At 35.9% G+C, this 72,089-nt stretch overlaps 1 protein-coding gene and 1 non-coding gene across 2 annotated transcripts; both read left to right on the top strand.

The window, feature by feature from the left end:
• Window positions 1–21,589: 21,589 nt before the first annotated feature.
• On the top strand, window positions 21,590–21,662 carry Trnaa-ugc (transfer RNA alanine (anticodon UGC)). Its single transcript has one exon. It is a non-coding gene; the product is annotated as a tRNA-Ala (tRNA).
• Window positions 21,663–26,306: 4,644 nt separating this feature from the next.
• On the top strand, window positions 26,307–49,967 carry Myct1 (MYC target 1). Its single transcript, XM_076859471.2, has 2 exons — window positions 26,307–26,467; window positions 47,560–49,967. The coding sequence occupies exons 1-2, from the start codon at window positions 26,419–26,421 to the stop codon at window positions 48,069–48,071; spliced, it is 561 nt and encodes a 186-aa protein (XP_076715586.1). The 5' UTR covers window positions 26,307–26,418; the 3' UTR covers window positions 48,072–49,967.
• The last annotated feature ends 22,122 nt before the right edge of the window (window positions 49,968–72,089 follow it).

Raw genomic sequence — 72,089 nt, 5'->3', positions numbered from 1 at the left:
ATCTGACACAGTCTAGGTCTGTGTAAATGCACTCTGTCCACCACACAGGACAAAACTCACCACTGATCCTTTTCATAGAATCTATCTCCGCACTAAGAGCAGTGCACCTGGATTTTAGTGTCAAGATTGGAAAAACAGCAACAGATGGTGCTTGGTCATTCTCTGGTTCCTGAACTTGAACTCTAGTGCATTTATTTTTGACTGGTTGTCTGTTCGGTCTATAGCTGTGAGGAGTGCTAATGCATTTTTCATTTCCACAAAGAGCAAGACTTTACAGTTTTTATTGATGGGTTTCCTTGTTCAGAAGTTTAATTCTGAAACAATCCAGCATCAATTGGAATTAAACACAAATTATTATTTAGATAATAATTTAATAATTTAATTAGGGCAGTAAGTAGTACGTTCTGTACATTTTCATTATCCACCCTTCTGTTGAAGGGCACCTAGGTCGGTTCCATACCTTGGCTATTGTGAATTGAGCTGCTATAAACATTGATGTGGCACATCACTATAGTTTGCTGACTTTAAGTCCTTTAGGTATGTGCTGAGGAATGGGACACCTTTAGATGTCTAGGGCAGTAAGTAGTACTTTCTGTCTTTGATCAGATCCGAGTTTCTCTCGCATTTTTATAAACATGACTGACTAATAATTTGGCATTATTTTTGCTATTTTAAGGACAACTCAATTGATTGAAAGTGAAAAAATGAACGTTTAGCTAACTCCATTAAAAATAAAGCAAACAAATATTTTTATCTGGAGTTTAAATTGGGAACAAAAACAACTTTGTAAAATCAATAAAAACTAAAAATTTGAATTTCCTTTTAAAAATTTAAATACACTTGAAACATAGTATAACAAATACATTAATGCATTTAATTTTTAATATTTTAAAAGTTTGTTCTTTTTAGATATACATGATAGTAGAGTGTATTTTGACATATTATACATACACGGAGTATAACTTCCCATTCCTATGGTTTTACATGATGTAGAGTTTCACTGGTTGTGTATTCATATATGAATGCAGGAAGTAGGAAAGTTATGTCTAATTCATTCTACTGTCTTTTCTATTCCCAACTCCCCTCCCTTCCCTTTATTCCTCTTTGTGTAATCCAATGAACTTCTATTCTTTCCCACCCAGCAATTAGTGTTAGCATCCATATATCAGAGAGAACATTTGGCCTTTGGTTTGGGGGGGATTGATTTATTTCACTTAGAATGATAGCTTCCAGTTCTATTTATTTATTGGCAAATGCCATAATTTCATTTTTCTTTATGGTGGAGTAATATTTCATTGTGTATATACATCACATTTTCTTTATCCACTCATCTGTTGAAGGGGGTACCTAGGCTGGTTACATACCTTAGCTGTTGTGAATTGAGCTGCTATAAACATTGATGTGGCACATCAATGTAATTTCAAGTCCTTTGGGTGTATTCTGAGGAGTGGGATAACTCGGTCAAACAGTGGTTCTATTCCAAGTTTTCTAAGGAATCTCCATACTGCTTTCCATAGTGGTCATACCAATTTTCAGCCCCACAAGCAGTGTATGAGTGTACCTTTTTCCCCACATCCTTGCCAACATGTATTGTTACTTGTATTCTTGATAATTGCCATTCTGACTGGAGTGAGATGACACCTCAGTGTAGTTTTAATTTACATTTCTCTAATTGCTAGGGATATTGAACATTTTCTCATATATTTGTTGACCATTTATATTTCTTCTGTGAATTGTCTCTTCAGTTCCTTAGCCCATTTATTGACTGGGTTATTTGTGTTTTTTTGGTGTTAAGTTCTTTGAGTTCTTTATATACCCTGGAGAGATTAATGCTCTATCTGAGGTGCAGGTGGTAAAGATTTTCCTCCCATTTTGTAGGCTTTCTCTTCATGTTCCTGATATATATATTTACACACACACACACACACACACACACACACACACACATATATATATATATATATATATATATATATATATATATATATATATATATAAAGTTGTAGATGGACACACTACCTTTATTTTATTTATTTATCTTATGTGGTGCTGAGGATTGAACCCAGGGCCTCACGCATGCTAGACAAGCACTCTACTTCTGAGAGACAACCCCAGCCCTGAAGAATCTTTTTAGTTTGATACCATCCCATTTATTGATTCTTGATTTTACTTCTTATACTTTAAGAGACTTGTTAGGAATTTGGTTCCTAAGCCAACATGATGGAGAGTTGGACCTACTTTTTCTTCTATTAGGCTCAGGGTCTCTGGTCTAATGCCTAGATCCTTGATCTACTTTCAGTTAAGTTGCTGTAGGGTGAAAGATGGGGGTTTAATTCCATTTTGCTACATATAAATTTCCAATTTTCCCAGCACCATTTGTTGAAGAGGCTATCTTTCCCCCAATGTTTATGATGCCTACATAAATACATTTTAACACTAAAGTTTCAAAATTGAAAAAGAAAAAACAGCTTTTGATGGGATTATTTCACTTTATGTTTATAACTCTTGCTATTGTTTAATCTTGAATGTTGTTGAAGACAGGAAAAGGATGAAGAACTGAAAAGATAAAGGGATATCAGATTTAAGATCTTTTATCTCAAACTTAACACTTTTTCTTTCTTATTCATCAATAAAAATGCTATAAATCTGGCACTCTCTCTACTGTCTGGTGATCAAAATATGCATAGTATACACCTGAAGCAAACCACTAAATTGGAAAGGGGCCGTTTGTGATTGTGGTGTTATAGGCTAAACACCAGTTTTTAATTTTCAATTTAGTCATAGTAACAGTGGAGAGATCTGGAGTGTGCAGCGCCACCTTCTGGTGAGCTGCATTAGTCCATCCCTGCAGCTCTGAGAGCTGAAAGATGAGACTTCACAATAGAATCTTGGGAGGCTAGCTGTACTGTCCTAAGGTCCTTATCAATACAAATGTATATGTCCATTGAATGAACAACGTAGATAGTGACCAAAATAAAAGTACCTATTTTTAGACACAGTTTAAGTTTCAAAAGGCTGGGATAACAAGTATTTTTCTCCTCGTTGCATCCTCAGTAGCTAACACTGTAGAACAACATGGGGATTCAATGTACATATATTGAATAATAATAGTAGGTTTGATTACTGTCTTTATTAAGTCTTAATTCCTTCTCAGGATCAAATGGAAATTGATTCCTGATCTTAGGCCTTAGGGTTTCTCAAACTTTTTGCCTAAATTTGTCTCCCTGCTTCTTATTTCAACCAACTTAATCCTACTGCTTCTATATATCAAAAATCCCCAATCTTTTATGAAAGGGGTAATATGCTTTCTTTTCCAAAAATCTCATCTTTTCAAGTGTCCAGATTGATTTCAACTGACCAATGTTTTCACATGGGATATGCAGGCAGTGCCTGAGACCCCGTCCAGCTGACCTCACATTGAATCCCTAATTCTCCTCCAAGACAGGTTTGGCCATAGCAACACAGGCCACTTCTCTTCACTACTATGCCCTTGTAAGTTGGGCTAGTTGTCAACTGGCCTGCTTTTTTGTGGAGGCTCTTTAAGTGGGCACGTATTGGTGGCCAGAACCAAACTACTTACCATAAACGGTGCCTACTAAATCTGGGGGAACTGAACACCGTGCTGTCCATCCCACTCACTTAGATTCTCATGAAACAGCATCGCATCAATTTTGAATGACTTGCTTAAGGCTATAAAGTAATCAGGAATCCATGCAATTCTTCAATATTGCCCTCTTTTTTTCCCCTTGAAGCTTTAAGTTTATTTGCCTTTCTAGCACAGGAAAAATAGTTTCTGGAAAAGCTGCATCCTCGTAGTTTGTAGTGAGAACTCATTTTTCCTTCCCTGTTTGATTATGCCATTGTGTTTTCATGCGTCTTTTTGGCATGTTTCCTGGAGACGCTTTGTTTGAGATCAGTTTTTCCTCTTCTACTCTTGTAAGCTTGGGACTCTTTTTATCATCTCTGTCTCTCCTGCTTCATAGCATGTTAAATTATCTTTATTCTCTTCCTGACACACTGATTCCTTTGTGGTCACATTTTCCCTTCCTAGTTTGGTATTTCCTCACTATTCTGTGTTCATATTTTTTTTGTTGTGTGATACTTTTAAAATGCACTGAAGCCTTAGAAAATACTTTTTCTCACAAATAAAGATTCCTATTTCATTCAAAAGTATGATCTTTTGTGTGTGACCTTTAACAACTTCTTTATCTTTCTGTTTGGGAATAAAAACAACTACTCCACTGAATGCCTTCTCTGTGTCAGGCACTGTAGGAAACACGTTGCATACATTATTTTTAATATTTATAAATTCTTGTAAACATTATGTTTCCTCATATGCAAGTAAAGGAACAGAGGCCAGAAATGTGTCCCAGGATACCCTGTAGAATTAAGATCGGAATCCAGAATGATCTGAGTCCAAATGTTATCTTCTTCTCTTGATATCTTATAGCCCCTTAATGCTGTGGAAGCCTATTTTACTATGTCATTCCTACTTTATAAAATTTGAATAATCTCAAGTGTTGATGTGTAATTTTTTGGATGCTATTTCAAAAATATAGCAATTATCAAATACCACAGTACAATAAAACTTTCACTAAGAATGGGAATCTATGCCTGTGTCAATTTCTAGTGAACTGTGACTGTTGAACACTGGAAACATGGCTGACAGAACTGAAAAACTGAGAATTTTATTGAATTTATTTCTAGTAATATCTTAAGTGTACATAACCAAACATGGCTTCCACATTGCATAGTGTGATCTCAGATAGCACAAATCTCCTGATGCCATTCTTCTGAGGCCAGTATCCCAGCATTCCAGCATCACTTGCCTATTTAGGGGTCTTCTGTTCAATTTAGCCACTTTGAAATCACTGCAAGAAGGACAAAAGAAATAATTTGAGTCTGTGATTGCAGCCACAGTAGAAAGTGCTACCTGCAGTCACTTTACAGCTCTGTGTCTAAGAACAATAATATGACATCACAATGCACCTTTGCTCTTGCTTAGCTTCATCTCACTTAATGTTAACAACTTGACACTTTTGTCTTTAATTGGGTCTTCATTAGCTTCAGTGTGTAATGTAAAGGCTTTCCTCTCACACCAAGTCACGGCTTACTTTCTTTGCTACATAGCACAATTTCTTGCTTTGTATGCTTTGTATTCATGCACTTAGTATTTAAGGTGCAAAAAGGCTGAGGTTATAGTTTCTGTACTTTGGAATATTTTCTGTATGTCAAAAATCACTTTTTCATGTAATTTATGAACCAAAGCATTTAAGGGGAGGGGGAGTAGATAGATGACAGGAGGAAGGAAGCATCTCCAAATGGACTAGGGGTTAACTATTGTTCATAAATTTTAAAAAATTTTCTTCATGAACTATATTTAGCAAACTAAAACAACATAAAATCTGTTTGAAATAAATAAAAAGAAAGTTCTATAAAGCTATATTATGGATCCACAACACACTCTTTATTATTTTAAAGTATCATTTATTGTTTTATCATTTATTGTGATGAAAAAACATCGCTCCCAGTGGAATACAATCCCACTGATTACACTCAGGGCTTCAAGGACATTTCTCTGTTGAGCAGCCCCTAGAATTCTTCTTTTAGGGTGTGATCCAAGTGAGAGGAAATGAGTCTTTAATATGAGTTCCAAACAACTACTCCAGAGCTAGTTCCATTTCTGCTTTCAAATTTTTATCAACCTTTAAGAAGAAAAAGAGAGGAAAAGAGACTGGGTGGAAGAAAAGGGGAACAATTATTTAGAGTATCATATTTCTCTACTATAATAACTCCCTTTTAAGCTCAGAAAGTATTTCCACTTATAACAAGAAAGTACATTTGGTAGTAAACACTATTGAAAGTAGTTTGTATCTGGACAATTTACTTGAACCTGTCAGTAATAAATTTCTATGTGTCATGATTTCTCTTGGGACAAGTTGGTATAATAAAGATATTTTTCTCATCTCTAGAAAAAATACAAACTACTAGTATTTTTCTCCATTTTTTGTTTAAGTACATTTCTATAAAGTACCATTTATTTTAAATTACTTAGCAGTATAAAATCATACCATGATTCCAATGTAAAACACAAGAATAATTTATGTTCAAAATTTAATATTCTCCAAAAATTACTTTCTGACATGGTTTTATGGTTATCCTTTTCTCTGTTTCTACCATTCATTTAATTTTCTCATTGTTTTACATTAATTCCTACAAACAATTGATGCAGACATTTAAAAGACTGTTGCCTGTTGAAGTCCACAATCATCATTTCATTTTAAATCACTATCTTCTCATATTAATAGCATGACATTCTTTATAAAAACTCCTTATAATTAGAAAATAATCACCATAAAAATTAGATTGAAATATTGGCTAGAGTAGTTCTTTGAGATTGTTTAACCCAAGTTGTTTTCTATGACATTAATAATAAGGCTTCCTATCTGTCAGGCACTAATTATAGCTGCTGTGTATTAACCTTTGACCTAAAGGCTTTGCATGGATACTTCATTAAATTGCTTTTCAGTTCTGTGGGGTAAGTGTGACTGCCACCCCAATTAACACATGAAGAAATTGATATTCAGAGAGGGAAAGAACAGAAGGAACGAGAGAAAGAAATCAACAAGCAAACAAGGAGGTTTTTGTCCATAGCACACAAGCCTTAAGACCAACACTAGTCCTAATCCAGTAGATAAATGAGGAGAGAGTATAAAGAGAGCCATTTTTAAAAGTAGTAAGTTACTGGAAAACACATTAATGAAACAATATGTTTTTTTCCTTTTTTTTTTTTTTTTTTGGTACCAGGGAATGAACCCAGGGACTCTTAGCCACTGATCAACATCTCAAGTTCTTTTTATTTATTTATTTATTTTAATTTTAAGTCAGGGACTCACTAGGTTGCTTAGGCCCTCACTAAGTTGCTGAGGTTGGCTTTGAACTTGGGGTCCTCCTGCCTTAGCACCGCCCCCAGCTGCTGGTATTACAGGCAGGCACCAGGATGCTCAGCAAGAATACATATTTTAGCTAAAACAAAAATGGTAAATTAAGAATAAACACAACTCCTATTCTTATCAAATTAGAAATGATTTGAAAGAGGGCTAGGGTTGTGGCTCAGCGGTAGAGCGCTTGCCTAGCACATGCGAGGCCTTGGGTTCAATTGTCAGCACCACATAAAAATAAATAAATAAAGTAAAGATATTGGGCACAACTACAACAAAAAATAAATATTTAAAAAATTATTTGAAAGATAAAAATGAATCTCATAAGTTATGATAGGACCATTGTTTTGTACAATGTTTAAACATGGGAATATTAATTTATACATAAAATAAGCTATTAGGCAAACAGAATTTAGGTAACCCACTGGCTTTAGGTTAAATTGTTGGAGGCCATTTAACAGGCTAGGATAAAGATCTATTGGCATTAAATGACTGGGCCAAGGTCACAAACAATGACTCCTTTAGTGTCTGAATGTTGTTGAGAAAGTCCAGACCATGGTCTGAAGTCCAGGAGGTAGAGATTATGAAAGGGAAGACAAGGCTATCTCCCTCACTCTGTATAGTCACTTGTAACATCAATTACAACCAGGTAATTCTCAGCTTAGTGATGGGGATATGTTCCAAAAAATGTCTCATTAGGTGATTTTGCCAATATGGAGCACCATAGTGTGTATTTACTCAAACCTATATGGTTCAGATCAATCAGTGGTTCTAGGTGGCCTCTTGATGTCATCCAGAGACATGGCAACATGAGATGGATGAGGATTCTGTCCTCTAATGCAGGACACAGTTTTATGAAAAGTAGGAGAATTACATGCTAAAATAATAACAGTGCAGTGTAGCAAATAAAAAAGCTGGAAACACTCTTTTGTTATCATCATCAGGTCTGATGTTCAGTTTGTAATTGCATATGGTCTCTGTTATCAGACTGGTAGGGCAGTAGGTTTGTTTACCCTGCAGCATCTCAGACATGTGAGCCACCCCTTGCTCGGTCAAGTTGTGATCACTGTGTCAGCAATATGGCCACAAGAAGTTTTAAGCTTTGGAATGCTATTGACCAAATTACATGGTGTGCATATACAAATATTTAATGAGTCCCACCATTGTGTGTAACTATAATGCACTAATAAAAACGGGAAAAAGAATTTTTCAGCTTCATTGTAATCTTACAGGATCATCACCACGTATGCCATCTGAAGCATCATTCTGCCCCACACGACTGTTTGAAAGCAGGAAAGAGTTCCTCATTCTATCTCTAACAACTGCCTTGATGCCATGGGAAGACAGGAACAGAAAGCATTCAGGCAGGCATGCTGACAGGGAGTCCCTGTGGAGAGCAAGATTTTGGGGTGCTCTGTGGCCAGGGAAAAGTCTGAACGAGGGCAGAGCATGAGGTGCTGCACTGTGAAGCAAGTTTTGGTGCAGAATTGCCATGGGTACAGCCCCTCAGCCCCTCCTGTACCCACTCCCACCCACGCTCTTCAGCCCTTGGCTCATTTTTGCTCTTTCCTCATTAGAGTCAACATTATTATTATTATTATAGTATTGTTATTAACTGAAGCTTGCAAAGCCAATTACGTATTGCAAAGTTAAGTTCATGCCCGTTCCCTTATTTCTTATTACAACCATACATGTTGGCTATTCAAAGAATCCCCATTTTGCAGAGAAGATCTTAGGGGAGACGGCTGCTGCTCTCGAAATCTTGGGGTTCATGGGCTTTCCTCTGTGGCATAGGCTCCCAGGTGAAGCATCCTACTTTTCCTCAGGATGTTCTCAGATCCCCTTTGGGCATATTTGTGTGCTTTGGTTCCAAGTCTATTGGGTTCCATTCCTCTCTGTGTCTGTTGCTCACCAATCCCACCCTGTCATGATGCCTGTAGGTGTGCAGTAAACCTTCGTAGAGAGGAGAGTGATGCTCCCCACTTTCTTTTTCTTTTTCAAGATTGATTTGCCTGCATCCTTCCTCACAAATTTTAGAGTAAAATTTCTCGTGTTTAATAAAAACCTGGAATTTTGACAGGTATTTTATTAAATTAATAGATTAATTTGGGGGGAAATTGGCATCCTTGTTAAATTGCACTTCTTTTCCTTTTATATTTTATTTATTTATTTTGGTACTGGGGAGTGAATCCAGGAGTACTTAACCACTGAACCACTATTTTTTTATTTAGAAACAGGGTCTCACTGAGTTACTTAGGTTCTTGCTAAGTTTCTGAGACTGGCTTTTAACTCCCGATCTTCCTGCTTCAGCTTCTCAAGCTGCTGGGTTTACAAGTGTGTACCACTGTGCCCACATCCCTTAATTTTTAAAACAAATTCACCCTTCTGGATTTTTCTCTTTTGCCAATGATTGTACCCTACCTATCAGACTCATCTTCCCGGATGTTAAACACCATTGTTTCTTAAAGTTCAATCCTGGGATTCCTCACTCCTCTACCTACCCCTACCCTGTGTTCTCAAAGAGTGAGCTTATCAACACCCATCTCTAGAATGCCCAACAACTCAGAAATAATCATTAACTCAGTTAAGTTCATGATACAACCTGCTTCACTTCAGATCACCAGCCATGGTATTCAGCCTCATTGAAATCTCTGAGTATCTCAAGGACACCCCAAGTTCAGCTTTCCCCAAACTAACCATTGACTTTCCCAACCATTTTCCCTCACAGATTTCTCTAACCATCATTTATATATGTAGCAATCCTATTCTTTCAATCCTATCTAAACTCAGCAATGTCTGCCGATTTTTACCTCCTAAATATCCCTTGAATCTGAGAGTCTTCTGTAGCTGAACTGTCACATTTTTATTACAAATTGTCTTAATACTTTTCCTGGATCACTGCAATAGTCTCTTAACTAATTCCCCCAGCTTTCCTCCTCCTTCACCTATTTTCCATTCTGCAGACTGTAATGAACTTGTGTCATCTCTGCTCACACACACTCTTGTCACTGCCTTCTCCCCCTAAATCAATGAACATTTCTCTTAGGATAAAAACAAAATCAGTACTTTAAATGAATTTCTGAGCTCTCTGGAAAGTAAGAGACATGTCCAAAGGCAAAAACAAAAACAAGTAACAACAAATGCAATGAACCACAAGGAATTGAGCCTGGAGAAGGAAACAAACTCCGAGGTTCAGCTGTTTAGGAGCAAAGGCTAAAAGTAGGAATTCATAGTTCAAGGGCTTAGGGTTGAATAGGAGAAAAAAAAAAGCAGGCCTTGGGTCCACCTAGCACCAGGGAGTAAGCCCAACATCCGTGCACAAAAACACTATTCTGAAAAGGATCACATGTTAGTTAGCAAAAGGAGGCAGTGAAGAAAAATCTGCTGGGAGGCAAGGAAGAGGTAAGGAGGAAGATGGCAGCCTGCCATAGCTCCAAGGCTTCCAGACAGATGTTTTGCCTGAGAATTAGTAACTATTGATTGCTCCTCATGTAAGCATGGGATTGAGATTTTGGCATCTGTGGAGAAACTCCACACAATAATTGAATGTTGGAAGCTCACGACTGCATAGTAAAAAGCAGCCTCTCAAAATTCCCACAGATTGTCTTAAGCAATGTGTGTGTGTGTGTGTGTGTGTGTGTGTGTGTGTATACATGTATACATAGATATGCATATTTACAAGAAAAACATCCTGAGCAAATACATGAGCAAATAACTAAACACAAGTGAAATTCAATGGAAAAGCCAACAAAAACACATTAAGATCCTAAGAATTTAGATCAATCAAATTTAGAGTATTAATTAATTATGTGAAGTGTTTAAAGAAGCAAACAAAATAAAAATTGAGCACGGAACAAATGGCTGTAAACATGACCTCCTCTGTACTTATAAGAGAACACGATCCTCATGAAACAGTAAAAAGTGAAGTAGAATTCTATAATGCATAAGGTGCTATACAGCACAAAATATTGACCCAGGAAGATACAACTGAAAACTGTGCTGTGTGAACAGAAGTTAAAAGATAGAAGGAAGCACAGAGCAGTGCTTCTGGTTAACAGTTGTACACTCAAACAGCAAGTTTTCCTAAGGATTTATCCAAACAACTGATGGGTGGGTTACACATTAGAAGGGTGGCTATTGGAGGGAGGGAAATGTAAATGGTGGATGAGGATGAAAGGAGTAAATAAACACAATAATAAATGACAGGTGAAAGCAGAGACAGAAGTATGTTAGAAAGTGTGAATTGAAGACACGTATTGCAAAAGGACATGGGTGGTTCTCTGCACCTGCTGGGAGCCACAGCCAATTAATATGATGCATGGCATTTTTGATTGAAAGGTGATGCCAGCTAGCCATTGAGATGATACGATTATGTTAAAAAGTACATTCATATGGATACCGGACTCCTGCTGCGGGACTCCTGGAGAGTTCCCATTGGTTGGGAAAGTGCAGTAGGAGGGAATTCCGGGGAGGCGCTTGCGCTAGAGTTCCGGGAAGGAACCAGCAGAACGCCGCGTGGGTGGATCGGGAAGCTTCCCGGGCGGACGTGTTATTGGCGGTTCTTTCAAATAAAGTTTGTTCCTGTTTGAGTGGCTCGTGATTTTGTGCCCAGCCAGACAGCGGCAACTGGTGGCCCTGTACGGGGAGCGCCTGAAGCTTGGAGGTGAGTAAAATTGCTCGCCCCTGAGGGAAGGCGACAGAATGGGTGACCATTTCAAAAAACAATGTGTTCTTCTTTTGATTTATTTTGTTTTTGTTTCAAGCTGCCTATCCCTAGAATTTTCTCAGGCAAACTGGGAAAAATGGTTGGCTCAAGGCTTGAAGTTGTTTGGCCCGGAGAAAGAGAAAATTGATACAACTATTCTTTGCTCCGTTTTTGTTTCATTCTGTTTCGGCTTTGTTTTATGCTACCTTACTGGGTTGCGTTACCTTTATAGTAGATTAGAAACTAGTAAAAAACAAACCGAAAAACTGTTAAGTAAATTGTTAGAGGTCCAAACTGTGGTAGAAAACATGTCAGGTCAAGCAAAAGAGAAGGTCTCTCCAGCTAGTCAGACAGAGGAAAATTTGAAGAAAGAAAGCTTAGAGGAAAAACGACCATCAGTTGGGGAGTTACAACAGGAGGCTGCTACTAACTCCGTTCTATCACCAGAGGGCGTAAGAGCTGAGCGGCCCTCAATTCCTGTAGTTAATGCACAAAATCCTAAGGCAAGATCCCAAAGACTAGCATGCCCTGTACTTGAGCAGGCAGGAGGGCAACGAATTCATCGCGCTCTAGATTTCAAAACAGTAAAGCAATTAAAAGAGGCTGTAACAACCTATGGCCCGCAAGCACCCTTCACCATAAGCATGGTTGAATCTATTACCAACTTAGACATGACACCAGCAGATTGGGCTAACATGTGTCGATCTGTGCTAAATGGAGGACAATATTTGTTATGGAAGGTTGCCAATGAGGAATTCTGCATGGAGACAGCTAGGCGAAATACAGCAGCCGGTTACCCTCAAAGAAATCTGGAGATGTTGTTAGGAAAGGGACCTTATGAGGGTCAACGGCAACAAATTGAATATGATCCTGGTGTATACGCACAAATTGCTGCAGATGCAGTTAGGGCATGGAAAACTTTACAGGGGCATGGAGATTTACAAGGACAGTTATCTAAGGTAATACAAGGAACTAACGAACCTTACGCTGAATTTGTAGATAGGCTTATTCAGACAGCTTCTAGGATATTTGGAGATGTAGAACAAGCAATGCCATTTATAAAACAACTGGCTTATGACCAAGCAAATCGTTGCTGCAGAGAGGTCATTAGACCATGGAAACATGAAGATTTAAACACATATATTAAATTATGTAGAGACATTAATGAACAAGGACAAGTCTTAGCAGCAGTACAACAGGCTTTAGATGCCAGGCCAAAAACATGCTACAATTGTGATCAGACAGGACATTTTAAAAGGAATTGCCCCATAGGAGGAGGGTTTAACAAAGCTAGGTATCAAAGGAATAGAATACCAGGTATTTGCCCACGATGCCGTAGAGGGAGACATTGGGCTAATGAATGCCGTTCTCAAACCACCATAGAGGGCACTCCGTTATCAAAAAACGGACAAGGATCAAGTGTTTACCCACGATATCGTGGAGAAAGGCATCAGGCTCCATTGCCAAAAAACGGACTGGAGGGCCCAATGCTCCGGGGCCCAAAACCACAAATATACGGGGCAATGGAGGAACCCAGCAGCACCATCAAGGTAGTGCCCAGGACACATTATCCATTAAATCCCTCATCAGACAAACTAGAGGGAGCGCAGGGCTGGACATCTGCGCCTCCGCAAGAGCAGTACTAACTCCAGAGATGGGAATTCAAATTATTCCCACAGGAGTAAAAGGACCTCTTCCCCAAGGAACGGTAGGCTTATTATTGGGACGCAGTTCTTCCACACTAAAAGGACTTATGATAAGTCCCGGGGTAATTGATCCCGATTATGAAGGTGAAATAAAAATTATAGCTAGTTCTCCAAGAGGCATATCAGTTATCTCACCAGGGGATAGAATAGCACAGTTACTAATAATACCCAGCCTACATGATAAATTTTCTAGTCGTACTGTAGAAAGAGGTACCAGGGGATTGGGCTCCACAGGTGTAGATTGGGCTATGCTGTCTTTAAATTTAGATTCTCGCCCCATGCTAAAACTAAATATTCAAGGATACGACTTTAATGGGCTACTGGACACAGGTGCAGACCTTAGCATCATATCTAGTCAGGAATGGCCAAAACATTGGCCATTATAACAAGCCACTCAAACGCTTCGAGGCCTAGGAGTGGCTACTAATCCCCATAGAAGTGCAATGGTATTAGATTGGAAGGATCCTGAAGGATGTGAGGGAACTATACAGCCATATGTATTGGATCATCTTCCTATAAATTTATGGGGACGAGATGTCCTAGATCAATTAGGTTTAACGTTAACAAATAACATCAATCCTAATGCGCCCACTACTAGGGCTAAACAAGGTTTTAAAAAAGAAAAAAGATTAGGAAAACAAGGACAAAATATAGCAGCACCAATTCAAATAGATCAAGGAACAGACAGACATGGGTTGGATTTTCAGAAAGGGCCACTGAGACAATAAAAATTACTTGGAAATCAGAAAGACCAGTGTGGGTTCCTCAGTGGCCCCTGACTAAAGAAAAGATACAAGTAGCCCATGATCTGGTTAAACAACAATTAGCGAAAGGACATATACAACCTTCCATATCTCCCCATAATACTCCCATTTTTGTTATTAAAAAGAAATCTGGTAAATGGAGATTATTACAAGATTTAAGAGCCATTAATAATGAGATGGTTATTATGGGACCTGCTCAATCAGGGATTCCCCAATTGTCTGCTTTACCAAAAACCTGGTATATTTTAGCTATAGATATTAAAGATTGTTTTTTTTCAATTCCTATTCATCCTGAGGATAGTCCACATTTTGCATTTACTATCCCTGCACTAAATCATGAAGGTCCTGATCAGAGATATGAATGGAAAGTACTCCCTCAGGGGATGGCTAATAGTCCAACTATGTGTCAAATTTATGTTAACAAAGCAATCCAACCACTTAGAAATCAAAATCCTGAACTACAAATATTTCACTATATGGATGATGTATTATTGGCACATAAAGATAAAAACATATTGCTGGAATGTTATGCCACACTTACAAACTTATTAAAAAATTATAATCTAGAGATAGCAATAGATAAAGTACAATTAAATCTTCCAATTAATTATCTAGGAGTCCTGTTATCCTCAACCATGGTCCGTCCACCAAAAATTCAAATACGAGTAGATCAACTCAAATCACTTAATGACTTTCAAAAGTTATTGGGAGACATAAATTGGATAAGGCCTTATCTAGGCATACCAACAGGAGAGCTAGGACCTTTATTTGATATCCTAAAAGGTCCATCAGATCCAAATTCACCCCGCATGCTAACGCCTGAAGCAAGAAAGGCATTAAAAATCATTGAAACATATATGGAAAATATGCACTTGGATAGAATTGATATAAGTTTGCCTTTATTATTTATTGTACTACCAACAAAAAATATTCCTACAGGAGTATTTTGGCAAAAAGGTCCATTATTGTGGATACATTTATCTTATTCTCCTAATACTATTCTTACTAGATATCCTGAGGCTGTAGGACAATTAATACTCAAAGGAATAAAAGCAGCAAAGGGAGTGTTTGGGATTTCTCCCAATAAAATTATTACTCCATATACTATGGATCAAATTGATGAGTTAGCCAATGAGTTAAATACTTGGGCAATAATCATGTGTAAATCTAATGTTTCATTTGATAATCACTTGCCATCTAATCCTTTGTTGTCTTTTTGGTCTAAGCATCCTGTAGTTTTTCCAAAAATGACAAGAAAGACCCCTATCATGAATGCTCCAAATATATTCACTGATGGGTCAAATAATGGTACAGCAGCAGTAGTTACCCCTGATCAAACTTTTACATTTTTAGTACCCAAACAATCAGCTCAAAAGGTAGAGCTTAATGCAGTATTACAAGCTTTTATGATGTTTAAAGATTCCGTATTTAATTTATTTTCTGATAGTCAATATGTAGTTAATGCTATAGTATCCCTTGAAGATACAGGTAGGATTTCCCCTTCTTCTACTGTTTTCTCTTTGTTTTCCACTATACAAAGTCTAATCTGGGACAGAAAAGATCCATTCTTTATAGGACATATCAGGGCACATACAGGATTGCCTGGAGCCCTTAGTTTGGGCAATGAATTAGCAGATAAATCTACACATGACATACATATTTTCTCCACAATAGAAGAAGCTATAAATTTTCATAAAAGGTTTCATGTCAATGCTAATACTTTACAAAAACGTTTTAAAATAACTAAAGAACAAGCCAGACATATAATAAAACAATGTCAAAATTGTGTGACATTTTTACCACAAGTTAATCTTGGAGTCAATCCTAGAGGACTGATACCTAACCATATTTGGCAAATGGACGTCACACACTTGCCAGAATTTGGAAAATTAAAATATTTGCATGTTACAGTTGATACTTCTTCTGGATTTTTGATGGGCTCCCTTCATGCCGGAGAAAAAACTAAAGATGTTATAGCTCATTGCTTACAAAATTTTGCCACTGTGGGCGTTCCAAAACAGTTAAAAACAGATAACGGTCCCGGTTATGCTTCTACCTCTTTTAAACAATTCTGCTCATCATTTGGCATTACTCACATAACAGGAATTCCATACAATCCACAGGGACAAGGCATAGTTGAAAGAGCTCATCAAACTATTAAAATGTACTTATTAAAACAAAAGGAGGGAATTGGAAAGGGGTATATATCCCCCAAAGATAAACTTAAAATAACCCTCTTTACTCTAAACTTTTTAAATTTGGATTCATCAGGACTTAGTGCTGCGGAAAGGCATATGTATCCAAAAAATGTGCATAAGCCTAAAGTTCTTTGGAAAGATATTCTAACAGGACAATGGAAAGGTCCTGACCCAGTAATTGTCTGGAGTCGGGGCTCTGTTTGCGTGTTTCCACAGGGAGAACAGCAGCCGATTTGGATTCCAGAAAGACTAACTAAAACGATTTCTACAGATCAAAAAGAAGATAATTTGACTCAAATCCATAACAGCTGATATCCAGAACTCCAGCTTGGCCATTCTTACATCTGCGACTGATTAACCAGGATGCTTTTTTCAATATCTATTTTATTATTGCATTTTTCCATATCATAGGTTCTATTTTATTTTTGAGCTCATACAGACCTAGGTTGATGTTTTTCTGATCAGTTTTATTTTTTAACTGTGGAGTTTTTAACATTGCAATGGAGATTTCACCTAGGTGAAACTACAAGGCCTTTACTATTGTCTTATGTGTTGTATGTTATATGTGCACACTTCTGTTTTGTGTTATGTGTCTATATGTGCGTATGTCCATAGATCATATATGAGGAGTGCTCAAAAAAAAAAAAAAAAAAAAAAAAAAAAAAAAAAAATGGATCCAAGTACTTTTTATTATTCACGTAATTTTAATGGTTTAATTTAAATTGGGTAAACAGCTGTTAAAAATTATTTTAATATGTGTACAAATAAGCAGGTTAACAAATCTGTTTGTTTATTTTCATCTTTCCTTTTCATTATATTTAATAATTCTGTTCAAGATAATATAAATTGTTCTAAAAAAAAAAAAAAAAATGTTTTCTTAGTACCTGTTAAAATGTTACATTTTTTTTTTTTTCTTTCTCTCTTTAACATCATTGTCAGAATTCTTATTTTTCATCCCAGTGCCGGTGAAGACAAAGATGAAACCAAACTACAACTTCTTCGATAATTATCACAACAAACTGTATAAACTGATACATCAATGATCTTGGGAGGAAATGGACATATTGATAGATTCCTCCACTTTGAACTGCTTACAAAACTTGCCTGGACTATGTATCACTTGTATGCACTGTGATCTATCTGTTGATACAACAAATTATGGTAATGCTGGCGTATCTTTGCTGATGTGTCACCAGTGATGCAATTTTCCCTAGGAGTCGTCAATTGATTTGGTGTTGTGGCATTTCTGTATCCTCCTCCCTTCTACTAGTGATGGTCTAATTTTGGGGGCCAACAGAGGTGAGGCAAAGAACCTCACCCCCCCACTGGCACCAAGGCCAAATCTGGGGGCCAACAGAGGTGAGGCAAAGAACCTCACCCCCCCACTGGTGCATAGGCCTATCCACAAGTATGGCTATATGCTGGATCGGTAGTCAGTGACGGGTATGATCCAATTGCAATGGTATCAACCTAAGACAGGAGGCTGACGCCTAAAGGTCAGTTTTCCAATGACGGGTAAGAACCATATGTTGAATTGGACAAACCTAACAGGCACGGTCCCTAGCCACATTACTTGTTGCTTAATTAAACAGAAAGGGGGAGATGCTGGGAGCCACAGCCAATTAATATGATGCATGGCATTTTTGATTGAAAGGTGATGCCAGCTAGCCATTGAGATGATACGATTATGTTAAAAAGTACATTCATATGGATACCGGACTCCTGCTGCGGGACTCCTGGAGAGTTCCCATTGGTTGGGAAAGTGCAGTAGGAGGGAATTCCGGGGAGGCGCTTGCGCTAGAGTTCCGGGAAGGAACCAGCAGAACGCCGCGTGGGTGGATCGGGAAGCTTCCCGGGCGGACGTGTTATTGGCGGTTCTTTCAAATAAAGTTTGTTCCTGTTTGAGTGGCTCGTGATTTTGTGCCCAGCCAGACAGCGGCATGCACCTAAGGACTTCTGCAAAAAAAGCTATAAAATAAAAAGGTAGCCTTTGAGTGACAGCACCACCCACTAGCTTATAGGATCTCATTCTGTGAAAATTGTGCAATTACATGGAGACACAGGCCATGTAAGCAAGCAATCTTTAGCTGATGGATTCCATTTAGAGAAGAACAGAGTATTTATAATGTATTCTGAAATTAAAATATTTAAATGAACTTTATGTTCCTAGGATCAAGACACTTTCCAAGTCTGCTTTAATATTTCACGCAAAAGCTTTCAAATGGTCAATAAGAATATACTCCATATAGCTAAGAATCATCAACAAACTTGCATTACTAAAAATTCATGCAACTTGTTGCTATATTTAAAACATATAATAGCAAATTACTAGCATTTTAAAGTAAAAGATTAATAGAATAATTAATATCAAACGACTAAAATAGTAACTAAGTCATACATGAAATTGATTATTGAGTAAAGTAAATGTGATAATTATTAAGTAACTATTTGGTGCTCAAGAGATGGTGTAAGATTTTAAAAACAGGAGGGAGAAATGCCCAAGGCATCCAGACCTAAGTAGAAAAGTTAATCTATGGAGACATTTAGAAAATAATAAGAGAATTCTATAAATCAGCTAAAATTTTAATAGAAATTCAGAAAAGGAAGAGAAAATATTCTATGAAAAATGAAAATGAAATTGTAAAGAAAAAAAGTATGTAGGAAAGTAATAGAGGGAAATTTGTATTATAGGTGATTCTGAAATATACAGACACACACATATTTTTAAGATATATATATATATATATATATATATATATATATGTATATATTTTAGAGAAATATAGAAAACAGAAAATCAATATATGATAATATGGTATAGCTTTTTTTTGGAATGTAAAATTACAAATTGAGCCTTTCGAAAATCTTTAGTTGTCAGTAACAAAGTGGCCTTAAAAATTGTAATCAGATCTAAAAATAGCAAAATGAATTAAAGGCCAATGATGTGATGAGTAAATAAAGCTCTTCAGTTGCTGTTTTTCTTCATTTTAGTTGAGGATAAAATTTTTTAAACCAAAAGGGGAAGTAAAGATTAAAAAGAAAGAACCAAAAAGTCCTGGAAGACTGAAAAGATTGCAAATAACAGTTAACTGCTCTAAAGTGAGCAATATCTTCTGGTGTGGGCAATTTGGATTTTAGCATAATAAGAATTTGAATATCAATCTGTCAAATGTAATTTTTGAGAACCAGGGAGAATAGGGAAGATTTTATTTTTTGAAAGGATGGTGATATTAATTCTTAAAATTAAAATAAATATTTTTTTTTTATCAATCCTAATAGGCTTTAGAATGAGTTTAGGGATAAATGAATATGTAAAGGTTACCAAAAAATTAATGCAATTTTATTTATTTTAGGAGCCTGTATTATTTCAATAATGGCAAATCATGCCAGGCTAAATTCATTCTCTTATTAAAATATGCTGAGGCTATAGGAACCTTATTGTAAACTATAATCATATAAGAGAGAAAATTGGTAAAATATTACTGTTTCTTGGAAGTTCTAAGCCCTTCAAACCTTACCAAGTGGTTTTGTTATAGAAGGGTGGGTTTGGCTTTCTCTTTTTCTATTGTTTTTCTGATTTTCATGTGATGATAAATCAAGAATCACCTACAAGATGTCAGCACCTCCATCCTGGAGTTCCTAACCTCAAGATCCGGAAGTCAGTACATTTCTGTTCATTATAAATTATCCAGTCTCAAGCATTCTGTTATAATAGCACATGATGGACCAAGATAGTACTCAATGTCTATCCATTTTTGTTTTATACAGTCTAATTTTTTTCACCTAATTTTTCATCTAGGATATTATCCTATTTCATGTTGTATAGATGTATCTATCTTATAAGTAGTGTAGAGTTTGATAGAATGATTGTGCTCTCAGTGGTTTATCTGGTCTTTATTGCTAGATATTTAGACTGTTTCCAAATTCCTGTTATTCAAAAAATTTATTTCACAAAATATTGAATTGTATGATTGCAACTTATGTTGCAGGAAACTAGATATAGACCCTTACAGAACAGTTTGTCAAGTACATATTGAGCCATAATAAAGAAGGAAATGCAATCATTTGAGACAAAGTGGATGAAGCCAGAAGATATTATGCTAAGTGTAATAAATCAGACCTGAAAGACAAATGTTTCATGATGCCACTTTTATGTAGAATCCAAAACATCCAGGCTCACAGAAGCAGAGAGCAAAGTGATAATTTCCAGAAGCAGCATAGAGAGGGAAATGTTGGCCTATGGATGCTTATTTTCTGTCATGCAAGATGAATAGTTTCTGAATTGCTAATAAATATCCATGTGACTGTAGCTGACAATACTGCACCTTCAACTTGGAATTTGGTAAAAGATTTTGAATGGCATGTGCTTGCGCACAACACACACACACACACACCCACACACCACACACACACACACACACACACACACACACACACACGAGTGAACAAAAAAATCCCAAACCATGACTATGTGAGCTTGATTTCAGTGATCATTTTATGTACAAAATTTTAGTTTATTAGTTTTATCTTAGTTTTTAAAGAAGAAGAAAATATGCCTTAAATCGGTATCTGTCCTGAGGACGACTGTCAGACCATGTTGTCAATAAAATGCAATCTAGAAAAGAAATTGTTCTGCAGGTTTTCCCACCCTTCCATGCCTTCAAGGGACAGACAAGAAAAATAAAGGTCCCCTGAGAATTCCTAATCAAAGATTTGTGCTCACAGGTGTTAGGGGCCTGTGTCTGATGTGATTCCATAATGCCAGAAGATGCCAAGCTGAACAGTTAGTTTCAAGTAGCCAGCTGAGTCAGCTATGACTAGGTACCTGCAGAAATAAACTTCCTCAAGGGACACGCTTTAAACCAAGGGTGCAAAGAGTTCCCAGAGATAAGAGCCTATGAAATGAGAGCCTCCAATCAATAGTGATGACATTGAATTTGTCGATCACTTTGAAGAGATGAACATCTTAACAATATTCTTCCAATCCATGAGCACACAATGTCTTTCCATTTATTTGTATCTTCTTGAATTTCTTTCATCAATGTTTTATAATTTTCGTTGTACAAATCTGATTGTTTGTTCCTAGCTATTTTTATTCTTTTTGAAGATCTTTAAATGGGATTGTTTTCTTAATTTCTCTTTTTGATAGTTTATTGTTTGTGCGTAGAAATGCCACTAATTTTTGTATGCTGATTTTGTATCTTCCTACTTTAATGAATTTAATCATCCAAAGAAGAGTTACTACCAATCCTTCTTAAATTCTTCCCAAATGGGCTGGGGCTGTAGCTCAGTGGTAGAGCGCTTGCCTTGCATGCATGAGACCCTGGGTTCGATCCCCAGCACCACATAAAAATAAACAAATAAAGATATTGTGTCCATCTACAAATAAAAAAATATTTTAAAAAAAATTCTTCCCAAATAACAGAAGGAGGAAAACTTTTAAATCCATTTTATGAAGTCAGGAACAACTTGATACCAAAGCTAGACAAAGATACCATGAGACAAGAAAACTGCAAGTTAATATCTCACTTAGATTGACATAGATACAAGAATCCTCAATAAATCAATAGGAAACCAAATTCCATAGTGTATTAAAGAATCATATACATGTGATCAAGTGGAATTTGTTGTTGGGATCCAAGAAATGTTTGAACATATGAAAATCAATGTGATACACCATATCTACAGAAACACAAAAATATGTGATTCCCTCACTAGATACAGCAAAAAAAAAAAAAAAAAAAAAAAAAATCCCACAGCTAACATTATGATCCATGGGAGAAACTGAAAGGTTTTCTATAAGATCAGGAAAAAGGCAAGAATGCCCGCTCTGGTTAGCACAGGACAGCGAGTCCTCTCCAGGACCATCAGACAAGAAAAATAAAGAAAAAGCATCCACATTAGAAAGAAGTCAGATCATCTTGGTTTGCAGTTTCTATATGTAGAGACTCCTAAAAGCTCAACCAAAACCCTGGCTCTAACTCTAGGCCTCTGTTTCCCACAGTTGATTTCCAGGCAAGGCTTCCCTTTAATCGGATCACAGCCTCACCCAGGCACCCACAGAGGCATAGTTACTGGGAGAAAGTGGCACTCTGGCCTGAGACTCTGTCTCCACAGAAGTTTGTGAAATCTTGAAACTAGCAGTTCAATTGTCACAAAAGTAACTCAACCACTACTGTTTTCAGTCTTTCTTAATGTCATCATCCCCTAACTATAGTAAATGGGTTGAAGGCAGAGAAAGACCAATTTTCATAGCATATTCACATTAAAAAATACATGAATATGTTATTTTATCCTTTAGGTTACTTTTAAAAACTTGAAATTTTTTCAATAGATTAAAATTTTTAATTTTTGCTGATGGTTCTCGTATGTTCTAAGAGCATTCTCAGAAATTGTTTGGCTCAGATTGATATGGGAGAAACAAAACCATGAAAGTTTTAAAAGATAAAGAAAGGAAGTTCAAAGTCAATTATGAATTTTCTCTTAGATGTGATGATGTTCTTTTGTATTTTTAACTCTGTAGTTATGTCAAAATTTTTAGATACGTAATGCTTATGAATAGAGTTTTAACTTGTTTTTAAGTGTAAAGTGACAGTTTTTTATTAACCTGATCTGAATGCCCAAAGTACTTTTATCTTAAGATATCTTCAAAGTATTACATTCTCTTAATTAATAAACATGCATTCAAAGGCTATTGTGTTCCAGATGCTATTTTAGCTACTGGATATACAAACACAAGCAAGATCAATGAAGTTGCTGTCTTGGTTCATCTTATGTTGCTATAACAAATCACCTGAGGCTAGATACACGATAAAGAGCCATATTTAGCTCCCAGTTCTGGAGACTCAAGAGTATAACACTGTCATCTCCTCAGCTCTGGTGAGGACCTCACAGCAGATGGTTCCATAGTGTCAGGAGCACACATGGAACAGATTACATGGTGAGGCAAGAAGCAAGATTCCAGGGAAAGATCACCCCAGCATCCCATTCATGGAAATGCACTCAGTCCTGTGAGATGTTACCTACACTGTGAGAGTGGCATTAGTTCATGTATGAGGGTGGAGTCCCCATGTCTAGCTACCTTCCACTGGGCCCTACCCTTGATGCTTCTACTAGGTGGGCACAACTGCACTGGGGTCAAGCTTCCAGCATATGAACCTTTGAGAAACTGACTGAAACCACAGCAGTTCCCAAACTCATGAAGTTTAATTTCTGGTGGGGAAAAAAAATCAAAGCATATTGATACAGTTTGATACCCCCCACACACATTCATATTTTGAAATCCTCCCCCACCAAGGGCATGGTATGAGAAGGAGGGGCCTCAGGCCATGGGGTGAAGCCTTCATGCAGGGGCCGAGTGTCCTTATAGAAGAGGCCAACAGTGCCTCGTAGCCCATCCACAGCGTGAGGCTAGCGTGAGAAGAAGGCCTTTATGAGGGAGTGAACCTTCTCAGACACTGAATGTGCAAGGCCGTGAGCGTGGACTTCCTGGCCTCCTGAAACGTGAGAAATGGATTTCTATTGTTCTCAAGTCACCCAGCTTATGGTATTTTGTTTAGCAATGGAAACCCACTGAGACACATAGAGTGCCGGGTAGCTCTAAAGAAAACAGTAATGCAAGCTCAGGGGAGAGAGCGGCTCCCCTGGGAATGCTTCTGACAAGGTGGTGACTCTGCAGGAGGTGACTTCTGGCCAGACACCTGCAGGAAGGGAGTAAGTCCTGTGAATTCTGAGTTAAGAACAAATCTGCCAACGTATGGCTTCTGGAGAACTCGTGACTGTGGACCGAACTTTTAAAATAACGAACAGTAGACAAGCAGACCTCACGTTTTTGTAAAGATAAAAATCAACTTCCTGTTATGGCATGACAAGTCATGGGATTCGAAAATCACATAGACATAAACACTCAGTGCCATGGATCTATGCCAGGGAAAAATATGAATCCTTACAGGGCAAACTGCATGCACAGATAAGAACTAATGCCATCAATAAGCTTTTAACGAGTGAGAGAAATATTCCTAGGTCACACATGGACAGAAAACATGTTTTCTTCAGGGTTTTGACTAGTTTCTGATTGTCTGCAAAAGTGAAAATTTATTGGAAGAATATCTCTAGGTCTAAACATGAAACAATGAAAGGAAGTCTCAGCCTGCATCCCACCCCTGAGGCCAAATGAGCTCTTTCAGCACTGAAGCCAAGGCAGACAAAGCCAGAGTCCTGAATTTGGCTCAGAAATGCAATCTGAAGAGCCCTTTATGAAGTTATACACATTTTTGAAATTAGGATGTATCAAAATTAGGAAATCAAAAAATACTAAAACAAAATACTCATGAAGTTTAATTTCTGGTGGGAAAAAAAAAATCAAAGCATACTGTTACAGCCTGATACACACACCCACCATTCATATGTTGAAATCCTCACCCACCAAAGGTTTAGCATTAGAAGGAGAAGCCTCAGGCCTTGGGGTGATGCCTTCTTGCAGGGGCTGAATGTCCTTATAGCAGAGGCCAACAGTAGCTCTGCAGCCGTCCACAGTGTGACGCTAGCATGAGAAAAAGGCCTCTATGTATTTAAAAATGTATTTAGTAATTGAACAATCCTATTCTGTTTTGGGTCAGTAGAGTAAATAGTATCTCAATATTCTTTTATCCAGATTATATTTTTTTCAGAAATAGCATTTGCTTTCAATTTTCTACTTTTATGAATTTATCAATAATATTAAGAAGTGACTATAACTGTTGAAATACGAGCCATCTTTGCATTTTTTACCAATAATTTTTTTTATTCATTGGATTATATGATAATAAAGTTTAGCAAAAAATATCACAGAGCTGAGTCTTCATATTTCCTCAGTGTATCCTATACACTCTCTATAACGTTCTGTTCTTCTCTTCTAGAATTCTAATTGTTTATGATTTAATTTTCAACAAATTTATAGGTAAGTGGATAAAAATTGAGAAAGTGAGCAGAAACAACCTAGTTTTTGGAGAATTGGGACTACATAAATCAATGAGATATTTTTTCCCCTTCTTAAAACCTTTCAGGAATATATTAAAGTCTTTGCAAAGATGGTTACGCCTCCACATTAAATCATATTCTAGTGACTCAGGGTTAATTCAAGAGTCATGCAAGAGTTTATGCTAGAGTTCCTTGAGGATTGAGAAAACCAGGTCAGTGCCTGCATTTGCAGTCATTAAGTGCACTTTGGCAACTGGTATTATTGCTTCCAGTAGCTCCCAGTGTCAGAGGATCCAGTCTAAAGCAGTAATGCTCATGGACAAAGATTGTTGAAATTTCTACTAAGCTTCATCTCCTGAAAGGTTTCCAGCAACTCTTTCCTGTATGGCTCTCTTTGATCTATCCCTGAGAATAAATATTGCGATCCCTGTACCCCTGGCTGTAGCACTTAAGATTCTGTTGTCATTGAAAGTTTTGCCCTATGTTTCCTTTACCTGATTTTAAGCAGACTCCTTCATTGCACAAACTATCTTTTCATATTTAAGTACTAAATGACTTTCAAATTTTTTATGCAAAATAGGGGAAGAGCTAAGAATTTTAATAAGTAACTGAGATTTTATAAACAAATGGTGTCAGGTAAACTTAATTGTACTTAAATAGAATATGAAATTCTAAACAGCTAATCCCTCTCCCCATTACTATATTGCTATGACTTTCAGACATTCGAAAATAGTCTATTTCTCAATCCTATATAACTTTAATGAAGAGCACTGTAGCTGAGCTTTGGAGTGTTCTTCAATATGTTAGCAGGGTAGGGAAATACCAAGATAAAGAGCCAATGGTCCCAAAGCAGCTTCAGAGGTGGCTGAGAGGAGGGTACTCAGTAACTCAGCTGAGGAAATGACGAGAAGGAAATTGTTTTGTGTCTAGGGCACCGTGTGGAATTCCAAGATAAGAAAAACAGTTGCTAATTTGAGTATAAAAGCAGGAAACATGATACACTTTATTTCCTTTTATGCAAACACTAGTATTTGAGGGGTTGTGTGAAAATAATTTTTCTCTTGCTGAACCACAAAGACATAGACTGTAACAGCTTCTTTGGGACATACTGGCTTTTCTTTCTATCTTCTCTTTCTTGTGGATATTATGGCTAATAACACAAGTTTAGGAAGTCCATGGCCAGAAAACTTTTGGGGTAAGGTATTTTCTTTAAACATTTTAAATTTAAATTCAGACTCAGAGAAATGTAGTGCATAATTTATGACAATGATGGAAATTGCTGAGACATTTTGTTTACTGTAAACTGATTATATCCAAGTTTTCATAGATTTACTGCAGAAATGTTATTTGTATAAAACATCTGTGGAGAGAGTTACAGAGACATCAAAGAACCCGGAGAAGTATAGATTTTGGTTGGCATTATAAAATATAATTAGAAAATAAGGAGAATTTGAAAATGAGGCTAAAAAAAGAAAAGAAATATAAGGTGGAAGTAATTGCTGTTTGGAATATGACAGAATGAATTTTATTGGAAAAAAACGTGTATTACTTGTGTAAAGGTTGTGTTATGTATTTTATTGAATGAAACCAAGATGTTCTACAGGGGTTTTTGTAACTTAAGTTGTCAATGTTGTATCTTTTAATTTCCAAAGTGAATATGAATAACAAATCTATACTTGAATGAATTTAGAGCATGACAAATATAAAGAATTTTTTGCAAATAAAATAATATTTTATGTACAATTACAATAATTTTAGATATAATAAATATTATATATTACATGATAAAATAAATATAATTATATAATGTGATTCCTATATGACATATATTATTCCATATATATATATGATAATATATGGGGAGAAGTTCATATAGCATTCCAATACTATCCCAGAGATAGAGGACCAATACCAAGGTGGTTTTTTATTTAGATCAGCCCACACTAAGGTTTTTTTAGTGTTCCCCAAAGCTGACCTTTGAGCAGGAACGGGCCAAAGTCAGTTACCTGTCACTACAGGTTCAGGGAAGAAGGGCTAGGATGTGAAATTGACCTGTCTCTTGGGTTCAGAGAAATTTAAAAATAAAGAAGATAAGTTCAGTTACATCCAGAAAAAAAAAAAAAAAAAAAGCTTTAAAGGAAAAAGAAATAGAGTTTATGAGGAGATCTATAGCCAGGATCAAATGTTCGGAACAAGTTTTTAGTCCTCTCAAAAAAACTATTTCAGACTACTACTGTGATTTAAGATAAGGTTTTGAGAGCCATCAGGTGAAAGTGGATGACACTTTCTGACTGTCCCCAACAATCAGGTCTAGTTGACCATCATCACAGCAATTTGCATCAAGGGAATTAACTCTTTTCTGTCAATAACCATTTCTATTTGTTTCAAGCCTAAAGAGAAATTTAATGATGAACATCTTGATAAAATTAAATGATAAATTGGGAGAGAAGAAAATGAATTATGCATGCATACTATACAGAACAGCTTTAGTGATAGCTTTTTCTAGTTATATACCAAGAGACAATAAGCCTTTGAATTGTGGGATCTATTTATATATTTGTGACAATATTAATTGCTGTCCTTATTTACAGAGAAAGCAATCATGCAAACCACATGCTGAAAATAGCTAGAATGTGTCTAAACTAAACCCCCATTACAAAAATGAGTAATTGTACAAATTATTCAAAAATAAATTAACTCATATTGCAAAACTTAATATATGAAATCCAGATCTATTTTTTCAAGCCATTCATAATTTAAGATTAATATAAGGAAAATAATCCATCATCTACTGAATAAAACATGAATAATACTCATTAAAGCTGAAATTAATAAGAGAATGCTTAGTTGGAGACCATCCCTTTATCCTAAAATGTAATATTTTTTATAAATAGATCTGTGCTTAAGAGGAAATACAAAGTTATTATATGAAAGATAGGCCCTAATATTTCTTTTTCTTGGCATGTGAATATAATGGAAAATAGGTGGGAAAAAGAAAACTGAGAAGAGTGTTGCATTTGTAAGTATGAAAATTCAATGGAAATTGGAAAACAAAATATTTGATCACTTGGGGAAAAATAGGTAAAAGATTACAGTATTATTTCTGTGGTTAAAGGTATTAAATATACAATGAAAATATGAGGGTAAATATATAACATTCAAGCATTTTCTGAGCTACAAATGTCAATCTTTTTATTTTCATTTCTTGATTTTTGTTTCTAAATTGATATTGATTTTGGTAATTGGTTCCTTCAAAATATTATTTTAAAATCTTGTACAGTGCATTATAACACATTGTTTATGGCTTCCAAAGATACTTGTCTGCTTGGCACTCCGAATTCATAAAACACAGAAAAAATATCTTAAAAAAGCATAACTTATACACAGAACCACAAAATTTCCCCATCCTTAACACGTTTAAGGCACATAAGAAGTTGTTTTCCAAATATGACTTTCCCAGTTTACTTTAATGAGTGGAAAAAAAAGCCAACAGGATAATGATGCTATAGTGTTACCAATAATGATGGTTTGCATTTTTGTAGATATCACCCACTAAAACTTACTGAGCATTGTTCAAATAGCAAAGTCATGAGTACCGGAGTTGCCAACAAAATTGGCCTGAGAGTGACAACAACCCACCTCACACCTTCCGCCTTTTCTTTCTTTACTGCACTTCCCTTCTCTATAAACCTTCCTCCTAAAAACAACAGGAAATATGGCTCATGAAAGTTTTCTATGTCTGCTCTCATGAAATAGAATACAAATGTCATTGAACTCAGTTATTCTCTTAGTACTTAAGAGTCCCGCACAAGACATACCTTTGGCTGGACCTGCTACCTTTTCATGTTTTTTCTTGGGGAGCAAGGGATTGCTTCTTTTATAGAACAAATTGAGGAAAGATATAGTTGATGTAGGAGCTTGCATTTATTCACCTATTTTAATCTTCACAAAAAAATGCAATGTCTCTTTTAGAGGTTTAAATTCTTGGAGATGACAATGTATGCAATTTTGTATGCATGTTCATTACCATTTTGTCATATATTATCTTTTTAATGGCGAAAATGGCAACAAATATTTACAGGAGTTTTAAAATATATGGTAAAATGGTTTCTAACTCCTTCTTAAAAGGAAATGGAACATTACCTGTTCATAGAAAGGTAAGATTCAAAAAGGGAGGTAATTCTAAAGCATCCTGACATTCATTTTTCACTAAATCTCATTCAGCTCACACTCAGAAACATTGGCTGGGCATATTAGATAATGTGTTAGGAGTCGTTGACATACATATGACATGGTTTGGAAGTTCAGAGAGCTCAGGAGAAATGTTAGCAGTAAATCTGCAGGAGTAGAATTCTCAGGCACATTTGTGAACAAGTGGATGCCTAATTAGGATGATCATCTTTGGCAATTACTGGGACATAGTTGAAAGACAGGTTGAAGGTAGTATTTTTAAAAATTTATTCTAATTTGTTATATATGACAGCAGAATGTGATTCAACTCCTATTACACAATAGAGCACAATTTTTCATGTCTCTGGTTGTACACAAAGTAGAGTCACACCATTTGTGTCTTCATACATGTACTTACAGTAATGATTTTAGTAAGATTTTAAATATCAGTGCAAAAGTTTGATCTGATTTAACTCCAATCACTTGCAACTTATTGGCTTCAAGCCTCTTCACATTTTTCTCTAAGGTTGGAAAGGGGATGTGGGGGTTATAGAGTTCATATTCTATATTTTCTAACACACTAGAGGAAAAGAGCCTTTGATTCTTGACCAATTTCTGGCCTCTGCTGACATCTACTGACAAGTATTTCTCAAATGCTTTGGGGCATTGCTCTTTCTCTTTCTGCCTTCACTGCTGAAGCTTTTACTGCAAAATCTGGCTCACATGATCTGTGCAACATTTGCTCACAGTGTGGTTCTTCCTTTCTGCAAATCCCCCTGGTTTCCTGGCCCTCTTTCAGGTGCTCTTCTATCTGTCTCAGTGGCACTGAACAATTTTTAACATCAGGAGCCTGGCTTCCAGTTCTGCCCTCCAGAGAACCCAGGCTTCTCAGAGGGCTACTAGCTTCTCTAAGTATTACCTTCTCCAAGTAGCTGGGAATGGATCCTGAGTTCCCTGGCATTCCATACACCAGTCTGTAGCTCATCACAAGCAGGAATGAAGCAACGAGCCCCTTCTCTGAAACTCTCAGTGTTCCTTTGCTACATAATTCTTTTCTTTCTCTCTTTGAAATCCTTCTTCACACTGCTCATGAAAAATGACCTATAGGCCATGTTTTATTCTTCCTAACTTTGTTTATAGTAAAAAGGTATGTTCTCAAGTGCTTTAGGTTTTTAGCATTTTGGAGTTGAAACAAAATTTTTCTCTCAAAATATCTAGTTATTGAAGTAACAATGTTAGTTTTCAAGACTATGATTTTTTTTCTCTATTTTTAACAATTTATTTAGTAATTTTATTTATTTTTTTAAATATTTTTTTAAAGAGAGAGGTAGAGAGAGAGAGAATTTTAATATTTATTTTTTAGTTATCGGCGGGCACAACATCTTTGTTTGTATGTGGTGCTGAGGATTGAACCTGGGCCGCCCGCATTCCAGGTGAGCGTGCTACCGCTTGAGCCACATCCCCAGCCCCTATTTAGTAATTTTAAAGTGAAGCATTGACTTTTATTTTGCTTGCTAGCTGTCTTAACCTTCTGTAAGGTAACTGAATAACATGAATGGCTGGGAACCAATTTGGAGGGAGTTAAGTGTTATTGAAGGGAGGAATCCTTGTCTAAGAGCTGGAAATGTTTTTTCTCAGCCTGTAGAAAAATAGCACAAAGGGATCTTCCCCAGTAGGCGGGAGCAGAGTGTTCCCAGAGAAGCTGAAGGGAGCAGGCTCCTGGCTGAGCACATGCCTCAAGGAAGTCCTGTCTCCTTCCAGATAGTAAACAAATGGTGCACATTTCAAACTCACCTCAATTAGAGTTGTGAATGGTCTTCAACAATTATGCATCATTAGCATGACACATTAACAATGATGAATATTAACAGCCTATTAATTATTTCCTCATCACAATTACTTAGAAAATTTGAAAAATGAGGGTTTATAAATACTAGTCTTTAAAATGGCTATGTCTAAATTACCTAGAAAGAATTATTATAACTTGTCTCTCACTGGGAGCTGAGATTGTGATTCAGTAGCTGTGAGGGAGCCTACATGCTCTACTACTGGTCAATGCATCTGTGGTTTCAGGATTGTGCACTGAAATTAATGAGAATTGTCTTTTTCATTATCACTTTGCTAAATTTTGTTATCAATGTTACACAAGCCTCAAGAAACAAGGTGGGAAGCAGTCCTGGGTTTTCTATTGTCTGGACAAGTTTTAGTAAGATTTGCATTGCTCATTGTTTAAATGTTTGAAAAAAATCATCAATACAATCACAGCATCTTGGACTGCATTAATAATAGTGACCACTCAGAGTGTCCACTGAGTTTTCTGTTTATGGCAGCTGTTTATGCCCTTTTAAGTCAAACTTCCAAATACATTCGGTAAAACTTGTTGGTGACATTCTCTCATGTTTTCCCAACACTATATTATTAAAAATTTAAATGTACAGAAGAAACATTTAAAGAACTGTGCAGTTAGCACCAATAGGTTCTGTGCCTGGCTTATTTCATTTGCCTTAATGTCTTCCAGATTCATCTATGTTGTTGCAAACAGCAGGAATTCCTCCTTTATTTTTAAGATTAAATAATAATATTCAGTTATTATATAATGTTCTTTTACATACACACATACACATATGTGTTGCTTAACAACAGGGATACATTATGAGAAATACATTGTTGGGTAATTTTTTCATTGTGCAAACATCACAGAAAGCACTTATACAACCCCAAATGACTATAATACAATTTTATGGGACAGTTGTCATATATGGGATTTATGAATTCAACATCATGTAGAAAAAAATGTGTTTATATATATCAAATTTTCTTTATCTGTTTATCCAATAATAGACATGTAGGTTGAATCTGTATTTTGGCTATTGTGATAATGCTTCAGTGAACATGTGAGTACAGATATCTCTCAGAGATACTAATTTCATTTCCTTGAGATATGTACCCAGAGGGATTGCCTGAATCATAAGGTGATTCTATATTTAGTTTTGAAGAAACTCCATGCTGTTTTAGTTATGGTTACACAAATTCACATTTCTTTTTGTTTATTGTTCTTTTTAGATATACATGACAGTAAAGTGTATTTTTGACATAAAATAATAAATGGAGTATAACTTATTCTAATTATGATCCCATTCTTGTGATTGTACATGATGTAGAGTTTCAGTGGTCGTGTATTCATATATGAACACAGAAAGGTATGACTAATTCATTCTACTGTCTTTTCTATTCCCATCCATTGAGTTTTACAATCCATTAAATAATATCTCTCCATTTATTTAGGCCTTGTTTAATTTCAGCAATATTTTTAAGGTTTTGGTGCAGAGTTCTTACCTATCCTTTATAAAAAAAATATTCTTAGGTGTTTTATGTTTAACGATGCTATTGCAATGTCATAATTATATCATATATATATATATTTAAACACTTATTTTTATGTAGGTGGACACAATACCTTTTTATTTTATTTTATATTTTGCTGAGGATCAAATCCAGTTCCTCACACATGCTAGGTGAGAGCTCTACCCCTGAGCCACAACCTCAGTCCCTATAACTATATTTGCTAATTACTTCTAACAACAGTGTATAAAAGTTCCCTCATCTCTGCATTGGCATCACATACATTTGTCACCAACAGATTTTCTTATACCTATCGACCATTTTCTTCCTTGGATAAATGTCTATTCAGGTCCTTTGCCCATTTTTAAATCACTATTTGTTTTCATGCCATTGAGTTGTATGAATTATTTATATATTTTTACAGAAATCCCTTATGGGATCTTTGTTTTGCAAATATATTTGTTCCATTTCATAGGTTGTATCCTCACTCCTTTGTTGTGCAGAAGCTTCAGAGTTTGATGTCTATTTTTGCTTCTGTTGCCTGTGCTTGTGATGTTACGTTAAAATTATATATATATATATAATATATATATATATATATATATATATATATTATATATATATATATATGTTTATTGCATAGACCAATGTCAAGACTTTTTCCTGTGTTCTGTTCTAGAAGTTTCATGGTTTTAGGCTTTAAATTTAAATGTTTAATCCATTTTGAGTTCCTTTTTGTATGTGGTTTGAGTTAAGTCCTCCCTTTTCATGCTGCATGAAAAAGTATCTGGTTTTACTGTTACCTTTCTTGAAGAGATTGTCCTTTTTCCATTGTGTGCTCTTGACATCATTGTTAAACATCAGTTGACCATAAATTCATGGGTCTATTCTGGGATCTCTATTCTGTTCGATAGTCTATGTGCCTGTTTTTATTCTAGGAACATATTGTTCTGATTACTTTAGCTTTATAGTATATTTAGAAATCAAGTAATGAGATGTCTCCAACTTTGTTTCTCTTGCTCTTTCAAATATCCTTACACGATGTGCTATAGTTTGGACCTTAAATGTCCTCCAAAGGTTCATGCTGTAAAAGCTTAGTTTCCAGTCTGTGGTTCTGTTGGGAGGTGGTGGAACCTTTAAGAGGTGGGGCCTAGTGAGAGGTCTTCAGGTCGTTAGTGGATAACCTTGAGGGAAATTTGGGGACCATGGTATCTTCTTTCTCTCTGCTCTCACTTCCTGGCCATGAAGTGAGCATCTTTGCAATGCCAAGAACACCTGCCATGCTGTGCTGCCCTCCACTCCCACCAGAGATCTAAAAGCAATGGGTCTTCCAGCTCATACACTGGAAAGTCCAAAATTGAACAAAACAAAACTTTCCTCTTGTAGACTTGGCTCAGGTACTTACTATAGTGATAAAAAGTTGAGCCAAGTTGACTTGGCTCAGTACTTACTATAGTGATAAAAAGCTAACATACAATTGAAATAATTTGCAAAATGCCACAAAAATCCTGTTGATTGATTTAAGCAAGCTTGGCTTCTTAACAGTATTGAGTTTGACAGTCCACAAAAATAATATATCTCTCCTTTTATTGAGGTTTTGTTTAATTTCAGCAATATTTTGAAGGTTTTGAGGCAGAAATCTTACCCATCCATTGTAAAAAAGAATTCCTAGGTGTTTTATGTTTAATGATGCTAGTGCAATGTTATAATTATATTTGCTAATTACTTATTATCATATAAAATATTTTCATATATTAGATTTTATTGCTTAATATAGTTTATAGGGATATTTTAGAATGCTTAAGATGTTCTAAATAAAAAATAAAGCAAATAGATCTACTGATATTCTATACCAAGTTCTTTATAACAATACATATGTAAAATATATATAATTATAAACCTCATATGACAATATTTTTATTTATTTTTTTCTATAAATAGCTATATATGTATATAGCCATGTGTATATGTATTTATACATACATATATTAAAGATTAAGGGGACCGAGTTTTTTTGAATACCCTGATTCTGTTCCTGACATGGCTAATTTCTTTGAAGAGCCATGTTTTTACCTCTTGTCATTTTCCCCAGCCCTAGTTGTCTCTGGCACAACAATTAGTGTAGGTGTGTTGATGGACTTGAGTTCTTGTTCCCCTGAAGAATGTCCACTTCACCGTTACTCCTAAGGGATATTATTGTGGAATACAAAATTCTACATAGAGCACTTTTTAATCACTTTAAAATATTGTTTCTTATTAGAGATGAGGAGTTACTCAAATAACTATCTCTCTAATGTAATATGTTATTATCTTTAAAGATTTTTAAAATATTTGATCTTAAGCTATTTGAGTATGATGTGTACATGCTTGGTTATTCATATTTTTTCTGCCTGATATTACCAAAACTCTGGATCTGTAGATTGTTTCTTTCACATTTTTTGAAAAATTTCAGCCTTATTTATTTGAATATTTTTCAGCTTTGTTCTCTTTGCCCTGTTTCTGGGGCCATAATTATATATGTGTCAAATATTTTATATTATTTTATAAATCATAGAGGTGCCATTGGGGATTATATATCTTATCCCTAGCTCCTCATTCTCTCATTCTCTCTCTCTCTCTCTCTCTCTCTCTCTCTCTCTCTCTCTCTCTCTCCTGCCTGCCATGAGCTGAACAGCTCTCCTCTATTATGCCCCCCACCATGATGTTTTGTCTCATCTTGGGCCCACAGTGATGAAGTCCCTGAGGGCTGAACCTCTGAAACCATGAGCTCAAAATAAATCTTTTCTCCTCTAAGTTGTTTTTGTGAGGTATTTTGCTTACAGTGGTGCAAAGCTGACTAACACACTCAGTTTAATTTTCTTGCTTTTCTCTAGCTGAACTGTTTGTGATATGCCCTATGTATGTGTGATTTAGGAGTCAGCAATAGTTATGGGAAATATTTATCAGCTGACATTTGGGGATCTTTTTCTCTGGCTTTTTTTCCCAGAATTTATTTCCCATTAATATTCTGTTAGCTCTGATTGATACGATCTCTGTCCTCTATTTCTCAAGATCAGAAATAATGCAAGTTCTCAGTTTTGGTTTTACTTGCCTCACATAATTCAGCCTGAGACTGTTCTCGGGTTGAGGCTTTGGTAAATAAAAAACTTTCCCAGAGCTGATTTTTTTTTCTCCCACATATCCACTCCTCTTTAACAGAGGCAAACATTTGGTCATTCTTCAGTGCTTTTAGGTATAGCTCTTTATTCTTACATTCAGTGTTTATAGTCATTTTCCGTGGAAGAGTCAGTTCACAAGTTACTTGGAATCTTGAATGTTTCTGTTGCTTGTTTCTGTTCCAGTGTCACTAAAGTTTCATTCTAATATTGGTCTGTCTGTCTCTTTCTCTTTCTCCTTCCATCTGGTCATTCCTATAGTAGATTATTAATTTTTTTTCATGGAAATCACACTTTGTTTTGGAATTTTTCTCTTCATATCTTTTAATTTTGCCTTTTTCCTAGATTCTGCTTTGTCATAATTGTCTACTGTTCTTTATTTATATTGATGTTCAATTTATTGGCCTGTTGTTCACTCCTTTATATGGATGTTTAAGACATTGATATTTTATGTTTTCAATGATATAATCCCTAAAATTATAAATTTTCTCTGAATGTGATTTTAGATGAATCTCAAATACTTAGGTATTTCACATTTAAAGTACAATACAAAAATTTTTTTAAATAGAGTACAATGTAGTTAATGATTTTCATTAGACATTTTTATATGATATTTTTCATAGATTCACAGTCTTTGCCCCAAATTTTCAACTTACTGCATATTTTTAACATACTGATTCATGGTTATTTTAACCTTTGTGTGTGGAAATTCTAATTTGTTTTTGAAGTACTAGGGATTGAACCCAGGGTCTCATACAAGCTAGGAATGCCCTCTACCACTGCAAGACATCCTTAGCCCCTCCAATACTGGATATTTTTCCATTACCATATATATCTCTTGGTTTTTGTTCACTTGTCTATGCTTCTTGGAAAGCCTTTTAGTATATCATTTTCCCCCACCCCCACTGGCAGCTAGTTAGGGGAAGTCATCTTAGTTTAATCTGGTATAAATGTGCCTTTCTTTGTTTGGTCTTCCTTTTCTTATCCTTCTCCTTCTTCTTTTCGTGGGTTTTGGACAGGATTAAGAGACTTTAAATATATTTAAAATCTTTATTTTTTATAAAATTTTATTTAAACAAATATACTTATTTCCAGTTAGCCCATCATACACAGAAAGGGTTATGTGCCACCCAGTTCCTTCTGAATTTACTCTCCACTGTGGCAATACTGTGTACTAATTATATTTAGAATGTTGCTGGCTATTGGTCAAAACTACTTTCAAATCCTCCAATGCCTTGTTTATTTGTCTAACACTTCTACACAAAAGGGCATCCCAAATTTTATTTCTTTCATGAAATTTTTGCTAGCCACTCCAAATACAAGTTCCCCTGCATCTTTTAAACATAATGATACATGGACCACAATGCACCAAGTTCATGTGTGAGACAACGCAAGAGCTTTCAGAAGTAATATAATTAGGTTGTGAAGTGTGACTTAATCAGTGTATTTATCCATTGATATGAATTAACTGGGTGGTAACTGTAGGAGTCAGCTACTGAGCATAGACTTAACTTCTGAAATCATGAGCCAAACTTTTCCTCCTCTATGTTGTTCTTGTCAGGTCTTTTGGTTACAACAATGAAAAATCTGACTAAACCACATTTGATTAATTTTTTAAAAAGAGTTCACATTAATAAATCTAATTTCCATTTGACGCAGTCCGGCTGCAGCAAAATAACGGGGGGGGGGGGGGGGTGACGAACAACTTGTGTACATTGATACAGCAGGAGTGGGAGCCGTTCATTGTAGGACAGGAGGGGTATATATACATTCCACACAGCTTATCTTAATTAACATAAACTAGATACAGCAGTCAACCAATAAGGAATCTCCACCCTTAATGGTTGCTGGCGTTACTTCACAAACCACTCCCTCTGCAAAATGCCAGGCGCCATCTTGACTTGTTTACAGACCCTAACACATTAATGGCAAAATAAAAAAGAATATCAAGAATGCTAATTTTGCGTAAGAGATAGGATCAGCTGTACTTTCAGATAGAGTGGACACTTACTGTTTATATAGACACAAATTACAAAACTTTATTTATCTCGTATGTCTTATTAATGTTCGAGTTTGTTCCTTTTGCCATTAGAGGATTATGGATAAATAAGAAGACTATGTAGAAATAAGAAACCTGAAGTTCACCACATGAAGAGCTATGGAAGGGTTTTAAGGAGCACATCACAACCAGTGCAAGGCTATAAATCAAGAGCACATATGCTGTGTTTAAGACCCAGCAAGCGGGAGAGTGGGATGAAGCTGAGTGACCCAGAGGAAGAGTGGAGGAGATGAGCTCTGAGCACAGGGGTCTATCAAATAGGGACTAGGAGGCCAGGGTTAGGAGTTTGCTTTTGTTGTGGGAGAAGTGGAGGTGATAGAACAAAAGAGTGATATGATTTGACTCACGTTTTGAAGAGTTCACTCTCTTTACTGTTTGAGAAAGGACTGCAGCTGGGGTGTGGGAGAGGCACCAAGGACGGACACAGAACACCAGCGTTACAATAGTCCAGGTGCACATGGTGGTCACTTGCACCAGAGAAGGAGCTGTGTAGATGGAGGACAGTGAATTCTGGGCTTTTCGTAAAAATAAATCAAATAGAATTTTCCAGTAGAAGAGATAAACAAAAAAAATGTGTATTTTTTTTTTTTTTACTTTTTTTTAATTGGTTGTTCAAAACATTACAAAGCTCTTGACATATCATATAATGTGTATTCTTTGACAATTTAACTTATAGTTAATCAAACTTAGGTGCCTTAAATAGTATTCTTCTTAAAAATATCCTTTCACCAAAGTCTCCCTGTTGTTTTAACCATCCCCCTATACACTTTTAGGATACTATAAGCTTCATGGCACTTTGGTCAAAGGTGAGATTGTGAGTCTCATAACTGCAAAGGATTTTGAATGTTTTAGTCAATGTTCTATTGTCTCTGATAATCCACTTTCAGATGTTGGAATGATTCAACTCTAGGCCACTAGGTGGTGGCCTCCACTAACTTTGAATACCAATGGATGGACTTTGAAGTATTCATTATAGACACTGAAAACCCATGATCAATTTTAGAATCTTAGAATTGAAAGGCACTATAGTAGCTGCTATTAGACCAAGAAGGGAAAATGAATTTAGTTATGCAACTATTACTAGGAATGGCTAGAATTCACTGAGGTTTTTTACATGCCAGAGAGTTACCGTTTGTATAGACACAAAGCTTTATTTATCTGGTATGTCTTATTAATGTTAGAGTTTATTCCTTTTGCCTTCAGAGGAGCAAAGTAACCCAGGTAATAAGACCAAAGTAAGTGTTTGGTCTCATTAATAACATTAGCTTTAAATTATAAGAAATAACATTATGACTCCTTTTTCTTTCCCTGAAGTTATTGAGAATGAAGGCACATAGTTTTCAAAGAAGCAGCATCTTTGCCAATGACTTTATTTGGGGAGTTACAGTTTATTTTATACTAGGATTTTAGAAAAGCTCCTAAGGTCAACAACCTGTCATATGGATTTATGTAATGAAAGAGTTGAAGTTGTATGACCAGTGGATGCATCTTCCACAATATGTTTTCTGAATTCCACAGTATAGGTGGGTCAGAAAAAAATCATTAACTACAGTTAGATGAAAAGAATCCATGGAACAGGCTATACCTCAATTATGACTTTTGACCTTTCTTTCTCTGCATTTTTAAACTTACTTTTGCAGTTTGGACTTAATGGAGTTTAATAAGATAGATAAGCTTCTTGCTTATTTTAAGTAGTCTTCAAAATTCTTATGTCAACATTCTCATTTGTAACTGTTTTAAAAATTCTGCATGCAGAGCAAGGGTATGAGACTCACTTTCAGGTTAGGAAGTAAAGTTCATGGTGTTCTTGGAGTTCACTTTTGCTCTGGGAGACGTCCATTCAACAATTATTAAGCAAACCCATATACCAAAGGCAAATGTTTTCCTATCTCATTATTATGGCTTCTGTAGCTTCACCTTATTTTATATTCATTCAAATTTTAATTGCTTATTATAGATATGCATATATCATTCCCATGACACTCATGTATATTTTAAATTTATATAATCCTTTCAGATATCAATGTAACCCTGTATTCAATGGTATTTTTAGTCATTTCCCCACATTTTGAGCAACTTTCAAATTGCTCTCCTAGAAATAGAGCTCTAGTTTTAGTGTCAATAAAAATGATCCTTTTTACTCATAAAACTGAAATACATCTTAAGAAGCCTGTAGTGATCCAATATGGTCTTTAGTGATTTGTCCTTTGGAGTTTGGATATTACCATAGTTTTACTATATCAGAAAAATAATATATTTTGGAAAAAGTTAATTACCTATAAATTTATTTCTCGATGTATTTTTGTTGTCTTTGCTAATTTTCTCAATTACTTTAATAGTTAAAAAATTACTTTCTCTTAATTGTACACTTCAAAAGTTTCTATTTTTTTTACCTGAAACTGACACTTGCTATAATTCCATTATTAATAGTATTTATATCATGAATATTCTATTTATTAGGAGACTATAGTTGAGAGTCACAAGGGTATACACGGAGACTGTATACATGAGTTACTGTAACCTTTAAATGCTGCTGTTGGGTAACTGAGTCTGTTTTCTCCTTTCATTTTCTAGTTTAATTTTATTTTGCTAAAACAAAGCTAATCTCTCTCTTTAATTTCATCTATTGTATTTCCTGCAGTCCTGAAATATTTGGAATCTTCTGTCAGACCCTATGTAGACCTTAAGAAGATCTAATATACAACACCAAGGGCATGTACTTTGTGAATTTGAGTCTTTGTCTTCTCAATTTACACAACACATGAGTGTAAATAATTGTCCTCTGACCAGTGAATGATGTTAATTAATTATTAAAATAAATAAGATGTTATTTCTCCCACATAAGCTCTAGCTTTTGTTTCAATGCTTATACGATGAGGAGAATGGGCCAAGAAGTTTTGAAGAGTCTCTTACCTAAAACCCCGTTTCTGTGAGTCCATATTTGAAGGTGATGATATTTAAAATCCTCCACTGGAGGCTACCGATTCAGAAAAACATATCTGTAGAGCACGCAGTGTGTCTTGATCGTCATTTTCCCAAGAATTTATGTTCATAGAAGGCTCCCAGAGACTCTGGCACCAAATTGTTACAATCTTCAGGCATTTTATGTTCTTCATTTTCGTTTTAGATTAATGTTTTTAATCTTACACTTAAAAAATAAGCAATTTAGCTATTAGTTCCTTGGACTCACAGCCTCACTTGACTCCTTCATCAAATATTTGACTATGGATTTGTTAATTATATCTCTCAATAGTCTCAACTAGTAATTGAATGGGAATAACAGTAGTTTTCTCTTATGGGGGGCTTGAGCATTAGGTGATACAATACACTTAAAACAGCCTGGAACCGACACATGCTAAACTGTGAGTAGTTATTTCACAGAGTAGATATGAAGATTAAGTTTGAAATTAGAGATTGTGCTATTTAACAAGGTAATTCATTAAAATTAAGCATTACATTTTATAAATCATATTCCTTCAAACATCAATTTTTTTTAAATCAGTGTTGCAGTGAAGCCTTTTAGGTGTGGAATACTGAGACTTCACACTTGAAGGGAGCTCATGGTTTGCCTGCTAGGCTCTCTACCTAATTTGTTACTTTCCCATTCAAATGCAAAACATGCAAATGGACCACAGGACTCCCCATTCATTCATTCCTTAGGGGAAGACGACAGAATTTCTGAAGAATTTTGTTCATATTCTTTAATTAAAATATGTCTTGTGATAATTAACTGACAGATTCTTTGGGGTATAAATTTTTCTGTGAATAAGTAGACTCTTTTAGAGACAATTATTCACTTAATGGCATCAAGTAACAAATTAGTCAACTTACTTTCACAAAAATAAAGATTACCAGAAACTCTGAAACAAGGAAAAGCTAGTTACTTTTTAACTACAGCACCATATGCAGTAAAACACCTGTACTCATGTAGTTATTCATAAGGAAAATAAAGGACTTGGTCATATGAAATACTTGAGCAGTTCTTGGTTTTTATTTAGCTCTCTTCTAGATCATTCCATTAAGTTCGATGAGGACATTTTTCAGTGAAATACAGAATTGGTCATGACCACAAGTGGTAAAAAAAAAAAAAAAAAAAAAAAGGAAATCTAGTATTAGTTATTACAAACAATTAAAATTTTGAGTAAATCTCTTTCCTCATAAACTATTATTATATAAAATGATACAGACATCCAAAACATCATGGGGTGAGAAATGCTTAAAGCATTTCCAAAATATTCTGATGTAATCTGTTTATTAAATTACTACTTAAAAATGATAATTTAGATATTTTAAGAGCAAAAGCCCCTAAGTCTCAGTTCACCACCACTCCCAAATGTCTTATTTCTAGTATATGAGATAGTATGATGCTTCAGAATAATTTTTTGTTTGAGTTTTTTCATGAAATATTTATTTCTATGCCATATTTATTTTAATCTCTTATTCTCCACTTTATACTTTCATATTTTTTTCTTAATATAGTTCACAAATAATCTTTTGCATCATCTCTTAAATTAATTTTGTGTGTGTGTGTATGTGTGTGTGGTTCTGGGGACTGAACACAAGGCCTTGTGCATGCAAGCTATATTCTGAGCCCTTAAATTGATTTTTAACTGATACATAAAAGCAGGAAAATTGTACATATTAATGGAGAAATATAAATGGAGCATTGTGTGATGATTCTATACATGTGTACACGATATAATGCTCTAATCAGATTAAACATATGTGTTCCTTCAAAAATTTATTTTTTCAATATGGTAAAAACTTTTAAAATCTTTTCTTCCGATTTTTTGAGTTCTATGGTACGTAATCAGAGCTCTTTACTCTTATCTAGCTGTAACTTAGATTCATTTATCAACCTCTCCCAGCATACGTTCCCCTCTGGCATAATTTTTACTTTCTCTTGACTTTGGATCTCTTAAAGGAAATGCTTATTCATATCCTGCATTGTCTTTTTTAATTCATGTAACTGTTTATTTGTATTCTCTTGGATTTCATTGAGTTTTATAAAATCATTCTTCTGAATACATTTTATCTCCTTTGATATCTTTAGAAATCTGTTACTATGCAATTATTAACTTTAGGGGTGTCATATTAGCTTCTTCTGAAATTGTGTCCTAGTGTATTGATTTTTGTGTAGTGTTTGCCCTTGACTCCAGTTGGATTTCATAGTGTAGTCTCCCTTTGGCTTTCTCAGCTTGATTAGGGGATTTTGACACAATGTGTACCATGTAGGAGACTGAGGGACCTGTTTCCTCTGTAAGCCAAGCAAGAGTCAGGTCCCTCTAGCCTCCAGTGGTTCAGGCAGATGTGGTGTGGACAGAAGAAGCAGAGGGGTGCACCCTATGTGGTCACTCTTACAGTGGGAGTGGAAGCCCCTATTATTTAATGGGGGCTGTTTTAGTCAGTGTTGTGCTGTTGTAATGCAAAGGAAAAGTTTATTTGGGTTCACAGTTTCAGAGGTTCATTCCATAGTTGGCCAACTCTGTAGCCCTGGATTGGAGCTTCAGGTGAGGCAGAATATCATGGAAGAAGCTATGGCAGAAGAAAGCAGCTCAGGACATAGCAGCTAGGAAGCAGAGAGAATTCCACTTACCAGAAACAAATCTAAACCCCAGTCACGCTCCCAGTGACCTACTTTCTCCAGCCACACCCTACCCGACTCCCAGTTAATTCACTCAAGTGGATTAATCCACTAAATGGGTTACAACTCTCATAATCACTTCACCTCGGAACATTTTTGCATTGTCACACACATGAGCTTTTAGGGGACACCACATATTCAAACCATAATGGGGGGGGCGGTTCTTCATGTACTGTTGATATTGGTTCTGTTACTTGAAAGTCATTCCAGTACTGACTTTTCCAATTGTTGTGAAGGGTCTGAAGCATTTATCCTCAGTTTATACTTTTGTACAGAACTTTGTGTTTCCCTGAGAGATGCAGGAGTTGGGGTAGCCTACCCTCACCTCCACCCCATCTCTTTGGCACTCATTTAAAGTCTTGTCGTAACTGTATGATCTGATGGGATGTGTGACAAATTTGAGATCCTTGACAGGTGTGGTGTCCACCACACTTGTGTTATTTCTCCTGCGATTGCAGTGTCTAGAGTGGGCTGTCAGATTCCCCCAGCTGGGCTGCATTGGCTGAGGGTTTTGTTCCTCCTTTTCTTTAAGTTAACATAATCTCCAAGGTTTGAGTGGGACTAGGTCATGGGTGGAGCAGGGCTGGGAGTGTATTCTTCGTAGGGCACTTGCCCAATGTGGTCAAAGTCTCGGGCTTGATCACCAGTGCTATGAAGAAAAAGAAAAACCAAAAACTCAATAAAATAAAACACTACCAATAACCACTACACTCAAAAATAGAGGAAAAATAATGTAAACCAGAGTCAAAAGTTATAAAACAATAGAAATGGAATTCTTAGGATGGAAAAAAGAAAAATATAATTTAAATTATAAAAAGGAGGGGGAAAAAAAGCCCCGTGAAAAGTTTTTTAAAAAGTCAATAGATGTGGAAAAAGGGAAGAAAAATGAAACAACTTCCTGTGGCTCTTTTCCAGTATTCATTTTCTGGTAACTTGAAGTTTTGATGTTCATCTTCTAAATAGGCTGAAGGCATAAACCATATTCATGATTTTATTTGTTCAGTTTGTTATTTTCTCCTTTTTTAAAATTTTTGTTAAGAAATGTTGGAAAATGGGATTTTCATGGCTGTCATTGTCTTGGCAATGCAGAATTCCTAAAATTTCTTTTTAAGCAGAATTTTAGTTTTCAAATATTTGTTCACTGATAGCTAAATTAGGAATCATACTGTGCTACCAACAAGGCCAGCTTTAATGTGGACTACATCTATTTGCTTTTTTTTTTTTTTTTCCTGCTCTTTGTGCCACCCCTCTTTCTTCTCTTTTCTTTTTTTTCTTGGTGCCAAGGATCCAACCAAGGGCCTCTCCCATGCTAGGCAGGCGCTCCCAACCTCCATTTGCTTTCTTTGGATGTAACCTACCTCCACAAAACCTCTCTGAGGACATTGTACCCTAAGGCTATATCAACATTATTTTTATGAGAAAGATTTTAGAATAACAGTTCTAGGCCTAGAAAATCTGTCTTAAATCATCTTGTAATTCAGAAATTATCATGTTATTTTTGGAGAACATATCATTTAGATTTGGTATAAATCATTGTTTTATAGGATTTTGATTATAATTGTTTTTGAAGATAATTGTCAGAAAAGATACCACAAAGGATGCCTTTCCACAGGATATAGATGTGGCAGCATATGGTAGAAGGTCACTAAAATTAGGCAGAGTGATTATGCTCATGTATTTGTTAAGATCAACTTGTTATTTCTGTCTTACAAATTGTCTATACATTAACATAGGTTACAAGAATAATCTGAAAAAAAAAACTTTGGCAATCATAAAATCTAACTCCATCATTTAAAAAAATACTGAAATTATGGAGTCTAAACAAATTCCCCTACAAATCTCATGATGGGGAAAGATCTGCATTTAGAATCTTTTATCAGTGAGCTCTTGCTCTCTATAATGCCCCCCAAATCATGGTGATCTAAAGCAATGATCATCTACTTGCTCATAATTCCATGGGCTGATGATTTGGGATGAGATCAGCTTGATGGATTTTCTGCTGACTTTCAACCTTAGTTGGTGACCTCTCTAGAATTAATTATCCCTTTCACTTGTCAAAGATAGCAGGCTCTTGACCAGAGCAATACAGGGAAGCAGGCCATGTTTTTCTGTCACCACCACTGGCCTTATCCACATGCCCACAATGAGAGAATTCCCAAGCACAGCAAGGGTAGAAAATGAAAGTCTACTGCAGCTTAGGCTTGAACTTGCAAGGTTTGGATTCCATTGCATTCTTTTGGTCAAATTGAGTCCTGTGCCCAGCCTGGATCCAAAGAATAGAAAAATAAATTATATTTTATTGGAAAAACAGAATACTACAGGGATACAGCCACATCAATGTGTATAGCAGCACAATTCACAGTAGCTAAATTGTGGAACCAAACCAGATGCCCTTCAGCAGATGAATGGATAGGGAAATTTTGATATATATACACAATGGAACATTATTCAGCATTAAAAGAGAATTAAATCATGGCATTTGCAGGTAAATGGATGGAGTTGGGGAATATAATGCTAAGTGAAGTCAGCCAATCCCCAAAATCCAAAGGCAGAATATTGTCTTTGATATGAGTATGCTGACTCATAATGGCGATGGGGCGGGGCATGGGAGGAATGGAAGAATTTTAGATAGAGCAAAGGGGAGGGAAGGGGAAGGGAGGGGACTAGGGGGTAAGAATGATGGTGGAATGAGTTAGACATCATTATCCTGAGTACACGTATGAAGACACAATGGTGTGGAAATACTTTGTGTACAATAGTGACTTGAAAAATTGTGCATAGCTAATTAAAACAAATAATTTAATTTAAAAAGTTGTATCCAGATATAAAGAAAATCATAGGGGAAAGCACAGTGGGTTGAGAGGAAAAGGCAAGCTTGGGGACAGTGAGAAAACAAGCATGGCTTGTGAACTATATAAAGAGAGTGAAGGGAGGAAAATATGGTCATTAGTGAGGCCGGAGGGGTCTTTTAGCTGGAGGGTTTTTTCCCACTTAAAGTAGGGATCAGATATTGAGTTTTATTCAACAAGATTTTATGTAGCTTGTACAAGGCCCAGAGTTCCATCCCTCCCTTTCTCCACCCCCTCCCCCACACACAATGCTTTTAGTTTGAAAGAAGCAGTAAGATATCATTTCTATCTGGGAAAAGGATAGACTTCTTTTTTTTTTTTTAATTTTCTGTTTTTTCCAGGATAGGGGGGAAAAAAAAGCAAGCTCTGTGAACTGGAGGATACAGTTAAGTGTCTACGTGAAAGAGACTGAATGGGACTGTATGGACATTCAGGGGACAGGAATTCCATTATCACACTCAGGACTTGATAGCATCATGAGCTGGAGCCCAGGTGCTGCCTAGTCATGGCTTCGTGGAGTCAGAGACCCATGAGATGGTCTTGAAGTTCAGGAAATAAGGCATCCATCAGTCAGCTCTCCAGAGGGTTCTGTGCCAGTACTTCCCGTCTCAGAATGAGCACAGGAAGTGAGGCATCATGAAGAAGGCTAGTGGGAGAAATTAGTGTGATTGACAGCAGACGGAGGAAAAGGCAAAGTGACCAGGAAATTCTTTATCAGTTTGGCACTTAGGTTGCAATTGTCAATCAAAAGGAAATTATCTTTGAATAACATTCGCAACTAACTGATGAGCTAAAGGATGGCCTTGGTGAAACTATTTTTAGTTCATAAAGATAACAAATGGCATAAGCAACCCGGACCGCTGCCACTAATGGTGTCATTTGTGTCTTTCTGTGGGAATGAATGGAAGCATGGGCTGGAATTTGTGCCCATCCATGTAGCACCATTTCTCTTATCCAAAGTAGGCTTAAATCAATCGTTTCCCATGAATTTACAGTTTACACTCTGTCCTGTGTTTTTAATGGAATACTTATTTAGAAATCGATTCAGCTGTTTATTCTCTGTTTCAGAGGACCTTCTAATGTCCTTCACGGTATCCATGGCGATCGGGCTGGTAATTGGAGGATTTATTTGGGCATTATTGGTTTGTCTGTCTCGAAGAAGAGCCAGCGCTCCCATCTCACAGTGGAGTTCAAGCCGGCGATCCAGGTCCTCGCACACCCAGAGCCTCAACAGAAGTGGGTTTTACCGCCACAGCGGCTGTGAGCGCAGAAGCAACCTCAGCCTGGCCAGCCTCACTTTCCAGCGGCAAGCGTCCCTGGAGCTAGCGAATTCCTTCCCGAGAAAATCAAGTTTCAGAGCTTCCACTTTCCATCCGTTTCTGCAGTGTCCGCCGCTTCCTGTACAAACTGAGAGTCAGTTGATGACCCTGCCTTCTTCCAGCACCTCCGCCTCTGTCAACGCCTCCCAGCCTCTGAGGCGGCCAGACTTCCACTGGTCCAGCGACAGCCTCCGGGTGGGCTTCTCAGTCCCGCCGCCACCTGCCTATGATTCCATCATTAAGGCATTTCCAGATTCCTGAGTAGGAGGCTTTCTTTCTTTTTGTTTTGCCTTTATTGCCCCCGGCCCCTTTTATTGAAAGGAAATAACAAATAGGCAAAAGAGTATTTTGAAGGTTTGGTCCAAATGACAGATGAGTTTCCAGTGAATTTTGAATATGCTCACACAGGCTGGGTATTACAATGTAAAACACGTCTTCTTTGAACACATTTTTTTTCCCACTTATATCTGGCAAACCTAATAATAATAAAATTAGCATTTTCCCCAATAGCTATATATTTATATACTTTGCATTCTACCTGAGACTTATTCATTATAGTGATTCTAATCTGTGAATCCGTTATGGTGCAGTATATGCTTTAGATTAAAATAAAATTTCAGCTATGTGTGGTTTATAATCTTCATTTACTTTCCCATAGGACTGGACAGAAAAAAAAAAAAGTCACCGTTTTAAAAAATCTTCTAGCCTAAGGAATTTTAGTTTTACTTCCTTTAGTAATTGAACCATAAAGTATTTTACAATCTTGGATTTTTTATGGATTTACACAGGCACAAAACGGCAGAACATTGGAGACTCTGAAGTTCCTTGATTCCATTCGTTTATAAGTGAGAGAAGCAAAGAAAGAAAGCCGACCTCTGTTGCTGTGGCCAGATGCTCCAATTTTGACACGCATTTTTCGAAGATGGACTCTTATGGTGCTTATCTCCTCAATCATTATCATATTATTGAATCAAAAATCCTTGAATTTTCTAGTGTGAGGATTTAACTTCTTCACCACTGAAGTGATGTTGTTAGAAAAGGAACACCACACATTCAATTAATTCTACCTAAACGCAAACTGGTTTTGGCATTGAGCTCACATTTGTATTAAGGGATTAATTTTCTTTCTGAGACTTGGTTTTAGCAACTGGAAAAGCACTTTATCTAGTGATCTTCTCTTGTAACTTTGCAGACAAATAAGGATGAGTAACTGGGTAGATAATCTGTTATCAAAAGAGAAGCTTCAATCATGGAAAATTCTTCTTCCTGGATTGGTTCTCAGCCATTAGGAATCATCTCCTGTCTGTTTCTCTATGAATTTCAATCCAAGTTTCTCTGAAGAGTCTTTGTGGAATGGCTAAACCATGCCACGTGGTTGCTTAAACATGGGCACCAGAGAGCATCAGTGGCCCCATGTCAGGGGCTGCCCTTTGAATTTAATAACAGAAATTCACTGGAGTGTCATTCGAAAGCTTGTGGTTCATTTCTGAATAAGAAAGCATTTAGTGTATGTTGCTCTTTGTTTCTCTAAACATTGGGATTTTTAGTGAAGAAAATGTACTCTCATTTTAGCTTCTGCAGCACAGTGGTCACAGCTAATAGTGTCTAAACATATTTTATATAATAAAACATTCCATATAGCATTTTCATTAATTTTTATTATTCATTTTTCCTCAAAGGAAATTTTTCTCTCTAATGTCTATAGAAAGGTGCTCTCTAATTAAATATGCACACAAGGAAAGAAAGAAGGAAAGGGGAAAGATGGAAGGAAGAAAGCAAAACAAAACCAACAAAAAAACCCACAGGATATTCAATTCTTGTAAATTATTTTTTTAAATAAGAAAATTTAGAAGTTGCGATGTAGCCGAGTAAGATTTCAAGAGAGCTTTAATCTTAATAAGAAGGCTATTTTAACTTTCAAGTCATTCTTAATGTTTAACAGGAAAAGAAGCAAAGTATATTTTTTTTCCTAGAATTTTTGTGGGGAGTAAAATATCTGCTTTATAGCTCTCAAATGAGGGAAACAACAGCAGAAATTCTTTGGTATATATAACTAAGGCTGTTCCCCAACCTTAGTTATAAAATAATCAAAATGAGAATCTTATAAATATTGTGCGCTGTATAAAATGTGAAAATAAAACAAAAATTGAAGATTTTTTAGTTGTACTTTTTACTTGAAATGTTTTGCTGATTATGAAATAAAATTAAGTTTATTTCAATTTTGATTCACATTTTATTAATAAAAACACTTCTATAAAGTGAGAGTAAGGAAATTATATAATTATGATAGGAGTCAGAAAGCCCTTTAGATAAAGAAACATTATACTACGTTTTTGGACTTGTTGAAACGATTGAACAAAAAGTCTGCTAGGGTATTCTTTATAAGTGAGCAGACTGAGACACAATGCCTTTTATATAAAAATGTGTAACATAAAAAGGGTGACAACAAATAAATTTAACATTATTTCATAATTTAATGCAGAGAGAATTCATGAGTTTGTTCCAGAATTATTTGATGTATTAAACATAAAATAAAATAGTAAAAGGAAACAATAAAATAGTAAAAGGAAAAATTTTAAGATCAAAGGGATTGGATGAATTACAAGGGAAAAGATTAATAGTTTTTTAAAATAATTATAATTTTTTAATAATTAAAAGATTAATTTGATACACAGATTTCAGATTAAAAATTCTGAAATCTGTGTACCAAAAAATTTATTTATCAAAGTTAAAAAGGAAGATTAAAAGAAGAAGAAAGGAAAAGACTCTTACTGAAATTGTGGACAACAAATAGACAATATCATTAAAGGATCAGAACAGATAATTTGCCAGAAAGAAATTTTAATTGATTAACAAGTGTTTGCTAAAATATTCAATGTTCCTCCTGAGACAGTATCCATGTACATTTAAACAATATTCTAGCTTTTTTGTTGATCACATTATCTAATTACAAAGGAATGAATTCCTCACTGTTGGCACAGGTTTCTGGGGGAAAGATACATTGGGACTGCCCTTTGGAAGACAGTTTGAAAAGAAGGATCAACAGCCTTGCCCTGGCCAGACCATAAAGTCTCAACCTGCCTACCTGGTGTGAAAGTAGCAATGGATTTTTAGGGAGAACAATCCTGCTATACTGGCCTTGTGTGACTGAGCCAGAGCAATCCATAACAGAGGGTAAGCAACTGAGCAAATTAAATCTGCCCTGCTTAGGGGTGAGAAGTTAGGATGAAGGGAGAGTGTGGGAGAATTGCCACCACGAGGGACTTTCAAGAGAAAGAAGATATTAGAAAAGCAGAGACTTGCGTAAGACGCCTGAATTATCCTTTTAACAAACTCCCATTACTTAAGACATATATATATATATATATATCTCACTATATTTCATATGTTCCCATGATATATGTATATATATACATATATATATGTATATATATCTTTTTTAATATATATATATATTTTAAGATATATATATATATATATATATATATATATATATATATTTTCCCTTTTTTTAAGGAAAAAGCAATCTTTTTGATATTAAGTTAAAGTGGAATTTACAGTCAGAGTTTACGGTTTACTGAGCGAAGCAGAGACAATTTGGAAGCCACTTGAAAGAATTTAACCTCTGTGGAAGGGGATGTAATGATAGAGCAGATGTCTATCCTGTATGAGGTCTGAGGTTTGATCCTCCCAGAACCCTGAAAAGTGGAAAGAGAGCGATCAAGAGAGAGCAATGAATAAATTAACACCTTAACTAGTGCAAGGAACAGATGATGAAAAACAGAATCTGAGATCCATGCATTAGGATAATTGTGCTCTGATCCAGACAAGCTGGACCCCTATCCAGGGCCTCCCTTTTTAGAGCACCTTTTTAAAAATGTTATCAATGTCAACTTGATGAGCAAAATTCACCTAGACAGACAGTGCCATCTGGACAAGGCACCTAAGCTTCTAGGACCTCTCTGAACCCTAACCCCTCTTTGCCCTTCTCAGGTCTCACTGTTGAATAGATACAGTTGACCAAATGCTTAGCAATTCTGTGACTAACACTACAGGGTCTATGGGGTAGAATCCCAATTCTGGGAGGATAATCAGATCACTTCTGCAGAGAATAATGCATGCCTTTCTTGGAATTACATGATATTGGAAGACCAGAATGGGATTGACAAGCCAATTTGGGGGGATCTTCATTAATAACAAGGAATTTTCATGTGCACTCAAAGATAGCAAGTAACTATATAAGTAATTCTTCCCTTCCCATTTAAAACATTACTGGAATGATCACTATATTTCATATGTTCCCATGAGTTTTATAAAACATTTTAACCAACTTTTTTCTCATAAAAGATAGGGTCTGGCAAATAGTATTTTTCCAGGGCCTCACACACCCTGGGTGTGGCCCCTGTGTTGAGATAATATAGGGAGACATAGGGCATTTGTCTGATCTGATTTGCAAAGCAAGCAGGCCATGCTTTGTTCTGCTAAAATCATGTCATCTTTGATCCATGTGGTTTAGACACTGTGTTTACTGAAGAGCTGTGAATATTGTAGACATAGCTCTAGAGTAGTTCCAAGAGTTGAGGCAATGCAGGAAGCAGAGATTTAGATAAGTCATTCTTATGGGACAAGTAAAATAGAAAAGAGCTGTGGAAGTGTACTAACACACCTTGTAAGGCATGCTCTCGTAAGGTATGCTAGAGAAAGGGTGGATGCTCTTCCACAATGCCTGACAGGAGGACATAGAACTGCAGGTCAGCATCTGTCACTGCAGCTGGAAATCCTTGCTGTTTGCAGGCTGCACTTTGAAAATATGCAAAAGCAACCACAGAAATGGTTACAGTCATGCAGGAGTGTCAGAGACTCTGTGATAATGGAGGGACTTAATTTAAGAATTGGTTTTATAGGTAAGCATCTGCTTAGCTAAGACAGATAGTGAGAGGGTGAACACTTAAATTGGATTACTTACTGCAATGTGGCAGGAGAGAATAGAGCTGGTGGCTTTGAAGTAACAAAAGGCAAACAGAAAATGGGAAACTGAGTGAAGCTATGCTGGGTGTGATGGTTATAGGCTAGGATGTTTGCTCAAAGATGAAGAGCACAGAGACCATTTTGATGAAATTCAGGACAAATAATTGATGTTATTTATATGAAAAACACTTAAGATCAATGAGAAAAATCATTACAAGGGAGAAGCTAGAAAATAATCATTGAAGATGAGCATAAAAAAACTTAAATAGAAAAAAAAAGTCCCTGAAAGTAAGGAAAAATAATAGCTTTGTAAAAACTCACAAAGAATAATAACAAGATGCAGTAGAATTCTGATGATTCATCAGGGACATCAAGATTAACATGCACTTTCCAGCTCAGGGACAAAGTATAATAGTGTGGAGAAAACTCTCACATTATCTGAACATTCAGTTTGGAGAGATGTTCATGTTTTAAAGCAATCCAGAATAGAATTTCTCAAATTAAGAAAAGGGACTCGAGCAACAAATGAAACACACACACACACACACACACACACACACACACACACTCACTGTGTGAAATTGTAAAAATTGATTCACTTTATTACTTCACTGCATTACTAAGTGAAGATGTTCTTTAGAAATTAAACTGCACTAATATTGTTATCAGAACCTTCACTCATGGATTCCAATGCCAAGTCTCTCCTCTGTCTTTCTCTTCTCTATATTCACTTCTCCCAACCTGTTATTTCTTCTTTTTCTTTTCTTTTCCTTCCTTCCTTCCTTCCTTCCTTCCTTCCTTCCTTTCTTTCTTTCTTTCTTTCTTTCTTTCTTTCTTTCTTTCTTTCTCCTTTCTTTCTTTCTTTTTCTTTTTTTTTGTAGTAGTAGTATAAGAAAGCATTATGACCACATACTACGGAACACAGTTGAGTTAGACATTTCTCAAGTTAATTATTGGATGATGAAGGAGAAAGCGTATGCCAAGAGCACAGGATACATGGTTTTGTCTGTCAAAACCTCTGTGATTCTCAAAACCACAGTTCTACTCGTGTCTCTCCTTACTTCTGTCTATGGCAGAATTACCAAATGCAATCTCATTGCATAGTCGAGAGCAGGCACCAAGCAGATGCAATGGCTTCTGTGAAGTGTGTCATCAGAGGGGTCTTGAGAGAGTAAGGCCAATATTTTCTAAAAAAATAAAACTGAAAAAAGTAAAATTTAAAACCTCTTTCATATATAATATGGGAAAAAGAAAACTAGGCTAACTTCTGAGAGAAGGTAAAACCAAGTGTCAATCAACTTGAAATTCTAAGTCCTTGTAATTCCTGAAGCTTTGTTATTTTGGTCTCCTTCCTATGACATGAACAATAAAATCTTCCTGGAATCCACTAGATTTCTATTAGCTATTGGAATCCAATGGTTTTCAATAAATTACAACTTTAATATAAAGAATACTAGGTTGGATTATAATAATTTGCCCAAATGGTTTCTGACTAATACAGGAATTTACTATATACCACTTCACTTCTAAAGAGGATAAACTGAGAAACACATATATAAGCAAATTATGAGAAATTATATTAGGAAATACCTATGAAATAAACTGTTTTCGGAGAATGGGCATGTGGACAAATCACAGATCATATAGTAAGTGGTAGAAAATAAAAGTAGAAGTATAGTAAAAAGTAAAAGATGTCAGAATGAAAATAAAACAAATTACATTCTTCACAGAAATAATTCTGATGAGATACATACACTCATACAAAACAATAGTTTTCTATTGCATCAAAAATGAAATTATGGAATTTGCTGGAAAATGGAGGCCACTGGTGAACATTATGCTAAGTGGAATAAGCCAGACTCAGAAAGTCAAGGGTCAAATGTTTTCTCTCACACGCAGAAGCTAGACCAAAATCAGGATAAAAAGATGAGGGCACCCCATGAAAATTGAAGGGAGATTAGTGGAGTAGATTGAGAGGATAGAAGGGGGAAAGGACAGAAAAAGGGAGAAATATGGAATCAAATTAACCAAATTATGCCAAGTACATATGTAAATGAACCACAGTGAATTTGTCATTTATGGATATCTATAAATCACTAATTAAGAAAACTATAAATAAATAGGAGAAAGACCAGTGGAGTAAAGGAAAAGAAACAGAGAGAAAGGGGGATGGAAAGAGAAGGCCCTGGGGACTGCAGAAGGCAAAGTATGTCCCATGCATGTATGATGATGTCAAAATGAGCCCCCTTATTAAGTATAACATTATCTAATATATTAACTATAACTATAACGCTCTAATAAAATATATTTTTTAATTTACAACTGTAAGCCTATCATACCTTGTCTAAAATAAAGTGGCTCAGAGAGGTTGAAAGAAAAAGATAGGAAAAGGTATATTAAAGTACATCTACAAGTATCAGAAGAATTTGGTTAAGATGAAATATAAAATAGAACAAAGAATATTACAGAACATGGTCCAAAGAGGGCAAACAAATAAGAGTCTGAAGTGGTGAGTAACAAAGCACCGGAAATGTCTTTATAGAACTAACTGTAAACAGAGTGAGGGTTGTAAAAATAATATTTCAATAAATTTGGAAGGTTTGAGTTTTGGTTCAGAAGTGTTAGTGTTTTCAGAGACTGTACACCTGAATTAATTTATAAATTCTGTGTTATTTCAGTCATAATCTTGACATATAGGCTTTGTTTTGTTCTTGTATTTGCTTTCGTTTTTTAGCTTAGATAAAGATAAAAACTTGAGAAACAGTGTCATCAACATCCTGAGAAAGAAGAATAAAGACAATATCCTTGGTCTTCTAGACATCAAAATGTTCTTAAAGATAAAATAATAATTTAAAATCATGCAACCCAGAAAACCAAAGGGAAATAAATGTTAGAATCAATGGAGTAGAATAGTACAGGAACAGAACCAGACATATGTGAGAACTTAGTTAGGATGAGGGCAGAATTTCCAATAAATGAGAAAATATGATCTTTAATTTTGAGGTTAGATCTTTTTTAAAATGAGCAAATCTCAAATGCTTTAAGTGTATTTGAAAACAACTTTACTGAAATTTAATTCTTATAGAAAAATGACATACATTTTTAAGTGTAGAGATAAGTTTTGCTGTATGTACACACCTATGTTACCATTTTCATAATTAAGGTATATGACACTTCCACCATAGCACAATGTTCCCTTTCACACTCTGCCAGTCAATGCCCACTTGTCACTGCCATCCCTAAGTTAACAAGAATCTGCTTTCTTCCATTATAGATTAGATTTATTTGTCTTGAAGTTTTACACAAAAGGAATTGATTCCACAGTATGTAATATTTAGCATCTGTCTTCTTTCACTCAAAAGGTTAGTAATTTGAGATTTATTCATGTTGTCCCAGTTTTGATAATTTATTCCTCTTTACATCTGAATAATCCCATTAAATTTTATGGAAGTGATATGCTACCACTTGTTTGTTCATTAAACTATTGATGGAAATTTTCCCCCAAATTTTTGCGGAATAAAATTTCTATGAACATTGACATGGAAATCATTGAATGGACCCATGATAGGCATACCAACAGTCCCCCAAAAGATCAGATTCTAATCTCTTAAACATCTAAATGTAATCTTATTTGAAAAATTGATTTTGTAGATAAGGTTAAGAATTTGAAATGAGGATATTGTCTTGAATTTTCTGTGGTCCTTAAACATGACAGCAAGTGTCCTTATAGGAAAGGCAGTGGGAGATTTGTCACTGATACATAAAAAAAAAAAGGTTATATGGAGACAGAGTGGAAAGAGGCTTGAAAATGCTAGCCTTGAAGACTGGAGTTATGCAGCCACAACTCAAGGAATGGCAGCAGCCACCAGGACCTGGAAGAGTTAAGGAATGATGGTCTTGGGAGAACCTCAAGGTGAAGTAGAGGTGAGACATCATAGTCTTCTCAGATCCTTCCTGGCTATGTGCATTTCCACATGCCCAGGAATATGTTGGAGCTTTTCAATACTTTATTTCACATATTTTCCTTATGAATTTTTTGTTCTGCATCTCTTTATTCCAACAGGTGTCTCTGCGTTGGCAGCTGCAAAATTGAACAACTGCTATTGATTATTTTCAGCAAATGTCAGGGGGAAATGGAGTTTGGCATCTTGTGGGCTCTGAATGAGATTCTATAAGGACTATCCCTGTGAATGGAATTTTCAGTGAGCTGGGTCAAATGGTGACTGTTCTTGGGGCCTGGGTCTTTCAGAGACACCTACACCATTTTCACTTCTCTGGTGATGTTAGGCAGTGGTAGCAAACCTATTGAATTTCAAAGCTACCATAGAGCTGGCAGCTAAAATATCACAAAGTTCATGATTCTTACTAAGATTTAGGTATTTTTCTTGAATAAATACTTCTTGTTGCGAATTTTTGGTTAATTTCCAGAGGACTGAAAAATTATTTTGTTTTGTTTTGTTTGTTTTTTGCCACTGTTTCTTATGGAGGCAAAAATTTCCCCAGGTCTTTATTCCATCACTCCAGGAGTGCTTCTGCTTACTGACATTTTGGTGTTCAGTGTCATGCTCTTAGAATCTACTGGAACAAAGTGTAGAGTCCTAAAACTTACAAACAGTCCATCAGTCCTTCACCAGAGTACTGTGGTTATTTCTCTTGGCTCTGTGTTCCTTACCATACTAACAGACATGAAGGTCATTTCACCAAGGTCATTCTCTGGTGGATTTTAAGGGCATACTCTTCCTAAGTCAGGAATTTCTTGTGCAATCAGGTTGTGAAATTTCTAACAGTGGTTAAAAGTTGCCGTATCATATCTCGATTTCAAATTCTGGGCCATATTATTTCAAGAATTTGGGTATTTCAATACTTAAGAATAAATATCCACCTTTATTAAGCCCATATCTTCTGGACAAACTGTAAAATTTATGGTTCAAATCCTTTCCCCAAAAAGATGTTGAATCACGGAGATGCGCATGTGTGATGTTCATGAAAGCCAAACAGGGTGCCTGACAAATCTTCACCTTGGTGTGCCATTCTTCTACCTGGAGGAAATGGTGTCATAAGCAGTGTTGTGCTTGGTAGAAATAGCAGAGGGGACCCGAATGGAGTGACCTATTTGTCCTTCACCTTTCCTCTGTGTTTGTGCTTTCTCACAGGTTGCTCCCCACAGAAATTCTCATTAGAGGAGGCACTTCGGTAACATTTCCGCATGCTTTGACATTTTTTTTTTTTTGGTAGAAAAATTTTCATTCTATTGGGTTAATTCCACCTCAAGGTATTTGCATACATGGTGTGCGTCTGGCCTTTGACGTTATCTTCCTGAATGATCTCTGATTGCTCACTCAGGCATATTGTAGACACACCGTCTGATTGAATCTTGTGCTATCTTTGCCAAATCAAATCTGTAAAGTTCACTTGCAATTTAATGTATTGTTTTTGAGTCATCTTGACATTTTGACTTCGTAAGTGTAAACTGAAAACTGCATTTACTGGAAATTTGTTTTTAAAAATAAAACAACATATGCCAGATCCCTGATCTACGGATGCTTTATAAAATTAGGCAATGCTTATGAGGTAATGCTGCTGAAAGAAAATTAAAAATAGGAAATTTATCTCTAATATTTCTATGACACATGAAAGAACAAGACTGGGTTCAGTACCAGAAGAAAACATGCCAGGAAGTGTGTCAATGACTAGGGTAGTAGAGTCCAGTTTTTAAAAGGGAAGCAGAAGAGGAGCATCAAGAGTGCAAATGTTTAGCATTGTTGAAGGAACTTCAAGAGAAATTTGTCTTTATTTCAAAGTCGTAAATACTGTAAATAGATAACATTTTTGGTAAATGAGCTTGTATTAAGAAATCAGCAGGCATTGATAGGAATCCATAGCAACGTTTGGATGTTTCACAGTAAGTGAGACCCTACTTTTGTAGTAATATTGAAAGGTAAAATTTTTCTGGGGGATACTTTTTGTCAGTGTCTTATGCAATCTAAAGATAGCTCTTGCTGCTGGATGGATCACCATATGCTCCAAGTAAGATTCCATCATAATATTTGTGTTACTATTTGTCTATACACATGCATGATGAAGTCTATAGTAAACAGAATACCCCACAACGTAATGAACAGAGTGCTAAGTGAGCCCCTCGGGATAACTGCAGCAGGAGTCTCATGGCAGTGTGCTTCACCAGAGGCTGTCACCACTACCATGAAGTACAATAAACACCATCACTGAGAATCGTCCTGTTGAGGCAAACACAATATCATTGAGGTGTTCAGAACTTCAGTGATTTGGCAAGGAGGTTTCTGGAGAATCTTCAACAGACCTTCCTAACCAGATTCAAAAACCCAAAGGGGGTTGATAGATACAGCTTCAAAGATAAATCCAGGAATCCTGTGTATCCTCTGGATGTCTTTCTTTGAGGACAGAACTTGTAGTTTTCATCAGAAGGAATTTTGCTTCAAAAAAGGTTGAGCAATGTGAAGAAATTGCACATCCATTGTGAATTTATTTTTTTTTAATTTAATTTTCCTAAATGTGTACAATATTAATTTTGAAATTGTGCTTTCTGCCTAATTTGTAAAATGAAGAAAAATTCTGTTATGTCACATTTGAGAATGAAAACGTGCTCTAATTTATCATCCAGCCAGAGTAGACTTCAACTCCTCTTACAAAAGTTTAGATGCTGATTTAGGGCTAATTGGTAGAGAAACATACTTCATTTATGCTTAGTGGTAAGCACAGGGTGTATGCTTAGGAAAGAAATGGCTCTTCATTTGAAATAATTTAGGATATGTCCCAAATGAAATTGCAAAACTTCAAGAGATTATATAATGTCATGTGTTGAGAACTTTAACATGAGTATTTTTTATAAAGCAGGCATAACCAAAACTATATTGAATATTACAAAAAAAGAGTTGAATAAATAACTCATAGACTGTCTGGCTATGAGCAATACAATTTCCTGGAACAATATAATAAGATAAATTGCTTGCAAAATGTATCCTCTATAACTGAATGACATACGTTGCTGAATGGGGTTGTTAGCCATAAATAAATTAAAAATCTTCTTTCTGCAATGGAAAGTTGGTCCAGAAGTTCTTTAAGGTCTTATCTATATTTGGATATAAAAACTTGTTATGTGTTTGTGTTTATCTATAAACTAAGATTTAGTATGTATTTTGTGTATTAAGAAATCTATTGGCGATCATATCTATATCTATAGTCACATCAATCTGTCTAGTCCCAAAAGAGATTGGATATTTGCTCTAAGGTCCTGCATTATATGGAAATGGTAGATTTAGGATTCAAACCCAGGCAATGTAGCCCAAGGGCATACCCTTCAGCCACCCAGCTGTCCTCCCTCTCTGAGTAACAATGTGATCATACTGTACACTAGGCTTGTAAAAGATGGTTGTCTCTCCACTGTCTGTGAAAGGACTTGGTCAAGGGACAATGTCTAATAAAGTACTGATTAAATCATGAAAGTGAAAGTATTGTGATAAAAAGTATACCTGCCCCTAATTTAATTTCTACTAGAAATAAGTGTGCTTTGTCAAGACCATTGTAGAGACTGTGTATTTTGTTCAGGGTTCATGCACTGGGCACAGAGAGAACAGGGCAGCCAGGAGGGCAGCTGGAGCTCCCCTTTTGGTCAGCTACAGTTTCAGTGTGGGAAGTAACTGCTTCATTTTTACATAATTAAGAGGTGCTGTGTAAATAGCTTTTTTTCTACTTTCAATTTATCCAGCTAGTTTTGACTGGTTACATCAGTTGACAGGGCAATTCTACTTTTATGAATTTATCCCATTAAAATAATTTAGGGAAAGCAAAATAGCTATATCCATGAAGATATTGAGTATATCTTTATTTGTAACAGAACATAAGAAAGCATTAGAAAAAGAAAGAAAAAACAGATGTCTTAAGGTGGAAAAGGCACCTATATCAAAACCATAAATATTATGCATAATATTATTAACAATTCTAAATGTTCTCTGGAAAGATGGAAAATATCTAAGTGTCACAAAAACAGCTACGTACTATTTGAAAACATCCACTTAACACCTATTATAATTTCAACAATTAAAATATATATACTTGTAAAAGTAAATGTGAAAAAGGAAACATAGTCATAGTAAATATTTTGTTATTCTTTCCTTAATTTTGTGATTTACCTTTTCAATAAACATTTGAAAATTTCTTGACAAATTCCTGTGCTTTCATTAGTCACTGAGGAACTTCCTACCTTTTAAATACTGGTTCTTCCTTTCATTAGCTGAGTAATATAGTGTCAGTAAGTTCATGTTCTGCCTGATCCAGATGGAGTTAATACCATTTTTATTATAGGCTGTTGGATAGAATGAGATAATGTAAATTAATCTTTAATACAGTTTGCTAGTGCAAACTATGTACTTAAAACAAATATATCCAAATGATTAACAAGCTCCGCTACTATTTGTTCATTGTTCAAAATTTCAGACTAATATGTGAAATATTATCCTTTTTAATGATGAGAGAAAAAATGCAATTAATATGTCAGAACAATATTCAGTTCTGTTTTTAACCTCATCTTAATAGAGTGTAAACAATGTATCATATAATTCTAAGAATTCAGTTCAAGCTTGCTTTTCTGATTTTTAAGAAAAATATTTCAAATAAAAGCAGCCTAAATTCAGTCATAAATTTTTTAAAAATACAGAAAAAGAACATTACCAACGGGTTCCTCTAAAGTGTCAATCACTTTGAAATTTTAAGTCCTTGTAATTCCTGAAGCCTTCCTATGGCATCGTACTCAATCATGAATAGTTTTAATGATTTTGATCTAGATTAATAGATCATATTTCCGGTAAAGAATTAATAAGGAGAACAAAAAATAAAACAAAAACAAAACAATAAATAAACAGTTAAAAAAAAAAAACCTGGACTCTTTGCAAAAGCAGAGCTTCTATCATTTTAATTTAAGTCCCTTTACCTTTTTTCATAATATTATGGGTGATTTCTACTCTATTTGTTGATCATTTTAGTTTTATGCATAAATAATCTATTCATATTTCTTGCTCATTTATTTTTCGGCACTTGATATTTATTACAAGTTGTATAAATGCTTTAGGGTGAAAATATTAACTTTATACCAAATGTTCTTCAAGGATTTTCCCTCTCTACTTTTAAGGTAACATTTTAGACAGAAGTTTTAAATGTATATGTATTCAAATGAACTCATAACTGCCTTTTTAATACGTATTTTGCTTCAAATTTTACACATTTTTAATCTTAAAAGTGTTAAATACTCCCCAGCAGTTCAGAAGGCTAAGCTAGAGGATCTTAAGTTCAAAGCCACCCTCAGCAAAAATGAAACATTGTGAGACCCTTCTCTAAATAAAATAGGGCTAGCAATGTGGCTCAGTGGTTGAGTGTCCCTGGGTTCAATTTCTGGTACCCCCTCCTCAAAAAAGTGATAAATATTTAATTCTATGTTTTAAAATATATTGTTGCCATGATGCTTCATTTTTTTTTTTTTGTCTGAAACTTGTTACTTTGGTGATAAATCAGTTCTTGGCCCATCTCCTATATTAGGAAGGTGTTGTTCTCACTTCCCTATTCTTTTCTCTTCAGAATCAGTGATTCCCTTTAGAGTAGGAAGCAGAAATAAAGAAAGATTGGGGCTGGGGATGTGGCTCAAGTGGTAGCGCGCTCGCCTGGCATGCGTTTGGCCTGGGTTGGATTCTCAGCACCACATACAAAGATGTTGTGTCCGCCGATAACTAAAAAAAAATAAATATTAAAAAATTCTCTCTCTCTCCTCTCTCACTCTCTCTCTAAAAAAATAAAATAAAGACTCATGAAATGCTATGATTAATATTTCCTCTATTTTGAAAGCATGCTAAAGAAACTACTTGAGTAAATTGAAGAAAGTTCCAGAATGTTCTCGTTTTCTGCTTAAAATTTTTCTTTTCTTAATGTTTTAGTCAGAATCTCAGGCAAACAAACAAAAGAGCCTTAAGTAACCAAAAACAGATAATACAAAAATAAAAACCTAAATTGAAAAATAAAAAGGAATAAAATAATTCCGACTTTTTTTTTATTGGTTGTTCAAAACATTACAAAGCTCATGACATATCATCTTTCATATATTTGATTCAAGTGGGTTATGAACTCCCATTTTTACCCCAATTACAAGTTGCAGAATCACATCGGTTACACATCCACATTTTTACATAATACCATATTAATGACTGTTGTATTCTGCTACCTTTCCTAACCCCTACTATCCCCCCTCCCCTTCTAATTCCGACTCTTAGAAAATAATGTATTCTTCATAAGCATTAATTTGAAATAAATGCCTAATTTTAATTAAGGAATGCTTCATCTTAAACTTGCTCTGCTCCTTAGGAGGCTATAGTTCAGTTGTTTAAAATGAGCAAATTTTTCCCAAAGAAAATCAGCTTTAGATCAAGGTGTAAGAACAAAAGGGCAAATGTTTTCTTTGATAAGCAGATGCTCATCCATAAGGGGGGGTGGTGGCGCTGCACTGGGAAGAATGAGGAACTTTGGATCATGCAGAGGGGAGTTAGGGGAGGGGAGGAGTGTGGAGGTAGGAAGGACGGTGGAATGAGACATTATTACCCTATATAAACAGATGAGTACAAGACTAGTGTGACTGCACCATGTAAGGCCAGAGGAATGAGAAGTTGTGCTCCATTTGTGTACAATGTGTCAAAATGCATTCTGCTGTCATGTATAACTAATTAGAACAAATTTAAATAAATGAATAAATAAGCAAATTAAATTTTTTTAAAAAAGAACACTGACTTGAGGAATATAAAGCTAATTTGACATGTCTTTACAGCTCAATGCTGCAAAGAAAATTCAAAAAATGCTCTCTTTTCTAGACTTTCTATTCAGATTGGTCATCTGCTCACCAATCCTTTATCCCATTTTCTCCGAAGAAGGAGACAAGTAAGCCAGAAATTATGGTATAGCTTTCTAGCACTAGCTTTAAACTATCAAATATGCCCTCTGTTGGTGTAGCTTTTGTGAATATATTGGTATTTCTCTAGCACATAATTCTCCATATTTAGTGATTATCTTAGCTTTTTATATATATGTCCATTGTAAGTATTTATTATTTATCAAACCATTGACACTTTTTAGGTCCTGTTCATGTTTTCTAGAAATTAAAGAAAAATATTTATAATTGAATTTTTTTAGGGAATACTTAGATACCTTTTTCTCAAGTGGTTTTCATAAAGCAAATGGCTTCTCCATGTTCTGTATAGACTTGGCAACTTAAGAAGCCAGCAATTTCTTGAACATCATTGTGTTAAAAAGCATAAAGGGAAGTTTTAGGAAGACCCTGACCATATGCTATGGTAAATGTATATGAGGAATGGAAATGGAAAAGGGTGAAATAAGCCTGCAAAATCTAATGCTCACTGTAAATTGCTAGACATTTTTTCCCCAGTGCTTTGATGTGTTAACCTGAAACTACTTCAGAAGACAGATTGGGGGAAACAAATCCCAGTTCTGGCAAGGTTTTCAATGTAGGAAAACATAAGTTTTGATGCTTTATGATGTAAAGTGCCAACCTATCCTAAGCAAAGCTCTTAGCTTAAATAGATGCCTCTTTGTTTTTCAGTGAAGATTTTAATACTTGGAATTTTGAATCTTGATCCTTTATACTTTAAATTTACAGAAAATTGCCTTTGGGCTTTTTTGTTTGTTTTTGTAAAACCACAGTAATCCTAATGCATTCAAAATCTGCTGTTCCTTAGAAAAGCTACAATTTTAACGCATCCAATTTCTAACTTTACTATCCATCAAAATTATTGAAGCACTATCTCTCCTTACTATATCCAAGGGATTTATTTTTTTCTCTTTTGGTTCTAGACAAGAATAGAAACATTGCTCAAGGAAGATATCTCTGAAATGCATTTTGTATCACTCCATTATTCTTGGATGTCTCTTTATAATTTTATGTATCTGCTACTAATGGTACATATTAAATGCAGGTGCTTTACCATTTAGAAAAGAGGATTGAGGGAGAAAGAATTATCAAAAATATTTCCCATGGATAACTCTTATTATGACATTGATATGTATTCTTAAAGAGTTTTTTTGTGTGTATACACACATACAATATGTACCCCAAGTATGAAAGCATGCTAAAAGGCATTTTTGTTAGATCCTTTAAAAAGTTAGTTGTTGTTAACATATCACTATTTAAATAAACATAATTATAAGCATTTTGGTGTATAAAATACCCCATTTATGCATATATCATAACTAATTCTTCCAAATTTAAGTACAATAAAAATTGATTATATACCCCAGGTAGATTCTGTAGTGGATGCTAGAGAAGGAGGGGAAAACCCCAGGCATGGTTCTTACTTTTTCAGAACTTACATTCTTCTGAGGAAGAGAGACTTAGGTTATTTCTATATTATGCTACCAACACATTCCTTCATTCAGGAAATTAAGTAGGATCATAATTATTTAGGCTATAGTGAGTTAGAATCCTAATTTAATCAGATTAAATTTGTGGAAATGAAATTTCTGTGTCAGTCTTTGGGCAAAAGATTAAATAAATATTTTTAACATTTGAAATATAGTGTACATACTTTCTCCAAATTGACCTCTAGAACATTTAAATAACATATAATTCCATTTCTTAAACCTTCTTCAACAAGAATGATGTAAGATTTAAATCTGAGAAAGATCTCACGTGCTCTACTTCTGCCTGTTCTGGATTCCCCCTGCTCTCAGAAGGCACACTGATGTACTCTGTCGCATCCCTAGTGAGGAGACAGATCCTCATTCTTCAGATATCTGAGTCCCTGGGCCCCATTCCTTTCCCGGATGTGACTGCTGCATTTGTGTGCCTACTATACAAAATAAAAAATGTAGCACCCCCAAATAAAATAACTTAACTTTGAATGGGACTCTTGTGGGGCCCCAGGTGGGAGCTTTTCTTGTCTAGTTAGCAAGACCTCTAAACGCACAGGCCCAGATTTGCAGGGATGGGAACCACTAATTCTTCGAGTGAGTCACTAAGACCCATGTAAGCAGGTCACTCTGACTTCAGCTCTTGAGATCAGGTATAGAGCCTGTTGGTCGGCAGCTTCTGAGAGGCACAATATGTATTTACACCAGTGGGTCCAAGTTAGGTGCCATTGTTGTACGATTTTTGTACTTCCACTGCTGTGACAGGGCCTCCTTGGCCCCTGACAGAATCCACTTTCGATAGCTCAAGCATTCTCTAAACCCTTAGGTGGTAGAGCTGCTTGAAGTTCAATCACCAGCAGAGAGGCAAGCCATAGCTGAAATCTGTATCAATTTCATTCCAGATAAACCTCTACCCTTTCCATAGCATTTTCCAAAAGTTATTTCATCTGGTTTTCTAATTTTGTTAGTTTTCTTCTGTTATTGATTTTTCTTCTGTTATAGCTTTTTGTCTTTCTGTTATTGATTCTGTCTGTTCTTTCCCAATCTTTGACAATGAGTTAACTTAAAAAAATAACACCAGTTAAATTCAAAATCAAAATATTTTAGTTAATATTAAGTTGGATTTGAGGATAGGAAAGAAGGGTTGGACACTGGACTAAAAATATAATGACAAAAAAGTTCTAAAGCCCAAATCACATAGCATTGAACTAAGTACAATTTCCATCTCATCCATTCACGTATTTAAAATTGTTGCTAAACAACTGTTATGTCAGGCACTGCACTTATGGTGTTAAAGTTGTTTGGAAGTGTAGGGAATGTAATACTTTGTAATAATCCAGCATTCTCTGTTAGGCTATCAGAAATATAAGGTTGAACGGGAGCCCAAATACCAGGTATCCAGCCCACATTTAATGAGGGAAAGGGATGCGCTCTTTGTGAGAAAACATTCTGTAAGCTGAGAGCTGAAGGGTAAGAGATTGAAGTGTTATTACTTGTAGATGTGTACAAAACCAGAGGCAAGAGAGAATATGGAACTTCTGAGGATACAAAAGTTATTCAAGGTGGCTGAAAATAGATCGTGGAGGGTGGGAGATAGCAAGATGCTCCTGATGGAGCAACAGGAACCAGGCTTGCAAGCCTGTTTCTGGGCAGGACTTTAAGAGCAATGGAGAACCGAACAAAGGCTTTGAACAACAGAGTGCTGCAGTGATAGCATCAGAGATGTCTCTGAGGTAGATCACCTTGGCAGCATCATGGAGAAGAGAAAGACGACAGGAGGTAGTTAGTGGGATCACACTGGAGTCTGCTGAAATCGTGGGAGAGGAATCAGGTTGACTTGGCCTTCTTGAGGGAATCCTCAGCTCTGTCACCCAAAGAGCTTGGGATCTCACATACAATTATGCCTTCTCCGTGAGAAGAAGTGTGGTGCACATGAGTATAATTGCTAAAAGGTCACATATCCATTTCTAGAGCCTCAGATATTCCAGAAGTGTCAATTTTCATTCCCTCCTCAAGAAAAATGCCAAGAACAGTCCTTCTTGTGAAAGGAAAGAAGAAAGAATCACTGGGTGTTTTTTCTATGTAATTAGGCTCAAGACTCTTGCTTGGGGAAAAAAATGACTTTTACTCTTTCTCAACAAGGTAGTTTTTTGAGATACTGTAAAGGCTTTGGAGACAGACCAAGTCTCAGGTGGACCTAGGAAGCTATTCCCTGTTCTGATGCCTCTCAATCATAGCTCATTTGATTATGATTTTGAGTAAGAACTATTTCCAAGCAAATATAAATCACTGGACTCAACTGTTTGTTAACATCATAAATTCCCATGAATCAAATGCCCATGGTAAGTTCAAATGATCAAACAGAAACATAGTCACACACTCTTCTCCATTCTTCTTGTCACTTTTGTTTCCAGGAAAACTTCTATTCTATGGGTTGCTAATTAGCTGGTCCCACAATCCACTTGGAGGAAGAAAAGAAGTGTCCCTGAGCTCTGTTGTTCAAAGCTACTTGACTCTTAGATGTGAAATTGCCATAATTTCTCAACGCATAGTGGCAGGACTAAATTATCTTAAAATTTTCTAGCTGAAAATTATGGTTTTATGAGTCAGAAATGAGAGCATCAGTCTTCCAGACTGGGAAGTGCATTGCAATGAATAGAGATACAGGATATTAGGATGATGATTAAGAAAAAAAAAATGGGTTATCAAGTAGCCACAGCTCTTGCTTCCTAGACAGTGACATTGTCTTTCCTGAGGGCCAGGCGCCAGGAGCCCTAGAGAGAAAGGGTCATGTTTGCTTTAGGTCTCCTTCCCAGAGCTCTTCTGCCACGCCCCACAAAGACCTGGGTCAGGTTCACGTTCTGGTGTCTGGCTTCCCACAGCACATGGATCTTCCTTCAGACCGACGTTGGGGATGGATCCTGTCTCTTTTCTTGAAAGCAGCTGAGTGGCACGTGAGGGCCTGAATGGGCTTCCAATTTATTTGTATTTTAGCCACGATCTTCAAAACTCTATTGCTCACCAACTCAATAGAATTTCTTGGGGCTCTACTGACCTTCTTTCGAGCTCAGCAATGATTTTCTTAAGGATTTCTCCCAACTCAAATGAGAAGAATTTAACCTTTAAAATTGAGCCAACTTTCTAAAAGCTGTGGAATCCTAAAATTGAATGTCTCCAGATACTCTTAGAAGTGCGAGGTTGGGTTCAGGTAGGGGAAGACACCAGAAAGAATGCAGATGGCTCTTTATAAAGGTTAGTTGAGGGGAGTTTATAATAAAGATTTAGAACCAATGATGTAGCAAAGGGCTAATGGATTATCCTCAGCAGGAAGCTGTTGCCACTCAGGGGCTACAGGACAGAGGCTTCCCTGCAGAAGCTGGGTCTTCTTGGAGATGAATATTGTCACTTTCAAACCATGGCCCAGGAGAAGTAAATGCCTAGAACTTTCTTGACTTTTCTTTTACTCCTTTGATTTCCTACCAGTACCTGTCTTTAGCTAAACTTACATAGCAACCAGAGGATCAGAGAGCATGGATGTTGCAGTCCATGAAGGTCAGTCCCCAAATGACAAGAGGCAGACTGGAGAAGAGCAGAGGGGGGTCAACTAGAGAATATCCAGCAGAAGTTGATCTGTGACATCAAATGTGTCCTGAGAGACATCAAAAGTCAGGTGTACTCTGAGCTTATATCGGAATGAGCAAAAGGGACAGGTTGGTAACATAAAATCCAAGAATGGATTAGGGAAGACTAAGGTTGAGGAGCCAGATGTCAAAGCTGGAGACCAGCCAGAATAACTGAAGAAAGAAAAGGAGGAGGACACATTGTTGTTATGAAAAGGGCATACACGGCCTGCCTCCATTTTTCAGTCTAGCAGGAAGCTCAGAGTTACCAGGTTTATGCCTCAGGGTCTCTTTTCAACTGATTTTGACATGAAGTAGGACATAGGATCCTGGACAGGCTCCTCCTAGGCAAGCTATGATCATATAAAACTCAAAATTGTTTGTAAAGTAAATCTATTAATTTTACCAGGGTAACTAGTATAATGTGCAAAGAAAAAGAATAATTTCAAAGCATTTTCTCTAATTTCCATTTCCTACATTCCATAGCAATTATAATTCTAGTCATTTGGGGGTAAATGCTATAATTTTCAGAATTTGTTTCTCTCTTTTATTCATCAGAATAACAACAAAGTTTCTGAGAGTAGACAGAACAATAGTGAATTCTAGGAGTCTGCCTATGTCTGTGCCTGGCTGCTATCTAGTGAAAAATGCAGTTCTGTCTGGTCCCTAGGGATCATCTATGTTGATTCTTGATAAAGTCGTTCAAGACCTGAACGTTGGTAGCCACTCTCCATTCATGTGGGGTCTTCCTAAGCAGGGTGTGGGGACTCTCTATTATACAGGCTAGTCTCCTTTTGCCTGTACCATTGTTGAAAGTGTTTCTCTCTTTTGATAGGTCTGTTGGCAATCAGCTGTAAAATGAAGCCCTGTTAGCTTCTACTGTTCAGTCCCTAATCTTAATAGAGCACATCTGTCACATATTTTGATTTGAAGAAGAAATTTCAAAAATCAATCATTTTCTATGAAATTATCAGCACTGGTTAAGTGGGATCGGTCATGGTATTTTAGAGTTAAGGGAGACATTATCCTCAACCATATCAGCTAGATCATTGGATGTACAAATGCTTAGTATTCATTAAAATATTTCAGACTACAGCATTAATTTTAATAAGTAACTTTAAAGAGAAAATTGACCTTTGTTATAACATTGTTTTCATCAAATCAAATCAACAATAGGAGATTATAAGAATTACAAAAATAAGTGTAAATTTTTTAAATTAGAGAACTAAAAGTTCTATTGTACTGTTCTGTAACCAATGCTCAGCTTTCCATTACTGTAAGGAATACCTGTGATTATCAACTTATAAAAAGAAGTGACTTATTTTGACTCACTGTTGGTTGTTGTCCATGTTTGGTTGGCCTCAGTGCTTTTGGACCTGTGGTGAGCAGCACATCCTGGCAGCCATCTGTAGGTGGAGAAAAACATTGACCTCATGGCAGGATGCAAAGGGGTGGAAGAGGAGAGGGGTGAGGTCTCATTCTCCCTTTCAAGGGAATACTTCCAATAACTGGAAGACCTCGCACTAAGCCCCACCTCTTAAAACTTCTACCACCTCCCAATAGCACCCCAGCTGGGCCAAGCTTTAACACATGGCCTTTGGGAGGACAGTCCAGATATAAACTTTAGCAAGTAAGTTATGGTTCTCTATAGTCACCATCATGTGCAATAGCACACCAGAACTTCTTTCTCATAACTAGCCATACCTTCATAGCATTAACCAACCTTTCCCTGGTTGTTCTCAGCCCTTTCATCCTCAGTCTTTCTATTCTCAACATCTATAAGATCAACTCTTCTAGATTCCACATATGAGTGAGATCATGTGGTACTTGTCTTTCTGTGTCTGGCTTATTTCATTTAGCATAATGATCTCCAGTTTCATCCAGGTTGCTGTAAATGACAGTAAAAAAAAAAAAAAAAAAAAAAAAAAAGCCTAAGGGAAAAAATACTATGAATATTTCCACCACAAAAGAATAACTGTTTTAGGAGTTTACTCTCATTTGAATGATACACAATATATACATATACCAAAATGTCACAATGGCACAATTTTATGTATCAAAAATAAAAAAGAATCAAATATATTTTATACATATAACTTTCATGTATTAGAGTACAAAGTAAGACACTTTATTTATTTTCCAATTTCTATTAACATACTAGGCAAATATTACATATATGATATTAGATACTATGTAAATATTATATATATAATATACATGTATACTTTAAAAGTACAATGCATTTAGACACATATAAACATGTATATTACATATAGACATACATATTAACATTAGCATTTTATATATTAGATACAAAAATGTTTGTGGGCATATACGTGTTTATTAATTTCCTAATACAATTTAGTTTTTTAAATCTATACGACTTAAGAATATTAAGGCAAAATATCTTCCTAAACAGGAGGTTCTAGACAAGGGATTGACAGGCCTCTTTTATGAAGGATCAAAGAGTAAACATTTCAAGATTTGTAAAGTGTATAGCCTTTGTGGCAACTGTTCAGTTTTAGTGTCATTGCACAAAAGTAGCCATTGAGAACACATATATGAGAATTTTTCCATGTCCCACTAAAATTTCACTATGGAACCAATATATAAATTTTATATAATTTTTACAAGTTACAAAGTAATCTTCTTCTTTTGTTATTTTAGCCATCGAAAAATACCAACACTGATGGTGAGCTCGGGAGCCAACCCTGTCATGCCCAGAGGCAGCAGACCACAGCTGAGGCAGGCCATGCCTCCTGGCCATAAGGCACCCCTGGTCGGTCTTTGCATTAAAGAAACAAGGGTGAATTGGAATTTCTGCCTGAGTTTGAAAATCCCTTCCATTTACCTCCCTGCATCCAATGTAGTTCAATATAAAATGACCATGCTTTGTCCCTGCCTTTGGTTCTGTTGGTGAAAAAAGGGAAGAGAACATACTAATATTTTTATGAGCTTTCTATTTCTGTATCTGGCCAGTTAGCATCAATAATGCTAATAGCAACAATTAAAGAACATCACAGTTCTTAAAGAGAAGAATGCTCAACAAGGTCAGAAGCCCTGACTACCAATCTAATGTTTATTTTTAGCAGCTTGAGTGACTTGCAAAAATTACTTAAACTCTCTGGACATCGATTTACTTATTTGTAAAAGAAGGATTTTGAATATTTGATCTACCTGCACATATGAATGAGAGTTCCCCTTGTTACAAATATTACTTGACTGAGAAGCCATAACATAGGAAACAAATTTTGCT

Source organism: Callospermophilus lateralis, chromosome 6 (genome assembly GCF_048772815.1).
Source record: "Callospermophilus lateralis isolate mCalLat2 chromosome 6, mCalLat2.hap1, whole genome shotgun sequence".
Classification (NCBI taxonomy): Eukaryota; Metazoa; Chordata; class Mammalia; order Rodentia; family Sciuridae; genus Callospermophilus; species Callospermophilus lateralis.
The sequence above is the reverse complement of the archived record's forward strand: the minus strand, read 5'-3'. Positions and strand labels throughout refer to the sequence as shown.

Bases quoted from the DNA above. Each gene is read 5' to 3' on its own strand.
- Myct1 (XM_076859471.2), top strand. From the start codon at position 26,419: ATGGCTAATAACACAAGTTTAGGAAGTCCATGGCCAGAAAACTTTTGG. The intron at 26,468-47,559 runs GTAAGGTATTTT...TCTCTGTTTCAG, and splicing joins ATGGCCAGAAAACTTTTGGG to AGGACCTTCTAATGTCCTTC.